Source organism: Heterocephalus glaber, unplaced genomic scaffold, assembly GCF_053883595.1.
Source record: "Heterocephalus glaber isolate CG9 unplaced genomic scaffold, H.glaber_assembly_v1.0 deba00000122, whole genome shotgun sequence".
NCBI classification, from domain to species: Eukaryota; Metazoa; Chordata; class Mammalia; order Rodentia; family Bathyergidae; genus Heterocephalus; species Heterocephalus glaber.
Window position 1 is genome coordinate 48,385,602 of NW_028258138.1, and position 72,089 is coordinate 48,457,690.

A 72,089-nucleotide genomic window follows, 5' to 3' on the forward strand; every position below is an offset into this window, starting at 1 on the left:
AAAAATTCTAACCAACCCAATATAATTGAAATCTTACCAACTAAGAAAAGCCTGGGTCCTAATGGTTTCACTGCTGAATTCTACAAGACATTTAGAGAGGAACTACTGCCACTATTGTTTAAACTCTTCAATGAAATTGAAAGGGAAGCAATACTCCCAAATTCATTCCTGGAAGCAAGTATCACCTTGATCCAAAAAGTAGAGAAAGACCTAACCAAAAAAGAGAACTATAGGTGAAACTCACTAATGAATATGAATGCAAAAATCCTTAATAAGAAACTGGCAAATAGAATGCAGAAGATCATACACCCTGACCAAGTGGGATTTATTGCAGGAATTCAGGGATGGTTCAACATATGAAAATCAATCAATGTAATACCCTATATCAATAGAGCCAAGAACAAAAACCATATGATCATCTCAACAGATGCAGAGAAAGCATTCAAAAAAATTCAATACACATTTATGATAAAAACCCTACAAAAAACTGGAATAGGCAGTCTCTACCTCAATCTGATAAAAGCCATCCATGAAAAACCAACAACCAATATCATACTAAATGGTCAAAAACTGAAATCCTTCACACTAAAATCAGGAACAAGACAAGGATGTCCACTATCACCACACCTGTTCAATATAGTTTTGGAAACATTAGCCATGGCAATTAGACAAGAGAAAGAAAGAAAAGGAATAAAGATAGGAAATGAAAAGAAAATAGGAAATGGAGAAGTCAAATAATCATTATTTGCAAATGACATGATACTGTATATAGAAGACCCCAAAGCCCCACCAAAAGTCTTCTAGACTTAATAACCAAATTCAGTCAAGTAGCTGGATACAAGGTCAACACACAAAAATTAATAGCTTTCCTCCACATGAACAACAGGCCCACTGAGAGAGAAATAGGACAAACAATTCATTTCACAATAGCATCCAAAAAACTGAGATACCTAGGAATCAACCTAACAAAAGAAATCAAAGACCTCTTCTCTGAAAACTATAACACTCTGAAAAGAGAGATTGAAGACGATATCAGAAAATGGAAAGACATCCCTTGAGCCTGGGTAGGAAGGATCAATATAGTGAAAATGGCCATACTTCCAAAACTACTATATAGATTCAATGCAATCCCAATTGAAATCCCAGCAGCATACTTCATGGACCTTGAGAAAACAATCCAAAAATTCATTTGGAACAAGAAGAGACCCAGAATAGCAAAAGCAATTCTAGGTAACAGAAACATGGCAGGGGGTATCACAACCTCCAACTTCAAACTGTACTACAAAGCTACTGTGATAAAAACAGCATGGTCCTGGCAAAGAAACACACCTGAGCACCAGTGGAGCAGACTAGAAGATGCAGAAACAACTCCAGAGACCCTCAGCCACCTCATCTTTGACAATGGAGCCAAACACCCTCACTGGAGGAATGATAGCCTCTTTAATAAATGATGCTGGAAAAATTGAGTTTCAACTTGCCAAAGATTAAAACTAGACCTATATCTCTCACCATGCACTAACTTAAAATCTAAATGGATTAAAGATCTAAATATTAAAACAGAAACACTGAACCAGCTGGACAAGAGTTTAGGAAGATCTCTTGAAGACATTGGTGTAGGAAAAGATTTTATGAACAAAAAGATTTTATGAACACTCAGTTGCCTGTGAACTAGCACAATCAACAAATGGGATATCTTCTTAATAAAAAGCTTCTGCACAGCAAGAGAAACCACCAAAATCTCTATGAGACAACCCACACTGTGCAGAAAAATTTTTACCAGCTGTCACTCATACAAAGGTCTACTATCTTGAATCTATAAAGAACTTTTAAAAAATTAGACCTCCCAAATATAGATGCAATTCAAAAATCAGCATCTGAAGTGAACAGACATTTCTCAAAGAAGTAGAAATAGCAAATAAACATATGAAAAAATGTTCAACATCACTAGCATTCGAGAGATGCAAATGAAAATAACCCTGAGATTCCACCTCACTCCAGAAAGCAACCAATAACCAATGCTGGAGGGGCTGTGGGGAAAGAGGAACCCTGCTCCACTGCTGGTGGGAGTGTAGACTGGAGCAATCACTGTGGAAATCAGTATGGAGATACCTCAAAGAACTAGGGCTGGAAGTCTCATTTGACCCAGCTATTCTCCTGCTGGGTATCTTCCCCAAAGAATTAAAAGAATCATACCACAGTGATATTTGCACACTCATGTTCATAACAGCACAGTTTGTAATAGCTAAAATTTGGAAAAAGCTATCCAGTGGAGACTGGATAATGAAAATGTAGGTTTTTTATAAAATGGAGTACTACTTGGCCGTAAAAAATGAGAAATTAGAGACATTTACTAGTAAATGGATGCACATTGAGGCAATACTCTAATAAATAGGACACACATGTGTAAATACTGAATCATTTCTCTAGTGTGAGAAACCTAAAGTGTAAACAAGGACTAATAGGTGTAATAGATAATGTGAAATAGGAAGAAAAGGGGCAAAGGGGAAGTGAGAGGGGTAGGGGAAAGGAAAAAAGGGAATGGGATTAATATGAGAAAATGAAAAAATGGAAACAAAGTCTTTGTAAATAGGGAGGAATGGAGAGGTTGAAAGGAGGGCAGGGGAGGGGGAAAAAATAAGAATCAAGAGAGATTATATAAATGTGCAAATTGCCAATGATGAATGTCATTATATTGTATACCTAAAATGTACCAATAAAATAAAATTTTAAAAAAGGAAAGAAATCAACCAATAACAAAAGCTGGTGGGGTTGTGGGGAAAAAGGAACCTTTCTTCATTGTTGGTGAAAGTTCAAACTGGTAAAACCCCTGTGGAAATCAATATGGAGATACCGCAAGCAAGTAGGATTAGAAGTACCATTTGACCCAGCTTTTCCTCTGCTGGGTATCTTCCCAAAGAATTAAAAGGGTCATACCACAGTGATATATGCTCACCCGTGTTTATAGTGGCTCAGTTTGTAATAGCTAAAACTTGGAAACAGCCCAATTGTCCAATAACTGGTGACTGGATAATGAAGATGTGGGTTTTTTATAAAATGGAGTACTACTCAGCCATAAAGAAGGAGAAGCTAGAATCATTTATAGCTAAGTGGATGTACATTGAGGCCATACTCTTAAATGAAATAAATAAGACATACATGTAAATACCAAATAGATTCTCTGGTATGAAAAACTAAAAGTGTAAGTAAGGATCAAAATGTATAATTGATATTGTATAATAGGAAGAAAAGGTCTAAAGGAGTAGGGGAAGTGGGACGGGTAGGGGAAAGGAAAGAATGGAAAAGAAAAAATAGAAAAGGAAAAAAATGGAAACAAAGTCTGTAAATAGGGAAGGGTGCAGGGGGTGAAAAGAGGGCAGGGGAATGGGGAAAAAATAAGAACCAAGATACATTATGTAAAGGTACAAGATCCCAATGATGTATTGTATACCTAAAATGTACCAATAAACTCAATGGAAATAAATAAATAAATAAATAAATAAATAAATAAAGATCTTAGTCTTGACTTAGTCCTCACTCCCATTTTTGTTTAATTTTATCATTATCTCTGCTCACTATTTCTCAATACATCTTAGATTTCCTAGTCTAGGGTGATTTTCATTTTACTTGCAATATATCTTTTTGAAATATATTCTTTAGAAAGTATTTTTATCATGATCTTTTGATAGTAAATTCAATTTAGACTTGCTTGAGAATATTGCTATTTTGTTTTTTTATTTTATCAGATAGTTTTACTGAACTAAAAATTTATAATAGCCAGTTATTATCTCTTAGCTTTGGACAATATCATTTCACTGGCTCTGATATCCCTTATTGTTAAAGGAAATATCTGTCAAACATTACTTTGTAAGTAGTCGGTGTATTCCTCCTGATTTTTTTGAAGAGACTTGCTTTGTCTTTGGCATTTTGTAGTTTCAGGCTACTGGATTTTAGTGAAGTTTTATTAACAGTTTTATTGAGCTATAATTCACATATCACAAAATTTTCCCTTTTTATACAATTTAAAGGTTCTTAGTATATTAGTATATTCACAGATTTGTATAATCATACAGACTCCAATAGCTGTACCTAGGAGCAGTTAATTCTCATTCATTAACCATAACCTTCTAACCACCCATGAAAACCATTAATCTTTCTATTTCTATGGATTTTACTATTCTAGATATTTCATATAAATTGAATCATATAATATACAATCTTTTGTGAGTGGTTTTTCACTTCGCGTGAAGTTTCAAGGCTCATTCATGCTCTGCCATGTGTCAAAACTTCATTCATTCTTAAGGCTGAATAACATTTGGATGGATAGACCACATTTTCTTTTTTATTTTCTAATGGACATTTGTATTATTTTTACCTTTTTCTATTATGAATAATTGTACCATGAACATTTATGGACAGTGTAGATTTGTGTTTTTTGTTTGGACATATGTTCTCTATCCTTGAGAGTATATATATTGGGATAAAATTCCTGGGTCATATGGTAACTCAACTATAAACTTTTTGAGGAACTGCCATACTGTTTTCTCAGGTAGCTGTGCCATTTTACATTCCAACCAGCAACATTACAAGTGTTCCAGTTTATTCATATCCTCACCAACACTTGTTATTATCCTTAACGCTAGTGGGTTATAGTAGAGATTTTGTAACAAAAAAATCCCAAGCTAAAGGCAATGACCTAGGACCTCACAGTGACCTTTAAGATACCCTGTGCAAGCACGTTTTGTAACCAATCATAGGGCTCAATCCATTACAGGATGTATAGCCGGGAATAATACTGTTAATACTACTCCATTGCTATTGCCTGTAGCACCCGCCTTGATAGTTCAGAGTAGTGCTTCTCAAAAGGCAGTCCTCAGCATCAGTATGGTCCCAGCATCAGTAGTCCCTCAGCATCAGTTACATCTGGGTGGACCTGGGGTCTAGGGTGCCCAGACTCACCCTAGCTGGGTCATTGGAGCCATAACAGAAAACCAGTGCAAAGCAAAAGTAATTTTATTGTAGGTATTGTATTGCAAGAAGAAGCAATAAAAAGTCACTCTGGAGGAGAGGTGGGGCCCAGAGCTGGGACACCGCCAAATTTGGGGCTGTGGCCCTGTTTTATGGGGTAGGAACCCTGTTTCCACCCCTTCCCTTGGAGAGTCACTATTTGATTGGTTATTGGACGTGTTGCTAAGGGGCTAGGTTTGGTGGGTTAATAGGACAATTTTGCTTAGGGAGAAGTAACCTACTTAAAGAGGAGCTTAGGTGAGTCAGTGTCAGCTACATAAAAGATGTCAAACTGCAGGCTATCAGTTCAGTGTAGGGCAAGCTGTCTGCTCAGCTGCTTGCTGAGATGCAGAGGCTATTTCCTTTCTACTTCTTTTTTTTTTTTTTTGGTACTGGGGATCAAACTCGGGTCCTTGTTCTTGCGTCCTTTCTACTTCTTAAAGGGGCCCAGCTCCCTAATATAACCCTAACCTGTCACAAGTACAAATTTGTCAACTCCACTCCAGACCTACTAAAACCAGAGACTGTGGGTAGGACCAGCTCTGTGTGAATCCAGGTGATTCTCAGGCTTGCTCAAGTTCAGGAGAAGGCAGAGTCCATGGCAGAGCAGCCTTGCCTATGAATATCTGCTTTAACCTCCTTATTAGTGATAAGTAGTAGGCACCAAATCTCTCATTTCCTGCAAATGAGGATGACAGTGCCACAGGAAAGAACATTTTTAAACAATATAATCAGGTGGAAGGGCTTGACACTCTCCAGTAATGAGGGACACTTGATATAAACTTTCACAATTAACTTTAAACACAGAAAACCTAGATAGATAGAGGAGTTTTAAAGTACCACCCAAGGACATTTCCCTAACCAGATAATCTGACTATTCTTATCCATTCAGTATTTCAAAGGGCAGGCTGTCACAAGTCTAGCTCATTGGAAAGGGAATGGCACAAAAGTTTCATAGACATTTAAAACAGTGATGATTACCTCATTGATACCATGTGATGTGAAAAAGATCATAAACACTCTGGAGACCCTGCATGTTCAATAACTTTATTTTTCGTTTTTGCAATACTGGGTGTGCAACCCAGGGTTTTGTACTGAATAGGCAAGTGGTGTAACACTGAGCTACAACCCCAACTGTCAATACCATTTTTTAAGTTAAAAGGAAAAATGTCTTTTTCTTTCATATACTGATATTTTAAAATCTTCTCTCAGCTAGATGTGGTGTCACTTGCCTGAAATCCCAACAGTAGCAAGACTTAGGCAGCAGGATTGTGACTTTAAGGCCAGCCTGGATGGGCGGGGGGGTAGGGAGAGAGAAAGAGAGAAGAGGAAGAAAGAACAGGTAGAAGGAAGGGCAGAAAGCGAAAGAGAGAAAGAGGAGAAAAAAAGAACATCTATACACATTTCAAATAAGCTTAATATAAATTTGATTTAACTAGGTAAAGTATCTTTATGGTTACATTTGTTTTGTTTTGTTTTTTGAGACAGGGTCTCACAATGTAGTTTAGGCTGAACTTGAACTCACTATATTGCCCAGGCTGGCCTCAAACTCATGGCGATCCTCCTGCCTCACCTCCTAAGTGCTAGAATTACAGAGTTGCACCATGCCCAACTGTGAGTACTTCTTTATTACTTTCTTCAAATATTGCATAGATTCATTGCTTCTTCTCTGCATCTTTCACCTGGTTGCAAATGGTGTCAGAAAGATAAACCTAAATTTAAATCAGACTCAGTCTGTTCTTGGTTACAGCCAGGTTGCCAGTAGAGGTAGAACACATTCAAATGTGCAGGTGGATGTAAAGTAAGAATCAATTGGCCACACAGGAAAAAAAACAATGAAACATGAAGCTCAACCAAAAGCTACCATCATCAGAGTAGGATTACTATGACTTCACTCAGTCATTAAATCTCATCCTTCAATCACTAGGTTGGTTTATGCAGAAATTCTTTTCTCTGAGACATCACAGTATTTCCAACTGAATTCTGATGTGTCCAGAATATCTTGAGCAGTGAGTCTTTCTTCAGGAATCTGGCTCTAACAGCCCTTATGAATAGCAAATAAGTGGAATTGAACAATATCACTCCCCTCAATGTCCCCAAAAGCAAACTACAGACACAAGAGGGCAGGAGAGCATCCTGAAAAGGTGTGTTCTTTCTACAGGTCTATAACTGCTCTGGAGCCACAAAATTCCCATATGAAGCTCCCTGTGGCCACTTTGCACAAACATCCTGGAGCTGTGGTTCACCAGATACAAGGAATCCAAGTTGTTTGCTCCAATGCCGAAGTTAGTCACTTGTCACCAGATACTGTGACAGTGTCTTGGGCAAGTCATTAGAGTTGCACATAACCAGCATGCTCAGAGGGCTGAGGTGCAAGTAGTCAATGACACCGATTTAATCCATTGCAATTGCAGCTTGTGTTTTCAAAGGGTATAGCATTTCTTCAGGTTGATCAGGGAAACTAAGAGGTGATATTCAGTAAGAATGGTGTCATCTTCAAAATAACCAAGCAACACGGTACCACGTGAAGGAAGTCATCTTTCATTTCCAGTCTGGTGACAAGTGAGAGTGACTTTGCCATTCCTTCCACTCAGACAAAAAGAATTCTTTTCAATTACAAAATTAATCATTAGTAGTTTTCTTGATTAAAAATTTAACTACAGGGCCAGGGATTTAGCTCAGTGGTGCCATTGCTTGCCTCACAAGCGCAAGGTCCTGAATTCGATCCCCGGTACCAAAAAAAAAAAATTAACTACAGAAGGATAGAAATGTGCCAGGCACAGTGGCACACAGCTATAATCCCAGAATTTGAGGGGCTAAGAAAGGAGTATCATGAGTTTGAGACCACCCAAAACTACATAATGAGATCTCTCTTCATGGCTCCTTCTCCAATGCATTTTTCATTTCCTCACCTGCCCTCAGCTCCTCATGGAACACCCAGGCTGAGTATGTTTTTCATCTGTCCCATTCTGAAGTAGCTGTGGCAACATGGCCTGGAGTCCTGGGTAGAGTGTGGAGGGAAAAGAAAAATTGGAGGCAGAGGCAGAGGCAGAGAGGCACAAAAATGAGGGTTATGGAAGTAGCAGTTCAACAATATAAGGGATTTTTCTGTTGGTGAGACCTTTCCTGCTGTCCTGGGGTCTCCTTTCTATGTTGTTCTCCTGTGCCAGTTTCTTCCAGATAATTTTTATCCCAGCTACATCTCCATCTAGATGCCTGGGTCAAACAGTCTTCTTCTTAGTCCCCAGAACTGGTTTGAAAGCAATCAATTCTCAGCCCTCATCTCTTTATTTTCCCATTCTTTTTACTATTTCTTTTATAGAACTCAAATTATACTTATGTTACATATCTCATTCTCTCCTATGTGTCTCTTAATCTCTCTTATGCTTTGTCTGAGCGGAGGAGGGTAACATCTATAGCTACCCATTATGATGAGGGCAAAGTACCTTTGTCTCAGCATTCTGTGGTTTTTGTGTCTTGTTCCATAACTATGAGGAAGTCCAATCTGACAGTTACTTGTTCATTAAATGTTCCCAGAATAAAAGCAAAATTTAGTGGTAGATTAGATCTCAAGATTTCTGCCTTTATCTAGCTAGAAATTAGCCTAATAATTTCTTTACTGCCTGCCCATTCATGCTTTTATGCACCATTATATAACATTTTCAGTGGTCCTCAGTGGGAAAGTTTATCTGGGTATCTTGCCCATCATAGTATCATAAGCAAAAAGTGATATTGTGCATGCCAATCAACAAGCACAGACTAGGCATTCAATACTGTTGTAGTTATCATTGTTATACTTCATTGTCTTAATCTAACTTTTATTCTACTTGCCTTTGTAAAAATATTATAAATGGAAAAAATGGTAAGTGTTTAAATTGGTAAGGAAATAACTCTTCACTGGTTTTTCTTAATTAATAGAATGAAAGGCTAAGTTCTGAATCCTAGTAATTTGAACCAGAAAAATAAAAAGCCATGGTCATAGCTCTCTAATAGTAAGACAAGAAAAGAGAAACAACTCCTTTAAATTTGACAATAACTTTGATCATCCAAAATACAGTGAAGAGCAGGAAAAAAAAGCACAGAGAGAGATGGGGGGACAAATTATACAGCAAACTTTGCCAAAAAAAGAAAGTTAAAAACTCATTTTTCCATAAAAATCATAGATATCAGTCAGTTAGTATAAAATAAAATGTTTTCATGGCAGTGTGGCTGCATGTGATCAAAACCCCAGTATCTGGTAAGAGTTGCTGCTTCTGTCTGAGGGAATGGGGAAGATATAGAACACTGTAACTTCAGAACATTTAAACCAGACAGGGTCACTGTAAGGATACTGCCCATAAAAATCATCACCATGCTGTCATAAAAGTAAGTATGAATATTCCTAAGTGCCAATATCTCTTTACTATTATCTCTTGCCAAATTCATTCTGACAGAAATAATTAAAGGAAAAATGACATTCTCCACATTCATCTCATTGCTAAAATATCAACTGCATGACTAGCTTTTGAATTGTCTAGATTTGGCAACATTTAACACTCTTCAAAAGAACATGTCAGACATGGACCAAAAGTGTTACTCAATATTATTAGCCCTTTTCAGTGTGAAGTTATCATTCAAAAGGCAGCAGTACTTCAGGAAGGGCTTCTCTGTAGAGCAGTGTCAATCATGATAGAAACTTTTATTTATTTGGTTTTGACCAGATATTTGATATGGATCAAAGTTCCTAAAATCCTACACTCATAATTCTGAAATGCAAAGTTACAAATCCTATGGAAGGATATAAAAACTTAAGAGTACTAGATATTTTCTGCCAAGGATGCGAAGGTGAACCTGGGTCATTTCAGGTGCATCCTATTTCTACCCAAGAGCTAAGCACTAAAAGAGGAGAAAGGAAGCTGGTCAGGATGCAGTTTGGAGTTAGTGGAAAATCTAGAGAACCAGTTAATTGTAGGTTCCAGAACAAGCCCTAGAAGAAAAACTAATGATTGGGATGACCGAAAGCAAAGAAATAAAGGAGACAGATTTCAGATATTTGGCTGGCACACAAAGAGTTTTACCCTAGCCTAGAGTATCAAAATGCAAAAGAAGGACCAGGGCACATTGGACAATCTGGAAGTTATAAGGGGACAAATGTTGGTAATTAGACTAGACACTGATGGTACTCATCAAGAGAAAATATTAATTAAGCATAATCATATTTAAATTTTTGAGAAGAAAATATAAGAAAATTGCTGATTGGTTTCTGAATCTGCTTCAGGCATTTGGTGTTAAATGTGTTGATGATTAGGATATATAGATCATAACTCATAAAAACCAATAATTACTCTTAGTAACAAACCAACGTAGGTATACTTGTGGAGACCAAGCAGGTCTATATTATAAGAAAAGGAGAAAAAATTAAGATGTAAAGTATTGTTTTCCTTCTTCACATATAATATAAATTGAAGGCCAGGCCAGACACCAGAAAACATTTCCTAAGCCATAACTTCCAAAATACACTAAAGTCTTGGACTCTTTATTCTCTAGCACTGTGAACTGTTGAAACTATTGTATTGTGAAGCCATTCAATTTAGTGAGATAAATTGAAGTTGAACAGCCTCTGTGAACAACAAGTTTCCAGAAAATGGAGAGATAAAAGAAGACATTGTCTTTGCAACTGTGCCAAACATTCTATGTAAAAAGGCCATAAAGCCTCTAACAGGAGACTCATGTAATTATCTTTTAATATCCATTTCATGTTTATACCTATATAGCCCTAGACATTGGACACAAGTCAGGAGCTCCAAAAATCTTATTGAATAAAAAAGTACACTTACTTAGCTTAGTTTTCTTTTACTTCCATAAAACATAACTAAAACTTAGTACCTTGAAATAACACCCACTTACTGTCTCACAGTTCTGTGAATCCAGAGTCTTGGCACAGCATGCCTTATCTGGGTTTCCTAATTGAAGGTCAGAAATCAGAAATAAGGACATTAGTTGGAAGGGGTTCTTGTGTGGAAGCTCTATAGAAGATTCTGCTTCCAAGTAAAATTCAGTTCGTTATGATTGTAGGACTGGGCCACCATATCCTTGACATGCAGCCTCTTGCTCTTCAAGCCAAAAGTCAGAAAAAGAACTCTGTACTTCAGTGTTTATGTGATTTCGCTGCCCATATAATCCACAATTACGACCCAAAATTAAGGTCAGCTGATTAGTAACCTTAATCACAAACTACAAAGTCCCATATGTGGTGTACAACAATATATTCACAGAAGAAACATCAAAGTGCAAACTTCCTGCGTACCACTGGTAATTTAATTTCAAGTAATATAACAGTGTCAAACAGTGTAAACAAAAGGGGAATTTATTGACAAAATTGGAATTAAAGGAGTAATTCTGCCTCATCATGGGTGGAGTCATACCTGAATATTTATCCTCAGATCTCAGTCTCTTTAATCTTTCAGCTTTGCTCCCCTCTCTGTGTGTGGCCTCATCTCCCACTGCAGACTGACTTCTTCCAGCTCCAATTTTGTATATTTTTTAGATTAGCAACCCAACAATAAAAGGAGCTTCTCTATTCCAATGTCCAATTAAAACCCCTGTCTTAGTTACTTTCTCATTGTTGGAACAAAATATCCAACACCCAAAGTTAAAGGTTATTTTTACCTCACAGTTCCTAATGGTTTCAGTCAGTAGTTGGCTGGCTCCAAGGCAAGGTGAGGCAGAGGGGGATCACAGAGGAGAAACAGTCCATAGCTTGGCAAATAAGAAGCAACAAGCAGAAACCTTCCTTTCCCTTTTATCCCAGCAAGGCTATAAACCCATTGGATAGTGCCACCCAGAATGCACACCCAAGATGGGCCTTCCCATTTTCCAAACCCAGAACTATGCTAATCAGTGACAAATTCAGTATCACACACCCTTAATCTACATTCACACACCCTAGATCCAACCACCCCTGAAAATCCACATCTATAAGCACATGAGCCTTTGGGGGACATCTAGATACAAGCCACAATACCCTCTGTCTAGACTTAAAATTAAGTAGTGTTCCAGCAATGAAAAGTGAGTGGTGTTCATTCATTTCAATACCATAGTAGCTATTTTTTGACCCTGAGACCTAATAAATTCAGCAGCAGTCTCTGGATCTTCACCTTTCCTGAGCCTAAACTTCTTGTCTAGCTTTAACAATTGCTGTGGTGTCCCACACAAGCTTCCTTTACCAGCCAGTGCACATGTTAACCCACTGCTGGTTTTGCTGCACCTAGCAGCTTACACTTGAAACTTTCTTCAGAGCACTGTTGTTGGTTGACTAGTACTACCTCACTCAGAGATGAATGCGAGGGTTCACTATTCCATAACCCCAAACACCCAATGATGGAATAATAGGAGGCACAAGAGACAAGCCATAATAGAGACCCCCCAAAAATACAAAAGAACAGTGTAATGAAGAGGTTGTTCTGCAAAACAATAAATAAAATTGACAAACCCTAAGCTAGATTATTACCCTTCCATTGCTGTGATAAAATACCTGAGAAAAAGAACTTTAAAAAAGAAAATATTCTTTGGCTCATAGTTTCAGAGTTTTCAGTGCCATCATCAGTTGCCTATAATGAGAGAGAACATCATGGTTGCACGAATGTGTGACAAAGGAGGGTGCTCACCTCATGGTGGTAAAGGAGAGACACAGGAAGAGTCTGGGCACACACCCAATTTGGCCCCATCTCCTACAGTTTCCTCCACTTCCCAATAGTCTATTCAATTATGAATCCGTTATGGATGAATCTCTTGATGAGATGAGAGCCCTCATGATCCAATCACTTTCAAAAAACCTCTTGTTAGGCATGGTGTTACACACCTGTAATCCCAGCAGTCAGAAGGCTGAGACAGGAAGGCCACCACAAATTTGAGGCCAGCTTGGGCTACACAGTAAGTTCAAGACAAGCCTGAACTACCTACATAACAAGACCCTGTTAACTTATGTTCATTATTATACTGGGAACCAAGCCTTCAACATAAACCTTTGCAGGATATTTCAGATCCAAACCATAATATAAGAAAAGGATAAAACTCAAATCAAATAAAATCAGATAAAAAGGAGAGATATTACAACTGACTCCACAAAAATACAAAAAGTCATTACAGATTATTATGAATATACCAATAGCAAGTAATGACACTGAACAAATAATTGGAATACTCTCATTATACAAGGAATTATATAAGGCTGGCATTACTCTTGTACCAAAACTAGACAAAGGCAACAAAAAAGAAAACCAGAGGCCAATATACTGGAGGAATGCAGATGTAAAAATCCTCAATAAAATACTATCAAAACAAATGTAACAATAAAGACTATTCATCATGATCAAGTGGGACTCATTCCAGAGATGCAAGGATAGGTTAACATAGGCAAGTAGATAAACATGACATACTATATCAAGGAAATTAGAGACAAAATCAGATGATAATCTCAGTAGATATAGAAAAAGTATTTAATTAAATGCACTGTTCCTTTTTTTTGCTTAAATTCTTTCATTGGTACATTTTAGATATACAATATGTTTACATTCATCATTGGGTGCTTGTACCTGTACATGATGTATCTTGGTTCTTATTTTTTCCCCATTATCTATGTGCCCTTCACCCCCTCCACCCTTCCCTATTTTCATAGACTTTGTTTCCATTTTTTCCTTTTCTCATAATGTTTCCTTTCCCTTATTTCCTTTCCCATTCCCCTCCCACTTTCATTGTTCCTTTACAATAAAAACACTGAACAAATTAAGTTTTGAAGGAACATACCTCAACATAAGGAAGACCATATGCAATAAGCCAACAGTTACCATTATATTAAATAAGGCAAGGCTGAAACTTTCTAAGACCTGGAACAAGGCAAAGATGCCCACTTTTACCACTTTTATTCAACATAGTACTGGAAATACTAGTCATAACAATCAGGCCAGAGAAAAAAAGGGGATCCAAACTGGAAATGAGGAAGTCAAATTCTTACTGCTTATATACGACATGGTCTTATATAGAGAAAATTCCAAAGAATCCACCAAAAATAAAAACTCCTGGAACCAATAAAGAAATTAGCAAAGTCACAGGATACAAAATCAACATACAAAAATCAGTAATATTGCTATACATAGTGAATTATCTGAAATAAAAATCAAGAACAATATCATTTATAATAGCTACCAAAAACACCTTAGTAATAAATTTAACCAAAGAGGTGAGCAATCTCTACAATGAAAACTATAATACACTGAGGAAAGAAACTAAAGAGGACACACACATATACACACAAAATGGAAAGACAGCCCATATTCATAGATTGACAGAATCAATATTGTTAAAATGTCCATATTATTCACAATTATTTCCAGATTCAATGTAATCTTATCAAATACCAATGACATTATTCAAAGAACTAAGCAAAATAATCCTGAAATTTGTATAGAAGTACAAAAAAGCAGACATGTTGAAAAAAAAGAGCAAAGCAAGAGGCATTACACAATACTGAAATTTGTATAGAAGTACAAAAAAATCAGACATGTTAAAAAAAAAGAAAAGAGCAAGAGGCATTACACAATATACTACAAAATATACCACTGATTTCAAAATATACCACAAAGCTGCAGGAATTAAAACAATACAGTACAGTATAAATACAAACACATATACCAGTGAAATAAAATAGCCTAGAAGTAAACCCATGTGTTCACAACCAACTGATTTTTGTACAAAAGTCCTAAGAATATGTATTAGAGAAAAAAACAACCTCTTAAATAAATGACGCTGGGAAAATTGGTTATCTACATACAGAAGAATAAAACTACACTCCTGTCACTCATCAATGATAAAAATCAACTCAAAACGGATTAAAGATTTAAACAATGAAACTATTAGAAGAAAATGGAATATGCTTCATGACATTGGAATGAGCAAGGAATTCTTGGACGAGACCCTCTGATCATTTGACACAAATCCTCTATTTTTTCCACTAAATAACAACTTTCCAGGCAAAGGGAGTCTCTCCCCACCACTCACCGGAAACCTCATCTTGGCCATGCATTTATTCACAAAAAAACCTTGTATTCAGTGTTTTTGACACCTGAGATTCAAGAAGGCATCTATAATGGTGATCAAAAAATTTTCAGTTTGCAGTTTGCCCACTTTTTTCAAAAAAGGAGATTAAGAGTAGCAGGAAGGAAAACCACAGAAGGTGCTTAAATGACTTGCAAAACATGGTAGGGGTTGAAGCAGCCAGAACAGGAAGGAAGAGAGGAACACCCCATCCCATTAAAAACCCTCAGAGTTAGGCTTTATGTTGCTCTTCTCTAACTCCTGGCATCTATTTTTTCACCTGCTGAGCACTTTCAGTTTCTTCCCCAAGAAGAAAGCAAAGCCTAATTTCTCTTCAATTTTGTAGTTTCACCCATATCTTTTATTTTTTAATATTTCTATTAATACATATTTGTAGTACATATTGATTACATTTACTGTGGCAAGTTGGTAAATGTACATAATACATCATAATGTTTTTATCCCCTACCCTTCCTCTCCCTCCCTGCTCCATCGAATTCTTGGTCCCTTTCCCATTTGCAAAAACTCTGTTTTTATTTTTTCCTTCAATTCATTTTTTCCATCCCCTTTTCATGCCCCCTCTCTTTCGTTTCCCCATCCACATCTTTTAAAACATAATTAATCTGGGTATTTTGTGGCCACTTCTGAACCAAGTGACAAAACTTTCCTTTAGCCATTAGGAAAACATGTCTCACTTGAGGAGGGAGTTCTCCTTCCTTGACCTAAAGGCCAAAAAAACAAAGAATGAGCACAGGTCATCTGTCTCAAATCTATAGGTATTGCTTGGGCTCCATGTCAGATCTTTGAGATTTAAACATTTTTTTTAAATCCCACAGAATTCCCTCTGAGTAGCTCATGAAAAATTCTCTACAAATCTGTTTGGAATTGTCTGCTGGCTAGAGCATTAACATTCATACCAATAGTGTCTGATTTTCCATTCTTTCCTTTAACCACATTTTTCTACCTGGGGCCATTGATTTCAAGCTATTTCATTCCAGGTATGTTAGACTACATTGTTATGGCTTATATCTAGATGTCTCCCCAAGGCCTCATAATTGGAGCTTTTTGGAGCTGGCTGGATCTAGGGTGTATATCATTGGGATTAAGGGTGTGTAGTACTAAATTAGTCCACTGATTGGAATTAGCATAGTTCTGGGTGGCACCACCTGCAGAAGATAAAAGGGAAAGGCAGGGTGGTGGCTGGCTACTGGCTGCTTGCTGCTTCCTGCCTTCTGATTGCCAAACCATGGATTGTTTCTCCTCTGCAGTGCCTCTCTGCCATGCTTTGGAACCAGCTGACTGTGTACTGAAACCTCTCTACACTGTGAGCTGAAATAAACCTTTCCTCCTTTAACTTATGATTATAGGGTATCTTGTCCCAGCAGGGAGAAAAGTAACTAAGAAACGTTAATTTCAAGCTAATTTATTCAAACCTTCCCTAGACATCACCTTTCCCCACCAGCCCATCACCCACTGAGACTTCAACAAGAGTCACTATAATCTTCTCTGGCAATGTCCTCAATTTTAGATAAAAGATGCTTCCAAAGAGAATTCCACACATAGAAAGAAGACAAAATCATCTGCCCTAATACATTTGTCCTTTGCTCAAGAATTTTAAAGCACCCTTCCAAGAACCAAAAAATGAAACCTCCCTCCATAAACAATGTTTTTAGCTAGTATTATTATAGCCAAAAGAGTCACATATTTGACTATGCTGTGATGTAAGGGTCAAAGAGGTTAAAGTTTACATCCAAAATCATCCAGGGACTTAGCAGTCAAGGGTAGAGGTTCTCGTGTACATACTTCTTCCTGGGTCTTAGGTTGATTATTTTCAAATATCATTTGTTTTGAAAGAGTTTGAGATTTGTCGGGTTTTTCAATTAAATTTATTAGTACACTTTTGGTATACATAATGATCATGTTCATTATCGGGAAGTTGTACCTGTACATTATATATCTGGATTCTTCTTTTTTCCCCATTCCCTTCCCATCCCTTCAACCCTTCATTGTCCCCTCCCCAATTTACAAAAGCTTTGTTTCCAATTTTTCCTTCTATTCTCTCCCCCTCTTTTTTTTGAGCTTGGACTATATTCTGAAATTGAGCCTATTATCTTGGTACTATATTTTAAATTCAGGGCAACTTCACCACCCCTTTTGTCTTTCATTCACTCTATTGACAAATTCATTGTTTTTAACATGTAATGTTCATTTATTTCATTTATTATCAGACCTTTAATGCAGTCTGATGTCTAAGATATTCCCACTAACTTCTCTATTTCTGTAAACATTTCTTTCAAGTTTAATACTGTCTTGGTATCTACTTCTTGGCAGACCCCATGAACACAGACCATAGATAGCAGTCTCACTGAAATTGTAGTCTTATATATAGTATTACTGACAATTGTTGCATACTTGTTATTTACCAAGTTGCTGTAAAAGATGAAAAAAATCAAGCACCTATTCTCAAGTAATTTATAACCTACCGATACATTTTGTATGAATAAAGATACAGTACACTGTTAACTGTCACCTGTTACACAAAAAAGAGAGACCACACTGGAAGATCATACCACCCTTTTGTATTGCATGCTATTATCAGTGGGAATTTCATGCATGTTCCCTTGCAATGTGTTTCTTTGAAAATTTAGTTCTAAATCCAATATCATACTGTGGTTTTCTTGAATCTTAAGTGAAAATGGCTTGCCAGGGAGAAAAAAAAATGAACCAGCTGTCTTTGTCCAACAGTTTAGAATATGTATTTTCCAAGCATCCCATTCTTTCCACTGTTTTTTGTTCAACAATGATCCCTCTCCTTTCCCTAAAATGTGTTTGTGTTCAGAAAGTGCTACTCTCCTCTGAAACAGATGAAGACAGCAACAAAATGATTGGTCTAAAGCACCCTTTTTATTAATAGACTACTGTGTGCATACTCCCAATTCAAGGAAAAATGTTTCTTGAAATTTTCTTATGTAGACATTTGGCCACTCATAATGAATTTTTGGGTGAATGTGAAATACACAAAACATACACACACACACACACACACACACACACACCAAGATAGTTAATTCTAGTTGCCTTTATTGTTTGCAGGTTGGAAACCTATCTTGTAAGAGCTAAAGATTCAAGAAATAAAAGAAAATTCCAATTTTCTGCCATTTTCTGATATAAGAACAGTCATAGGATTTTTGTTTTTAAAAAATCCTGAACCCCTAAGAAAAAACAACCGCCTTTTTAATATACACCAAGTATATAGCAACTAATTGTTCACTCCAGAGATAGGAAGAAGAGTATAGATATCATTTTAGTAACTTCCAGCTATATTAAATTAGTTGACTGAATGGTTCAAATTATTTCTCACATTTGGTGAAAAAAACAGTAACTTGTCAAACTATTACCTGAAGGGAACTGAGATCCTCTAAACCATTAAAATGTCATCCCAATTGATAGAATGCCCCTGCTTGTACTGAAAACAGCCTGTTAAATTTAAGCAAGAAGTTAATGGAGAAAGTCTGCTTTTCTAGGGGATCTCTAAATTATGTGACCAGGTGTCTTCAGTTATTATTCTTCTGTCATCTAGCTGATTCCATGAATCCCAGCACAAATTTAGACAAGAACCCAAACATCAGTTCCAATCTATATCTGCCCAACTATTGTCATAAGTGGAATCTTATCATGCTTGACATACTAGAGGCTACCCTCAGACTGCCTGACAGAAATTTCCACCAGAAACCATCCAGGGCACTGATTCAGTTGAGAGGCAGAATCTTCTGTACTTTGCATTCAAAACACCTCAACTAATCTCTCATTTTTTAAAAATAATTCTTGATAGTAAGTAGAAGGGTAATGAGAGGACTCCAAGACTCAATATGATGAATAGAATGGCTATTTCTGGTCAATTTTATGAAATTTATTAGGGCTCAAAAAAGCTTACTTTTTTTTTACCGAACTGTATGTCTGTCTCTGTTAAAATTTCACAATCCTAATGTGGGATTTAGTTCCTATGTGTTTTTAATTGGCTGTTCTTGTATTCTTTTAACTTGCTAAGGAAAAGAAGCAGATCTGCCTCCTGCCTCACACACACACAGGGATCCAAGTTCGATCCCCGGTACCATAAAAAAGAAGCAGAATATTTCCTCCCTGCTCATAAAACAGCCCACCAAACGAATGCACAAAATGTGAACTTAGTAGAAGACCAATAAATAAGTAATGAAAATTGGATTTCCCAGAAAAATAAATCAATTACCCATACCTTCAATGGTATTTTAACTTTTTAGACAACTGATTGACTACTAAATTATTAAAAGAAGGATTTTAATAATTCAAAAAGTTATTTTCTATAAAAATTATATATAGATGTGTAAACTGAACAATATCTGCCTCATGGTCTCTGGGACCAAAAGAATTTATGCAACCACAGAATTTTTAACCAGTTACTTCTGCTCTAAGGACATTTAGTCTTGTTTTCTCTCCCTTCTGTTAAGCTTTGCTAGAGATTTCCCTTTCAGGCTGGGTCTGTGAGAAAGACAATTAAATGAAAACAGTAATGGACATGAATGAGTGAAAATGAGATTCTTCTGAGGCATAGTTGAATTTCAGAAGTCATTCTCTAAAATTAGGTTTCAAGATGATTAAGTCAGAATCGCTATTGGAAAGAGTCAGGTTTATTTTAAGAACATTAAATCATTCAAAAGCTAAGGCAGCACTGATGAAAATTTAAGGAGGTATCCTGCAAGCAATTCTTACTTCACAAACAGCATTTTCAACCTACCTCTTTTGTTTCATGCCCAGAATATTTGTAGAAAAGTGATAAAAGCAGAGAAGGAAGAGCAAGGTGCCTAAAGAAATCTCACCATGCCAACTGCTTTTCTTTTTTTTATATTGTCCCTTGATTAAGCAACCATAATCCTCATTAGAGATAATACACAGGACATACTTTCATCTGAGACTTGTACTCTATAGTTTAAAACTACCATGAACTTTTCCTGGCACTCCTGTAGTTACTAATGACTTAAAACACTGAAGAATTTTTCAATCCCTCAGACAAAAAATACAAATGACCACATCAGTATCAGCACTAAAGAGAATTTTGAGCATCTGAATATTTCAGTGATTAAAATGGCCCAGAGGACTTCAGTGTCTTATTAAGCACAGGTCAACAAAGAAGTAGTTTCCACAATTTGTAGATTAATTCTCTTCTTCTTTTTACTTATAGCCTCTAGAGGCCAAGCACTGAGCTTAGAGTCCCAAAGACTACAACTGAACCCCAGTTACCACTCATTACTTTGTAATGCTGAGCAAGGTTCTTATTTCCTCTAAACCTGAATTCTCCCACCTATAAAATATGAATATTTTTATGTATCATATTTAGACAAAGGTTTTTGTCTCAAAAGTTCAAAGGGGAAATGAATGTGATAGTAATTTATAAATTATAAATCACCATGTGGCTTAGTCATTTTTCTCTTGTTGCTGAGACAAAATACCCAACACTCAAAGTTAAATGAGGAAAGGTTTATTTGGTTTACAGTTTGTAGAGGTTTTAGTCCATAATCACCTGGATCCAAGGCAGGGTGGCAAAGGGGCAACAGTTCATAGCAGACACACAGTAGCAAAAGCAATAAGGGATCTTAACAGTGTCTTTCTGCCCTTTTTATTTTATTCAGACTACTTAGGGTGGGTAGCACTCACACCCTTAATCCTAGTGCCCTTGGGCCTAGCATTGCACTGTGAATCAATCACACACTCAGGATTCAACTACCTCTGAAAAAGCTCCACCTATGACCACATGAGGCTTTGGGAGGACATCTAAACACAAGCTATAACACCATGTAAAAGATTATGTTGAATAGATGAGCTATTGATAGGGGTCCTTTGATGAATCTTGCCCTAGTTCCACTAACCATACCAACAGCTGGATTCTCCTGGCCTAACCATCATCCAGTCCTTGGCAGACCTTCCATTGCTTGAATCCAGCACTGGGTGGAGTATGAATGAACCAAAACCAAATCAAATCTGTATTTGCCTTGTTCCTCACAGATCTCCTAGTAATTAGCATTCCAAAGTTGTTTTCTGGGACAAAAATTATAATTTCATTGGCTTCAGTCTTTAAACTACAAGGACTGTCTGTTTCATGTATTTTATTAAATTATTTGTGAACAGCCCATATTAAATGATATAACAAAGGTTTATGCATTTCATAAAAAGGTGCATAAATATTAATGTTCTTTGCTGAACTCGTAGAAAACTTTTGTGAAAAGTATTCCATCACGCCTTGGATTTCAGTAAAGATATTTTATTCTTCCTACTAAATCATTTTAAATTATGCTCTATGCCAGGAGTGTATGTTATATATCCTGCCAGTCAATAGCTAGACTGCAGTGGCATTCCTCCAGATATTCATTTTTACACAAATGATATTAAAAAACATTCTCCATATTACACCCTAATCTCATCCTGGCCCAGCACAATATATATGAATTCAATATAATACAAATAATATTATGATGAGAAAATATAACAAGGCATCAAACTGTTGTTACAAAGACTTACTATAAAATCCATATGCTCACTCTGAAAATGTTCCAAATAAGCCCTAGAAAATGACAGTTTAGTGTGGTAATGAAAAGGTCAGATCAAGAAGCAGCAAGGCTCATGAAACCTAAGCATATGCAAAGAAATAGCTGAAAGAATATCATAACTCCTGCAAAGAATTCTGCATAACACAAGGACCAAATTTCTAGCCCTAAATTTAATATATCTCTATTTATATCAGAGATAAAATATTTTTTACTAGAAACATCAAAAAGTGGAGCAATATAGTTATTATGTGTTCAACTAATCCAAAACAATGGAAATTATAGCTACAAAATACCTTCCTTAAAATTAATAAATGAAAATACTTAAATTTACATACACAAATATGCCAAAATGTTACATATCCATATGTCATTTAATCCAGCTAATGTAATGAAATTTCTCTGAAATGTTTTCAATAATTTGCTTCTGATATTTAAAAATAATGGATATGGTTATTATACATTTAAGTGGTGCTTTTTCAAGTTGAACCTTTGAATATTTTTTGTTTAAGTATCATTTCAAATGTACATTTTTAACAGAAACTTGAAAGATTTGACAAGGCCCCATAATTACTTAAATTTATAGCCTATTACAACACCATCCTTTTATTGGGCTGCGTTTCCATATTCCAGATTTTTAAAATGAGGCAGAAAAGGAAGAGCTTTGATTCACAATATTCAGTGATTAAATACAGCAACAAAATACATTTTTCCAAATTCTTTTTCCTATACTAGTTTGCTGGAGCTGCCTTAGAAGACTCTGCTCTGGGCATGATCAATTTTGACAAACAACTAACTACTTTTAAAAATAAGAAATTGACTGCTGGAACTCTCTGTAATTGGCATGAGTGAAATCAAAAGGCAATTGGACTAAATGAGCTTGGCTGGGGATGCATGAAAATCCTGACAGTGAAACTCTGAAACACAAACATTCAACTGTTCACCAGGAAAAAAATTTAAAAGTTCGGCATGTCTCAAAATCCAATAAAAATGAAAATAAACAATAATACTCACAAGATGCTTCCAGGCTGTCCTGGATGAAAGAAAACACTATGCTGCAATATAAAATACTGGAGGCAAAACTCTCTTGAAATTGACCAAAGAACTCCAGATAACATGTCCTTCCCCTTCTAGCTTTCCCACCAGGAGTATAGCTACTGGCTAATCTGCTGCAGCATGCACAAAGTCTAGTGTGAAGTTGTCACCAATGCCTGCTGCCTCCCATTAAATGAGAATCAACAAAATACTTAATCAGGCATTTTCAGTTTGAAAAAAAGCCCAGCAAAAACTAAAAGGACCACAGAAATCACAGGCAGAAGGTGGGATTTCCCAGCGCTCCTCTGCCCTAGAGAGAGAGACTGGAACAACAACAAAAAAGAGTGAGTTTTGAGGTTTCTTTGGTTTGCAACTACTGCTAAAGATCCCTAGATGTTTTGCTCAAAAATTATTGATTAATCTGTACAGCAACATTGGAAACAACATGCTCTCAGTAAACAGCATTTTTTTCAATTCCAAAATTGAAGGATTGTTCTCTCTCAAAAATTATCCTATCAATTGAGAATTAGAAAAGAGTATATAAATAGCAATATCAAAGAGACAAATAAAATTATGCAAACTGACCTTTATACAGTTCTATTGCCTAGTTTGAGAGCCATTAAAGGAAATTATTTGTTCATGTATATATTTATTCTACCTTTAACAAATGTATGTCTTTTTGAAGGGAAACTGTCTATAAAGATCTCAGACTCATCAACCTGGTAAGCTTAACAACTTTGGGGATAACCTATTACAATCCTTATTCCTTTAACAGAAAATGAGACAGGGTTAATGACCCAAATCCCAACCTTCAACATGATAGTTTCAAATAAAAAGTAAATCTATTAGAAAGGTACTAATGACTTGTAAAAAGAAGAATATAGTGCATGATTTTCCTCTTTCATTAAAGGCATATTTCAAACCTTTCTCACTAATTCCACAAGAAACCAGATTTGACATCCTATAACTTGATGCCTAAATAGCAGTGTCCATGTTCTTCATAACTATAAATTTCACACATACTTTCTTCTACTTTACTATTCCTTGAGTTTTTCAAAGTCGTATGTGGGAAATATGGTGTGTGTGTGTGTGTGTGTGTGTGTGTGTGTGTGTGAATTATCACAAACCCAAAGGACACATGTGTAGATGCCTTTTTGTAGCATTTGAAGACAACAAGAATTAGTATTTCTGGCTGCATATAAAGAATTTTCACTTTTTAAATCACTGTGACATATGAATGGGAAACAGTCTCAAAATTTCTCAGTGGTTATAGTGAATGTAATATAAATAATACCAACAGGCTGTGCTTTCTTCTTGCAAAGCATATACTGATTTCATAACCATGAGCCAATATAGTAGAATGTGCCAGGGCATAGGTCTTCCTTCACCCCAAGAAGAGATTTCATTTGATAGCTAATATTTTATGCCAAATAAATCTAGGTCATAAAAGTCTATATGACAGTAAAGTTGAAGAGCAAATATATAGTATATAGCATGATTTCTGCAAATATTTTAAAATAGAATGGAAGCCTTTTTGTTAAGTAATTATAGAACCCTAAATCTCAGAACCACTTTACTCAACATCCTCATGTCACAGATGAGAAAACTCTGGCCTAGGGAGTAGAAGTGGTTTCCTCACTACCCTAGATGGGGAAGTACAATTCATAAGCAGAACTCTGAAGAAGAGTTTCCTGGAGTTCTCTAGTAGTTCTTCTGACTAATTAATTCAATGGAGGGGCATTAAGTAGATGATTTATTGTGATTCTTCCAAAAAGCACAATAGATCTAGATGAATACTCAAAATTCTATTTTCACCTGTGTTTCTTGGTTGGTGCCCAATGTTCACATTGAGTTGAACTCAAAAGTCTATAAAATAAACCTAAACTCCAACCTCTCTAGAATATTATTACTTAAAATATATTTTTTTAAATTTCACTAATCATTATTTATCTATTTTTAGTTATTGGTACAATTTAGATATTCATAATGATTACATTCATCATAGGGAATTTGTACCTGTACATATTATAACATTTTTTTTATTCATTAACTTGATGGGTACATTTTAGGTGTACAATGTGATGACATTCATAATTGGGAATTTGTACCTGGACATGATATATCTTGGTTTCTACTTTTTCCCCATTCCCCTGCCCTCCCTTCAACCCCTCCATACCTCCCTATTTGCAAATGCTTCGCTTTCGTTATTTCCTTTTCTCATATTTTTTCCATTCTATTCTTTCCCTTCCCCTACCCGTTCCACTTCCCCTTCCCCTTTGGACTTTTTCTTCCTATTTCACATTATCTGTTATACATTTTGATCCTTATTTACACTTTCATTTTCTCACTTCAGAAAACCTATTCGGTACTTACATATGTGCATCCTATTTAGTCACCTAAGATTATGGCCTCAATGTGTATCCATTTGCCATAAATGTCTCTAGTTTCTCATTCTTTATGGCTGAATAGTACTCCATCTTATTTAAAAAAACACATCTTATTTATCTAGTCTGAAGTTGTTGGGTAATTGGGCTGTTTTCAAGTTTTAGCTATTATAAACTATGCTGCTATAAACATATATAGCTATGGTATGCTTCTTTTAATTCTTTTGTGAAGATACCCATCAGGGGGATAGCTGGATCAAATGGGACCTCTAATCCTAATTGTTTGAGGTATCTATATACCGATTTCACCAGTGGTTGCACCAGTCTACACTCCCACCAAAGGTGGAAAAGAGTTTCTTTTTCCCCACAGCCCCATCAGCATTTGTTATTGATTGATTTCTTAATAGCAGCCATTCTTTCTGGGTGGAATCTCAGCATTGTTTTCATTTGCCTCTCTCAAATGACCAATGATGTTGAATGTTTTTTCAAATGTTTATGAGCTTTTTCTACTTCTTTGTCTGAGAACTGTCCATTTCAGATGCCCATTTTGGAATTGGGTCATTAAATTTAGATCTGGTTTTTTAAAGTTCTTTATATATTCTATAGAGAGTAGACCTTTGTCTGAGGAACAGCTGGTGAAAATTTTTTCCCACAATGTGGGTTGTCTCTTCACTCTGTTGGTGGTTTCTCTTGCTGTGCAGAAGCTTTTTAATAAGAAAATATCCAAATCATTGATTCTTTGTGCTAGTTCACATGCAACTGAGATTTTGTTTATGAAGGCTTTTCCTAAGCCAATGTCAAGAGTTCTACCTAATCTCTCTTCAAGTTGGCTTAGTTTTTCTGTTTTAATTTTTAGGTCTTTGATCCATTTCAATTTTAGCTTAGTGCATGGTGAAAGTTATAGGTCTAGTTTTAATATTTGGCAAATTGATTGCCAAAGATTAAATCTAGACCCATATCTCCCAACATGCACTAAACTAAAATCAAAATGGATTAAAGATCTAAATATTAAAATAGAAGCTCTGAACCAGTTGGAACAGAGGTTAGGTAGAACCCTTGAAGACATCGGTGTAGGAAAAGATTTTATGAACAAAACCTCAGTTGCCTGTGAACTAGCACAAACAATCAACAAATGGGATCTCTTCTTATTAAAAAGCTTCTGCACAGCAAGAGAAACCACCAGCAGTGTGAAGAGACAACCCACAATGTGGGAAAAAATCTTCACCTGCTCTTCCTCAGACAAAGGGCTACTATCTTGAATCTATAAAGAACTTAAAAAGATCAGACCTCCCAAATTTAAAGACCCAATCCAAAAATGGGCATCTGAAATCAACAGACATTTCTCAGACAAAGAAGTAGAAATAGCAAAGAAATACATGAAAAAATGTTCAACATCACTGGTCATTTGAGAGATGCAAATGAAAACAACACTGAGATTCCACTTCACTCCAGAAAGAATGGCTGCTATCATGAAATCAACCAATAACAAATGCTGGCAGGGCTTTGGGGAAAGAGGAACCCTGCTCCACTGCTGGTGGGAGTGTAGACTGGTGCAACCACTGTGGAAATCAGTATGGAGATACCTCAACGAACTAGGACTGGAAGTCCCATATGACCCCGCTATTCCACTGCTGGGGATCCTCCCCAAAGAATTAAAAGAATCTTACCACAGTGATACATGTGTACCCATGTTCATAGCAGCACAGTTTGTAATAGCTAAAACTTGGAAACAGCCCAAATGCCCATCAACTGGAGATTGGATAAAGAAAATGTGTTTTTTTTTAAATGGAGTACTACTCAGCCATAAAAAATGATAAATTAGAGACATTTATAGCTAAGTGGATGCACATTGAGGTGATACTCTTAAGTGAAATAAATAGGACACACATGTATAAATACCGAATAGTTTCTCTGGTATAAGAAACTGAAAGTGTAAATAAGGTCTAAATGTATAATAGGTGATGTGAAATAGGAAGAAAAGGGGCAAAGGGGAAGGAAGTGGGAGGGCTATGGGAAAGGATAGAAGGGAATGGGATTAATATGAGAAAATGGAAAAATAGGAACAAAATCTTTGTAAATAGGGAGGACTGGAGGGGTTAAAGGGAGGGCTGGGCAATGGTGAAAGATAAGAACCAAGAGAGATTAAGTAAAGGTGCAAATTTCCAATGATGAATGTCATTATATTGTATACCTAAAATGTACCAATTATTGGAATGAATAACCAATAATGTAAAATAGGAAGAAAAGGTCCAAAGGGGTGGGGGTAGTGGGGGGGGCAGGGGAAAGGAAAGAAGGGAAAGGAAAGAAGGGAAAGGAAAAAATGATGAGAAATGGAAAAAATGGAAATAAAGTCTTTGTGGGTGGGGAAGGGTGGAGGTCGTGAAGAGAGGGCTAGGAATGGGGAAAAAATAAGAACCAAGATTCATTATATAAAGATACAATTCCCAATGAGAAATGTAATTGTGTTGTATACCTACAATGTACCAACAAAAGAATTTAATACAAAAAAAAAGTATTTGGCAAGTTGAAACCCAATATTTTCAGCACCATTTATTAAAGAGGCTATCTTTACTCCAATAAGGGTTTTGGGCTCCTTTGTGGAAGAAGAGGTGACTGAATATGCCTGGAGTTGTTTCTACATCTTCTAATCTGTTTTCCTGGTCCTCAGGTCTGTTTCTTTATGAGTACCATGCTGTTTTCATCACAGTAGCTTTGTAGCATACTTTCAAATTGGGTATTGTAGTACCCCATACCTTGTCTTTGTAGCCTAGAATTTCTTTTGGTATTCTAGGTCTCTTCTTGTTCCAAATGAATTTTTGGATTGTTTTCTCAAGGTCTGTGAAGTATGCTGTTGGAATTTCAATTGGGATTGCATTGAATTTATATCCAGTTTTTTAAAAATGGCCATTTTCACTGTATTGTTTCTTCCTACCCAGGAACACAGGTTGTCATTCTGATATCCTCTTTGATCTCTTGGCTTCATTGATTTTTTGTATCATTCTCTTAGTCTCCATTGCATTGATTTCTGCTCTGATCTTTATAATTTCCTCCCTTGTATGAGCTTTGGGTTTGTCTGGCTCTTCTTTTTCTAGAAGCTTGAGGTTTAGCATCAGGTTGTTTAATTGGGCTCACTCTGTTTTCCTAATATGAGTATTCATTGCTGTGAATTTCCCTCATAAGACTGCTTTTGTTGTATCCCATAGATTGTGATATGTTGTACTGTCATTGTCATTTAACTGTAAGAACTCTCTGATTTCTTCTTTAATTTCCTCTGTGACCCATTGGTATTCTGAATTTTGCTATTAAATTTACATGTGTCTATGAAATTATTACAGTTTCTTTTGCTATTGATCTCCAATTTCATCACACTATGGTCTGATAATATACAGGGGATAACTTCAATTCCTTTGCACTTAATTAAACATGTTCTGAGTGAATATGTGGTCTGTTTTGGAGAATGACCCATGTGCAGCTGAAAAGAATGTATATTCTGGTGGGTGGAACACTTTGTTAAAATCTGTTAAATTCATTTGTTCAAGAATTTGATAGCATTCTAGCATTTTGTTGCTTATTTTTTGTCTTGTTGATCTATTTGTGACAGTGTGGTATTGCTTCCCCCCATTAATATTTTATTAGTGTCTATTTGATTTTTCTTGTCCATTAGTATTTGTTTTATGTAGTTGGGTGCACTAGTGTTTGGTGCATAGATATTTATGATTGTCATCTCTTCCTCTTGGATTGTTCCCTTTACAAGGATGTAGTGTCCTTTGTCTCTCTTAATCAGTGTTGGTTTGAAATCTACTTGATCTGTCAAGAGGATAGCTAATCCTGCTTTTTTTCGAATTCTGGTCACATGGAATATTGTTTTCCACCCTATAAATTTCAGTCTATGAGTATCTTTTTGAATAAATGTGTTTCTTGTATACAGCATATTGTTGGATCTTTCTTCTTGACCCATTCTGCCAGTCTATTTCTTTTGATTGGTGAATTGAGACCATTAACATTGATGGTTATAACTGATACATATTGACTTATCATTTTTCTGACTTTTTCTTTTTATTGGATTCTCCCCGTTTGCATTTAATTTCTTGTAGTGCCTGATGGATTCATTCTTCTGGGCTTCCTGGTGTTGTGATCCTCATTGTCTTTTCCTAGGATATTGTCTCAAATTTTTTGGAGTGCTGGTTTGGTATTCGTGAAGTTCTTAAGGTGCTCTTTGTCATGAAAGTATCTTATTTCTCCATCAATTTTGAAAGATAGTTTTCCTAGAAACATCATTCTGGGTTGGGGACTGTTTTCTTTTAGGGCTTGAAATACTTCCCTCCAAGCTCTTTTTGCCTTGAGGGTTTGCGTTGGGAAGTCTGCTGTGATTCTGATGGGCTTTCCTTTGTATGTGATTTGTTTCTTTTCTCTAACTGCTTTTAGAATTTTGTTCTTCTGTTGGATTTCTGGAATCTTAATAATTATACGCCTGTGTGTAGAGTTTTTCTTTTTATCAAGTCTATCTGGAGTCCTATATGCCTCACTTATCTGTATGTCAAGTTCTTTTCCCCTGCTTAGGAAATTTTCTGCCATCACTTCTGTAAACAGTTATTTTATGTCATCTGCACGCTCTCCTGTTTCTTCATTGACTGTGATCAGTATTTGGTTATTCTTCTTTGCATCATCTAGCAGCTGATGGATTGATTTCTCATGGTCCCTTACTATTTTGTAGTAATTTTTCTTGTCCTGGTTACTAATTGCAATCTTATCTTCTATATCAAAATTCTGTCCTCACATTGGCTCATTCTGCTTTGTAAACTTCCAATGGACTTTTTAATCACCTGGAAATCTGTTTGCATCTGTTTTATAGATTCCATTTGTTTCCTATGTTGGGATTCCATCATGTTCCTCAGCTCCTCTATTTTTTTATCTGTGTCCTCTCCAGATATATGAATCATGTCTTGCACTATGGGCACAATCTCTGCTGTTATCTGAGAAATTATTTTTGATTTCATTTTTTCCAGATCCTCTTTTTTTGCCAGTTCAGGGAATCCAGGTGGTTGAGTATCAGATTGTTCCGTCTCCTTTCCCTTTGGGCTTGCTTTAGGTGAGCTGGAAGTCTGGTTTTGAGATTTTTTTATGTGTCTTCTCATTTCAAAGGTGGGGGGGTGTTTTGCTGGAACCAGTGTGCCTCATCCCTCAGCACTGGGTGTGGTGGTACAATGGCCTGGAAGGCTCCTCCTTAGGGCTGGGGGCGGCTCTGGTCCTCGGAGTTGGGGGCTGTAGTATAGTGGTCCAGAAGGCTCCTCCTCAGGGCTGGGGTGGCTCTGCTCCTTGGCACTGTGGGTGGTGGTACAGCGGCCCAGAAGACTTACTCAGGGCTGGGAGCATTTCTGTTCCTTGGCACTGGGTGCAGTGGTGTGGTGGCCCTGAAGGCTCACCTCCTCCTCACTGCACATGTCTTGTACTATGGGCACAATCTCTGTTATCTGAGAAATTATTTCTGATTTCATTTTTTAAGATCCTCTTTCATTGCCATTTCAGTGATTCTAGGTGTTTGAGTTTCAAAGTGTTCCATATTGTTGCCTTTTTGGTTTGCCTTTGGTGAGCTCAAAGTCTGGTTTTGAGTCTTGTTTAGGTGTCTTCTCATTTCAAGTTACGTATTCAGCTGCACTTTTATTGAGGTGACTCTTTGCTCTCCCTTTGGTTTTCAAGTCTCAACAAGCCTTGGAGAGGCCTTCTTTCTGTTGCTCACCACTGTGCCAATACCTGGGTTCAGAATGATGGACTTCTGGATCCCTGAGCTGGGCTGTCATCCAGTTGGGCTTCTGGCCAGGGCCTGAGTGCCTGTACAGCTGTTATACAGGCAGGCTTCTGGCTAGTGCCTGTTCAACTAGGTCACAATTGTCCAGGCAGGCTTCTGGCTGGGGCCTTGTCTAGTTACTAATGATATCTGGGCTCTCTGACTGGTGCCTGCATGCTCCACACAGCTGTTGTCTAGGCTGGCCTTTGGCTGGTACCTGCACTTCTGTCCTGCTGTTGTCTGTGTGGGCTTCTGCACACACTTACTGAGAGTATCTGGGTGGACCACTGACTAGGTCCTGAGTGCCTGTGCAGCTGTTGTCCAGGCGGGCATCTGGTTGTGGTCTGCCTAAAATATATTTTCATTCCCCCAAATTCTATAACTCTGCTCTTAAAATCTTGAATAAAAGTTCCACCTATAATTTAAAGTATATATTAAATGTCTTCTCCTCCATGTTAATTTCTTTGCAGGCTTCAGCCCTAAAGGGGCTTTACAAGGCCTTGAATATCTAATTTATACATCTTACCATTTGTTTCATACTTCTTTGCACTGATGCTATTTTTACATGCAGTTCACCTGCCTCATTACATCTAAGGCACTTAGAGTATGTCAGAACAGTGCCTCCTCCTGAGTTACACTCGTGAAAGAGCAAAATTTTTCTTTTTGGTAATGCCATCTGTCCCTTTAGGATTACAATCTGACCTGTACAACTGTGAATTATCTATGGATCTGAATCCTTCAACAAATTAAGAAGCCCTGATTGTGTAGGATTATAGTTGATGTTTGTTTGCTTGCTTGCTTGTTTTTAAATACCCCCATTGTGCTCATATTTGTTTCCCTAAATATAATTTTTAGGGAAATCACATACATCATGTCTGGCATATTGGTAAGTGCTCAAAAAATACATAGCTACACTGTATGAGGAAAATCCTTCTAAGACGTTATGATAACACTAATTCATTCTTTAAAAGATCTCCACTATTATGTGGCATATATAAGCCCCCTTCATTCAGTCACACACTTTGTTTCTGGTTTGGGCCACTACTACAAACAAAGTTTTAATAAATTGTCTCATCTACTTAGTTTTGTTATAATAAATGCACCTCTAAAAAACATCCTATTAAAGTTATGCAATAAAAACCACAGATCTTCTGTAAAAAAATAGGATTATAGGGCACAGCATTTTAAAAAACAAAAACAAAAGTAATGTGCTTATATATGAAAGAAACAAGAATCTTAAAACAAAAAATATTAATTTTTATTATAAAATGTCTAGTATATGTGCAATACATATCATAGACATTTATGATTTAGATCTAAAACATCCCCCAAAGTTTCATGTGCTCAGAGGTAGTGCTTTTGGAAGATGATGAATCACAAGACACTATACTCATTAATGGATTAAAGCACAGATGAGTTCACAGATGAATGAGCTGTGGCACCTGGTCATTGTAAGTGGGTCACAAGAGCCTGGTCTCTGGAAGAGTGTATTTATATTCTCTCTCTCTCTCTCTCTCTCTCTCTCTCTCTCTCTCTCTCTCTCTCTCTCTCTCTCTCTCTCTCTCTCTCTCTCTCCTAGCTGGTTTCCATGGGTTGAGCAGCTTTCCTCTGCTATGCCTTTCTACCATGCTGTTTCTGCCTTGGAGGCAAATAATCATGGACTATATCCTCTGAAACCATGAGCCAAAATAAACCTTTCTCCTCCTTTAACTTGTAGGTGTCAGGTATTTTGTCCCAACAATGGAAAAGTGATTAATGCATTAATTTTACTGTTCACTGTAAGCTACCTATTGTATATGTATTGTGTATTTCATAATTAAAAATTTCCATTAAGTATGTGTCTGTCTTTTTTTAAATGCACTTATTTTTTCTAAGTTTTTTGTATGTTGTATATTTAGATATACACAATTAGTACAAAAGTTATGGCAGTTAACCTTAAAGAAGACCTGAGACATGCTTGAAGAAGAAGGCATCAGAAGTGTTTCAGCTTGTGGGTTATCATGGAATTGTGAAAGGAGGGCATTCTGAATTGAGATGGAATGTTATAATATCAAGTGTGGATGAGACACACAGTATGTTGAACCACTGAGGCTATTTGAGCAATCTCTGTTTTGGTTTTACCAACCAGCTTGGTTCAGCTGGATGCAGTCCTGTTATCCACTTGTATCTCTTGGATAACAGAGGAAATTGTGTATATGCAAAAGAAAGAAAAAAATCAAATTTCTTCATAAATATAAGAATATGTTTGAGTCTACAGGTATATATTCCAAAATATGTTTTCAAACCCCTAGACTGAGAGGTTGAGGTATGGCTCAATGGTAGAGGACTTTCCTAACATGTGCAAAGTCCTAGGTTCAACCCCCTACACTGCAAAAATACATACATACATATATACATACATACATACACATACACACAAAGTTCCACCAACTAACAGTTGCATAAATCCAGTCTTAATCAGATTTTAGTATTACCTTCTATGAACCTCTGCTAAGTTGATGTTTGAAATGCTACAGTCCAGAAGTTTTCTTGGCTATGTTGTGAATTAAATCTAATTATCTATCTGATGTCTAGGAACAGAGATAAGGGTAGTTCCTGAAGCAAGTATATACTGTCCTTCAAAGCCTATGTGTCATCTGCAAAATGGTGAAGGGATGGTGTTTGAGGGATGGCCTCTTTTGTGAGCCTAAAGAATTCACAGAAATCTAAGGATTCAAATTTTTTGAGGACACAAACCCACATGTCACCATCACAAGTCTCAAAGTCCTCCTGGTTTCTACTTAGGACCCTGATCTTGGAAATAGTTGCTAAGATTGAAACTTCAACCATATCTCAGTCCCACTACTCCAGTAATTAAGTCCTAAGATTTATTTTTCTGGTTATAGAAGGTAAAGTTTTCTTTGTATATTACCAAGAAAGTCCTGTAGCTTCCATATGTCACCTTAAATAAACACCTTTAGCCTATCCTTGTCTTTCTCTAGGAAGTGATCTGATTCCACTGGCCTCATAACTACTGTTTCCCCAGAACCTCCAAAATTCCTGAGATACTGTCCCTGGAAGTGAATTCCCATTCACTTGTGTCCTATACCACTTCCCTACTGGTGAAGGTTCAAACAACTATCCTTCTACCGTATACCAGGGACTATCAAAAGAGCCACACCTGTTACCAGTAATAGAGTTCTCCCTCTAGCCAACATGCCATTTTAGAGTCTGATTCTCTATCTGATATTTAAGTTGAGTTCCCTGGAAAACAGATTCTAAGATAGAACAATACCCATAAATAATTAAAAATAAGAATTGAGCAGAGGAAGAAGTTGAGCTGCAATATACAGTTGTAACAGGGACCTTAAGGGACTTTCAAGAAGCCCTACAGTTTGACCTTTAGTTTCCCAGATTTGAAGCCAGGAGGCCAGGTCTTTGCATATGCAGATACACCAATTACTTGATGTAAGCTGGCTCTAGATCCAGTGTATAATCTTGAGCAAAGTACTTCCTTTTATTCTAGAGCAATATCCAGAGAGATATTCTGTGTTGAGATGTCTCTAGCCAATATGCCTTACAGGTATGAAAAAAGGTTCTTCAGACCTGAAGGGGCAATCTGCATATGACTACAGCATGCACTACAGACTTCAACAAAGAAAATATCTGAATAGTTGGAAAAGATGTTCATAAAAATTAGTATAACAATCAAGTAGGAGAATAAATGATGTGTCAAGCAAAAATGTAGTTTAAATATTAAAATTATCAGGAAAGATGTTCCTTAATATCAGCAAAATCAATAGGTAGGATGATAAATTTAGTTATAAAATATATGGAAAAATAATCTCACATAACTACTAGTAAATAAAAATAGAGAAGAGACAAGCTATAGCTCAGAGATAAGCCTTCTTACAAGATGTGTTGTCAGCTGCAAAACTTCTCCACTCCTGAATTTGTCTGCACATTTAAGTTGGTGTGCCATATATACAAATATTCATCTGCCTAATTTCCATGCTACAACTCACTATGCTCAGCTAATAAGCAGGGAACAGTAGTAATAATGGGAGGTGATTGTTCCCCAAATGGATATCATTTTATACAATTCTGCCAACTGTGCTTCAGTTAGATCTCTACTTTAATTAGGAAAAGCTAATGAAGTGAATAAATTGAAATCACTTGAAACCTCCTCCAATCTGACAGATATTAGCCATTATAGATTACTACAGGAAGCACAAATTTCAAAATTTTGTGTTCTAGTGATTCTGATGAGTTATCTAGGTTTACCGTCCTTATTCAATGTGGTGTATAAACTAGTCAAAGACCACTGAGAGATCAGCCTGCTGCAGAAAGGCAGGTCTCCGGACGCCATAGCAATGCTGTGAGTCGCACTGAAGGCGCGGAATCAGCCTGCTGCAGACAGGCAGGTCTGTGGACGCCGTAGCAATGCCGTGAGTGGCGCGCAAAGTGTCTAATCAGCCCCAGCATCAATCCACTGGACACCCCCATCCCGCTCCCCGCTCCTCTGTACAGCCACCTGGTTCCACACTACAAAGACGCAAAGGACACCGGACCACCAGACCACTGTACTGGATAAGTTGGAGTCATCTTCACCTCCCATCAGGACTGGGACTATCTTCAGGGGAAGGGCAGCTGGAACCTGCAATACAACTCTGCAACGTTCAACCCTACAGGAGGACAGGGAACACAACTTGGGACCTGCAGGCAAAAATCTGCCGGAATCTCATGGGTCTGCAACTAGCTTGCTGAGACTAATTGACATATCTGCACACTGCAACCCACGTTGTCCATTGTGACAGCAGAGACATACCCTGAAAGAGGCCCTTCATCTTCATGAGTTTTTTTTATTCCCAGAATTAGTTTTATTATTTTGTTTTTTTCTCTTTTCTTTTCTTTTACTCCTCTTGTCTTTAATTTTTTCCCCTACTCTTTGAAAATATTTGTTTTTCTCTCCTTTTTTTTCTTTTCTTTTCTTCTTTCTTTTCCCTTTCCTTTCTCTCTCTCTCTTACACTCACTCTCTTGCTCTCCCACATTGTTCATCTTCCCTTTTTGTCACTGTTTTGGTCCTCATTTCCAGTTCTTCTTTATTTTCCTATTATTCTCTTTTTCCTTCTCACCTGTGTCCTCTGACCACACTGCTAACCTTCCCCTATCCTTCTTTCCATCTATCCCTTCCTCCCCAACCCCTTCTAACTCCCCATCCTAAAGGGTAAAGTTGTTATATTGAAGAGTTTATTCACTATATGTTGGTTTGGTCCTCGATCTTGATTTAGTTCATGCAACTAAAGATGATAGATTAATAACTACCACAAAATGTCATTTTCAAAGATGTACTTGATGCAGTGGTGTTGCTGATTGTATCACTTGGGCTAAGGTGTTGTTATTGATCTAGTCAATGAACCTTCCTAGTATAAGGAAAATGAGATAGCCTTATAGTCATTAGAGATTCAAAACTTAAAGACCAGCTATATCTGGAAGACACCTCTGAGAAGCCATCATTCCATAAGGGTTCTAATTATAAGCAACAAAGATACCTACAATAAGCAATTTCAAACTATCAACCCAGGAGTTAAACCAAGGACAGTACCAAAAACAAAAATGAGAAGACATTTAAGCAAGGCACAAACTCAGACTTCCACACCACCAAGGATAAATCCTGGGGGAAATGAGATGGAAAAGTCCCATAACCAACCACCTGGATACCCTGAACTGATAGCACAGAAAGTAACAAAACAGATGAATGAGGCTCTAGAAAAATTCAAAGCAGAAATAATTTCCCAGATATCCACAGAGATGGTGAGCAGAGTGAAAGGCATGATTAGAGGATCTAGAACAGAAACAGATAAAAAAAATAGATGACCTCAGAAACATCCTGGAAGCCAGGAATACCCAGCATAAGAAAGAAATGGAAACTATGATCACCCAACATAAGAAGGAAATGGAATCCATGAAACAGGTTCAAACAGATATTCAGGAGATCAAAAAACTCCATTGAAAGTATCCACGGCAGATTAAGGGAATATGGAGAAACAATATCAGATATAGAAGACAGGATCGTGGTTAGAGACCATGAAAATAGAGATTTCTTAAAAATAGTAAGGGATCATGAGAAATCAATCCAACAACTGCTAGATGATGCAAAGAAGAATAACATAAGACTGATAGGAGTCCACAAGAAAACAGGAGAAAGCACAATTGACATAAAAAATCTGTTCACAGAAGAAATAGTGGAAAACTTCCCAGACAGAGGTAGAGAATTGGACATACAGGTAAATGAGGCATATAGAGCTTAAACTAGCCATGATCAAAAAAAAAATCTACATCTAGACATATAATAGTCAAGATCCCAGAAACCCAACAGAAAAACAAAATCCTACAAGCAGTTAGAGAAAGAAACAAATCACCTACAAAGGAAAGCCCATCAGAATCACAGCAGACTTCTCAACACAAACCCTCAAATCAAGAACCTGGAGTGAAGTATTTCAAGCCCTAAAAGAAAATAACTTCCAACCGAGACTGTTGTATCCTGCAAAATTATCTTTCAAAACCGATGGGGAAATTAGATACTTCCATGACAAAGAACACCTGAGAAATTTGATGAACACCAAACCAGCATTACAAGCAATTCTAAACAATATCCTAGAAGAGAGCAATGAAGGTCACAACTTCATGAGGCCCAACAGAGGGAAGCCACCAGGCAAAGTAAGACACTAAAGGGAAAGGGGGAAAAAATAAGAAATAAAAGAGCCAACAAAAGTAAAACATCATGACAAGGACAAATCAATATCTATCAATTATAACTCTCAATGTTAATTGCCTCAATTCACCAATCAAAAGAAATAGACTGGCAGAATGGATTAAAAAGGGAAATGCAACAATATCCTCTATACAAGAAACACACCTAACTCAACAAGAAACTCATAGACTGAAAGTAAAGGGATGGAAAACAGTTCTCTATCCCATAGGAACCCAGAAGAAAGTATGTGTAGCAGTCGTATTTGCAGACAAAGTAGATTTCAAACCAAAACTAATTAAGAGAGACAAAGATGCTCACTACATCCTTGTGAAGGGAACAATCCAAGAGGAAGAGATGACAGTCCTAAATATATATTCACCAAATACAAATGCCCCCAACTATGCAAAACAAATATTAATAGACATGAAAAACCAAATAAACACTAACACAATTGTAGTGGGGGACCTCAATACCCCACTATCACAAATAGACAAATTGTCAGGACAAAAAGTTAACAAGAAAATTCTAGAACTGAACCAAGCTATTGAACAAATCGACTTAATAGATGTTTACAGAGTATTCCACCCCACAAAATCAGAATACACATTCTTTTCTACTGCACACGGGTCATTCTCCAGAATAGACCACAAGCTAGCTCATAGTACATATCTACGTAAATGTAGAAGAAAAGAAGTTACCCCCTGTATATTATCAGACCATAATGCAATAAAATTGGAGATCAATAACATAAGAAACTGTAAAACCCCAACAAACACATGGAAACTGAATAACACCCTCTTGAACAACCAATGGGTCACAGAAGTAATTACAGAAGAAATTAAACAGTTTCTACAAGTAAACGAAAATGCCAGTATAACACATAGGAATCTATGGGACACAATGAAAGCAGTTCTACAAGGGAAATTCATAGCAGTGAATGCCCATATTAGGACAACAGAGAAAACTCAGATAAATAACCTAATGGAGAACCTCAAGCTCCTAGAAAAAGAAGAGCATAATGAATCCAAAGCTCATACAAGAGAGGAAATTATAAAGATTAGGGCAGAAATTGATGCAATGGAGACTAAGAGAATGATACAAAAAACAATAAATCAAAGAGTTGGTTTTTTGAAAGAATAAATAAAATCGATTAACCTTTAGCCAACCTTGTCAAAAAAAGGAAAGAAAAGGTACAAATACATGCAATTAAGAATGAAAAAGGTGAGGTCACAACAAATCCAACAGAAATCCAGAGGATCATCAATACCTACTTCGAGAACCTCTACTCCAGTAAAATGGAAAACAAAGAAGAAATGGGCAGATTCCTAGATACATAAGAATTGCCAAAGTTAAATGAAGAAGATATAGAAATTCTAAACACCCCAATAACAATGAGTGAAATTGAAAATGTAATAAAATATTTACCAACAAAGAAAAGCCCAGGTCCAGATGGCTTCACTGCTGAATTCTACAAGACATTTAAAGAAGAACTAATGCCATTACTCTTTAAACTCATCAAGAAAATAGAAAGGGAAGCAAGGCTTCCAAACTCATTCCTGGAAGTAAGTGTTACTTTGATTCCAAAACCAGGGAAAGACCCAACCCAAAAAGAGAACTACAGCCCAATCTCCCTAATGAACATAGATGCAAAATTACTCAAAAAGATACTGGCAAACAGAATACAGAGGGTCATTAAGAAAATCATACACCCTGACCAAGTCGGATTTATCCAAGGGATGCAAGGATGGTTCGACATTCGTAAATCAATAAATGTAATACACCATATTAACAGAGTCAAGGACAAAAATCATATGATCATCTCAATAGATGCAGAAAAGGCATTTGACAAAATCCAACATCCATTCATGATAAAAACCCTACAGAAAAATGGAATAGAAGGTCTTTATCTTAACCTAATTAAGGCTATCTATGAAAAACCAACAGCCAACATCATACTAAATGGTCAAAAACTGAAACTTTCACACTATAATCAGGAACAAGAATGCCCACTATCACCACTTCTGTTCAATATAGTTCTGGAAACGTTAGCCACAGCAATTAGAAAAGAGAAATAAATAAAAGGAATAAAGATAGGAAAAGAAGAACTTAAACTCTCATTCTTTGCTGATGATATGATACTTTACCTAGAAGACCCAAAAAACTCTGCCAGAGAACTTCTAGACTTAATTGACAGATTCAGTAGAGTAGCTGGATATAAGGTCAACACTCAAAAAACAATAGCCTTCTTGTACACAAATAACAGACTCACTGAGAGAGAAATTAGGGAAACAATTCCTTTTACAATAGCATCCAAAAAAATGAAATATCTAGGAATCACTCTAACAAAGGAAGCAAAAGACCTCTACACTGAAAACTACAGCACTCTGAAAAAAGAGATCGAAAAGGATACAAGAAAATGGAAAGACATCCCTTGCTCCTGGCTAGGAAGAACCAATATAGTGAAAATGGCCATACTTCCAAAACTACTACATAGATTTAATGCAATGCCGATTGAAATTCCAACAATATACTTCACAGAACTAGAGAAAACCATCCAAAAATTCATTTGGAACCAGAAGAGACCTAGAATACCAAAAGCAATTCTGGGAAACAGAGACAGGCTGGGGTATCACAATCCCCAACTTGAAACTATACTACAAAGCTACTATGATAAAATCAGCATGGTACTGGCAAAGGAACAGACCTGAGGATCAGTGGAATAGATTAGAAGATGCAGAAACAACTCCAGATATGCTCAGCCACCTCATCTTTGACAAAAGAGCCAACCACCATCATTGGAGGAAAGATAGCCTATTTAATAAATGGTGTGGGAAAATCTGGATTTCAACCTGCCAAAGATTAAAACTAGATCCATACCTATCACCATGCACTAAACTAAGATCAAAGTGGATTAAAGATATAAATATTAAGACAGAAACACTAAACTTGGTGTAAGATAATTTAGGTAGAACTCTTGAAGACATTGGCATAGGAAAAGACTTCATGAACAAAACCTCAGTAGCATGGGAACTAGCAGAAAGAATTAACAACTGGGATCTCATCTTATTAAAAAGCTTCTGCACTGCAAAAGAAACCACCAACAGAGCTAACAGACAACCTACAATATGGGAAGAAATATTTAGCAGCTGTACCTCAGACAAAAGACTACTATCTAGAATATATAAAGAATTGAAAAAAATCAGACCCCCCAAATTCAAAGACCCAATTCAAAAATGGGCATCTGAAATGAACAGACATTCCTCAGACAAGGAAGTAAAAGCAGCAAACAAATATATGAAAAAATGTTCAACATCACTCATCACTTGAGAGATGCAGATGAAAGCAACACTGACATTCCACCTCACCCCAGAAAGAATGGCTGATATCAAGAAATCAACAGATAACAAATGCTGGTGGGGTTGTGGGGAGAAAGGAACCCTTCTCCATTTTTGGTGAGAGTGCAGACTGGTACAACCACTGTGGAAGTCAGTATGGAGACACCTCAAAGAACTAGGACTAGAGGTCTCATTTGACCCAGCTATTCCCCAGCTGGGTATCTTCCCAAAAGAATTAAAAGAATCACATCACAGTGATATATGTGCACCCATGTTCACAGCAGCACAGTTTGTAATAGCTAAAGCTTGGAAGCAGCCCAAGTGCCCATCACCTGGAAAGTAGATAAAGAAAATGTGGGTTTTTTATAAAATGGAGTACTACTCAGCCATAAAGAATGAAAAACTAGAGTCATTTATAGCTAAATGGATGCATATTGAGGCCATACTCTTAAGTGAAATAAATAGAACACACGTGTAAATACCGAATAGTTTCACTAGTATGAGAAACAGTGTAAACAAGGGTTAAAATGATTAAAATAAATAATTGATAATTTGAAATATGAAAAAAGGTCCAAAGACGAAGGAGTGAAGGGAGGGGAAGGGGAAAAGAAAACAGGGAAAGGAAAATCTATGAGAAAAGAAAAAAACATGGAAATGAAATCTGTGTAAATAGGGAAGGGTGGAGGGGGTAAAGGGTGCACAGGTAATGGGGGAAAAAAAAGAACCAAGATATATCATGTACAGGTACAAACATGCAATGATAAATGTAAATGAATTGTATACCTAAAATGTACCAATAAAAGAACTAAAAGAAAAAAGAAAAAAAAAAAGACCACTGAGAACTTTCAGTGCCCCTACTCATGTTTGCCATGCCAAAAAAAATTCTTAACCACATTAATGGAAGGAACTGTACTATTTCAAGTAAAGGAAGCCAAGAGAGGTGTTTTTTAACTTTATTAAGACCATGGATAAATTATCATGCTATGAAAGTATATAAAGTATTATATTATAAATATAAATATTCTACTAACCCACCCATAGCCAACTGTCAACTCTAATGAGACCTGGAAATACCACTTAACATGGTCTTTGAATTTCAATAAGCATAAATTCAAATCCTAGCTTTGCATTGTTTTCATGGGCAAATTATTTAACTTCTAAACTTCAAATGCCTCTTACATAAAATACACATATTAGTGCTACCTGCTTCATAGATTTGTAATAAGAGTTGGGCCAGGGATTTAGCTCAGTGGTTCTGCCACCTGCCTCACAAGCGCAGGGTGCAGAGTTCAATCCCTGGTCCAAAAAAAAAAAATGATTGGATTTGTAATAAGAGTTATTTTTCAACAGCAAGAGCAAATAACATAGCACCTGGCACCGAGAAAGTCCTAAGTAAGTGAAATCTATACTATTTAATATTTTAATGCAATAATCATTATTATTCATATTAATATTTTTCACTATGTAAGAAATCTCCTTTCTCATTATTCTTGGGTTGTAAAGATACAGTTAACAGAAGCAAAAGTTGGTTTCTTAGTGTTTTAAATTGTGGCCCTCCAGAGGATCAGCAACCCAACTGTGCTTGTTTAATGTGGTTTGTTCTGCACCATATGCGTGTGGGCTTTTAATAAATGCTATTTGATGATGATGATGAGTTTCTGGAGACAGAGTTGTGTTCAGCAGTTACTACATTATGCTTGGCCTAGCTTTCCACTACTCAACTTCAGGAATGCTCTTGTGAGCAGTACAAAAACTTCTGAAATTTCCATTTGAGGTGAAGTACAGCTCCCAGCAAGCGTCTTGAAGGGAGTAATTAACCCTCACCCTTTTTCTTGTGACTCCTTCCAAATTGACCCTCAGAATGGCTTTCTCAGCAGGCCTCCCTGGAGTTGTCAGCAGCATTGAACAGCAGCGCTATCGCCATTCTTCCCAAGAAACCCAGAAAGACCAGCCACTGAACTCAGTGGGCCCACTCCCAACGTCCCAGCTATGGAGAACAGTTTATTACAATTCCACCAAGAAGCAAAACAAAACCAAGCACTTGCTGTCCATAGTCTCTAATCTATACAAAATGAATTTACAACTCTAGGGATTCAAACCAGGGTTTAAACTTTGTGGAAAAGTTTGCATTAAAAGCAGTGATATATAAAACACCAATCCTGAAGACTAAGATCAAAAACAGAGTTTTCTTCTTGTAATTCAGATGAAAGTGACTGGGCAGTATTAATGGTTTATCACCCACTGGGGATCATGCTTTCCAAAAAATTCCAAGCTTTTTTCCATTGTTAGTTCACTTTACAATCCAAACTGGGCCCTTCAGCTCAATTTTGTCTTGATGTAGTTTCCCATTGTGATAAAACTATATTTAGCAACTCTCTGAATTAAAAGTCTTTTATTCATGTTTGCCCCCTCTTTACTTTTATTTTACTTTTACTAAAATATTTCATCTTGGTTGAAATACTACCTTTCTTATTGACAGAATTTCCATTCTCTCGTTTAAGGGTTGTCACTGGAAAGGGTCTGGAGACACAAGGTACATCCTTTCCAAGGAGGATACTCTGGAGAAAGTTCTATAAATGAACAATGCTTCCTTTCAGCCTACCTGGGTTTTCTAAACACACAAATAGATTGGATGCTTTGCTGGGTCAAAAAAAAAAGTTCCATGTTCAGTCATGATGACTTGGACTTTTAGCAAAATTATGAGCTTTGCAGACAGTCTGTTTATGCACCTTAGACCTGGTTTCCAAAGTTCATTGAGACTACAGTCTAAAATGGTAGGGAAGAGTGAATGGAGAGTCGAGAGAGCAGAAGGACATCACATAAATCACATTTGGGGACAGAGAGGACACAGAGAGAGGACTGAGACAATTATCTACTTGGAAAACAATAAGACTATAAGCTTAATATTGAAAAATGGTCAGAAATGGATGAACTTGCCTTATTGAATGTACGATTATATGTTTGCTGTTGCACTCTAAGCTACTCTTTCCTCTGTGATCCATTAATCAAATTTTACAGCTGGTTGATCAATCATTTCAGCAAGTTTTAAAATTCATCCACAGAGACTTTTCAATAATATACCAGAGAGGTTTTTTTCCCTTTCTCTCTTTCTTTCTTTCTTTCTTTCATTCTTTCTTTCTTTCTCTCTTTCTCTCTTTCTTTCTTTCTTTTTCTTTGTGGACAAGCCTGTTGATACTGGCAATGTGTGTAGGAACTAGTCCTGGTGACCCCTCCATGAACCCACCAGAAAGTCAAAATTTGCAATTTCTTGTTCAGTGTAAAACTGAGCTTTGACCTTGAGGACTTTGTTGTGGTAGCCTTCCCTAGGAAATCAAAGAGACTGGTCATTTCCCAAGTCCCCAGAAGCACTTCTGTTGTGAGAATCTCTCAGGGACCTCTGAATAAGAATCCTTCAATTTAATGGTTCAAGTACAAGTTTTCATTGGTATATAGAGGTTGTCACCAAAATTGAAAATCTTTCAAGGAGTGACAGGACAACAAAAAGAATAGAAAAAAATCAGAAACTGTTTTTGAGAAAAGAAAACGTAAAATAATATAAAAATTGGTAGAGGGGATTCTGAATTGCATGACCGGATTAGTCTTATGCTCCTTTTAGAATGGCTCACTTCTTTGGTCAAATCCCTGCCATTGTTCTTCCTGGCTCTTCTCATGTAGAGAGCAAATACTTTCTCTCCCAATTACAATGAAATCTCTTACACCTCAGCTGGGAACATTCTGTAGATTGGACTTCATTCTGATTTACTTGGATGCCCTTCCTGTTGGCCTTGTTTTCCTTGTTTCTCAGTTATAAGCCTTTCCTAAGCCGTTAGGTACTGCTATTCTACACCTCCTCAGATGTTGACATAACTTTTATCACCAGCAGTTCTATTTGTCAAAAGCAGTCAAGTGTGCTATCAAATATTCAGAGCCCAGATCTTCTTTATGTTACACTTCAGTGAGATGATCAATTTGTACATTTATTCATCCAGATCTTTCCCTGCTTGTTTGTCCAACCCACAGGACTGCTTCTTGCTCTTAAAACCACTTGGATTTATGAGGGCCAGGAGCCATCAATAAGTATTCATTGGATGAGTACCCATTATGTGCCAAAATTATGTGTGAGAAACAAAATATAAATCATGAACAGAACTGGAAAAGACTCTACAGATTTAGTCTAAAAACCTCATATATCAGACCATAAATTGAGAATCAGAGAGAGAAAATAATTTTTTCAAGTCCTCACACAGCACTATGGTAAGACTAGAGTAAGGAAAGATTTACCACCAATGCGGGTCTTTCACATATTAATGGGATTTCCAATAAAGTTCCAATGACAAATTACATAATACAACTCCAAAACATTTCTATAGAAAGTTACATAGTCTGCTATAGTTAGAAAATTTTGTCTTATTTTAAAATGTTTATTGATCTGTTAGTATTTTCCACAAAATCTCTAGAGAGCTAATAATTTTTTATTATTTTCAATGTGCAAATTTTCGCTGGCTTCATAGATCAGAGAAAATCTTCTATCAACAGTCATGCAGGAATTATAAAGTAACAGACAAGTTAATAATGAAGTAAATACAGAATTGCATATATGAGAATGTCTGTAAGGGGGAAAACTCGAAATTATGTGAAAGACTTAAAGTGTGGCAACTTCTGACAATAACAGTAAGTTGGGTTTAGTAAAGCATGTAGTTTTGTCCAAATCTTTTATCCAAACAAATTAATTTAACTAATAAACTGATATGTCTCAAGTATGGTCCAGAGTCCCAAGGTAAGGGCAGGGAGGGGGGAATTTGTTAATATGAACATTTCATCTGTACAACTTCACTCAGTGAGAATTTGTGGACTAAATACAAGGTAAAGAATAAAGACGTTTAGAGAAAAAAGAGAGGAATAGACCCTATATTAGGAGCCATCTTGCTAAGCCTTCAAACCTCCTTTATCTAAGTGTTTCATCTTTTGTTTGGACAAGATACCAGGTATTGGGAAGAAGACTTAGGAAAAGCAGTCCCTACTTCACATTTTTTGTCTTTTAGTACTTATTCTGTGCTGAGGTTCATTCTTTTTTTTAAATTAATTTTATTGGTACATTTTAGGTATACAATATAATGACATACATCACTGGAAATTTCCACCTTAACATAATCTCTCTTGGTTCTTATTTTTTCCCCATTCCTCTACGCTCCCTTCAACCTCTCCATCCCTCCCTATTTACAAAGACTTTCTTTCCATTTTTCCATTTTCTCATATTGATTCCATTTCCTCCTTTCCTTTCCCCTACCCCTCCAACTTCCCCTTACACTTTGCCCCTTTTCTTCCTATTTTACATTATCTATTAACCTTTTAGTCCTTATTTACACTTTCAGCTTCTCACGCTAGAGAAACTATTCAGTATTTACACATGTATGCCCTATTTGTTTCATTTAAGAGTATTGCTTCAATGTGCATCCTTTTAGCTATAAATGTCTCTAATTTCTCATTTTTTATGGTTGATTAGTACTCCATTTTATAAAACAAAAACCACATTATTCTTTATCCAGTCTCCCATTGATGGGCAATTGGGCTGCTTCGAAGTTTTAGCTATTACAAATTGTGCTGCTATGAACATGAGTACACCTATATCACTGTGGTATGAGTCTTTTAATTCTTTTGTGGAGATACACAACAGGGGAATACACAACAGGTCAAATGAGACTTCCAGTCCTAGTTCTTTGAGGTATCTCCATAATGATTTCCACAGTGGTTGCACCAGTTTACACTCTCACCAGCAGTGGAGCAGTGCTCCTCTTTCCCCACAGCCCTGCCAGCATTTGTTGGTGGTTGATTTCATGATAGTGGCCATTCCTTCTGGGGTGAGGTGGAATCACACCATCATTTTCATTTGCGTCTTTTGAATGGCCAGTGATGTTGAACATTCTTTCATATGTTTATTTGCTATTTCTACTTCTTTGTATGAGAAATGTCTGTTCATTTCAGATGCCCATTTTTGGATTGGGTCTTTCAATTTGGGAAGTTGTGATTTTTTTAAGTTCTTTATAGATTCTAGAGGGTAGACCTTTGTCTGAGGAACAGCAAGTGAAAATTTTTCCCCACAATGTGGGTTGTCTCTTAGTGCTGTTGGTGGTTTCTCTTGCTGTACAGAAGCTTTTTAATAAGAAGAGATCCCACTTGTTGTTTGTTTATGCTAGGTCATGTGCAACTGAGGTTTTGTTCATAAAATCTTTTCCTACACCAGTGTGTTCAAGAGTTCTACCTAAGCTCTGCTCCAACCGGTTGAGCATTTCTGTTTTAACATTTAGATCTTTAATCCATTTTTATTTTAGTTCAGGGCATGGTGAGAGATATAGGTCTAGTTTTAATCTTTGGAAAATTGAAATCCAGTCTTTCCAGCACCATTTATTAAAGAGGCTCTCTTTCTTCCAGTGAGGAGGGATGGCTGCTTTGTCGAAGATGAGGTAGATGAGAATGTCTGGAGTTGTTTCTGCATCTTCTAATCTAATCCACTGATCCTCTGGTCTGTTGCTTTGCCATACCATGCTGTTTTTATCACAGTGACTTTGTAGTATAGTTTCAAGTTGGGGATTGTGATAGCCCCTGCCATGTCTCTGTTGCCAAGAATTGCTTTTGCTATTCTAGGTCTCTTCTGGATGCAAATGAATTTTTGGATTGTTTTCTCAAGGTCCATGAAGTAAGCTGCTGGAATTTCAACTGGGACTGCATTGAATCTATATAGCAGTTTTGGAAGTATGGCCATTTTCACTATGTTGATTCTTCCTACCCAGGAACAAGGGAGTCTTTCCATTTTCTGATGTCATCTTCGATCTCTCTTTCAGAGTGCTATAGTTTTCAGAGAAGAAGTCTTTGATTTCTTTTGTTAGGTTGATTCCTAGGTATTTCAGGTTTTTGGATGCTATTGTGAAAGGAATTGTTTACCGTATTTCTCTCTCAGTGAGTCTGTTATTCGTGTACAGGAAAGCTATTGATTTTTGTGTGTTGACCTTCTATCCAACTCCTTTACTGAATTTGGTTATTAAGTCTAGATGACTTTTGGTGGAGTTCTTGGGGTCTTCTATATAGAGTATCATGTCATCTGCAAATAATGATAATTTGACTTCTTCATTTCCTATCTTTAATCATTTCATTTCTTTGTCTTGTCTAATTGCCATGGCTAATGTTTCCAAAACTATGTTGAACAGGAGTGGTGATAGTGGACAGTCTTCTCTTTTTCCTGATTTTAGTGTGAAAGTTTTCAGTTTTTGACCATTTAGTATGATATTGGCTGTTGGTCTTTCATAGATGTCTTTTTATCAGATTGAGGTAGAGACCATCTATTCTAATTTTTGTAGGGTTTTTATCATAAATGTGTATGCATTTTGTCAAATGCTTTTTTTGTAACTATTGAGATGATCATATGGTTTTTGTCCTTGGCTCTGTTGATATAGTGTATTACATTTATTGATTTGTGTATGTTGAACCATCCCTCCAGCCCTGATGTGCATCCCACTTGGTCAGGGCATATGATCATCTGGATGATCTTCTGCATTCTATTTGCTAGTATCTTATTAATGATTTTTGCATCTATGTTCATTAGTGAGATTGGCCTATAGTTCTCTTTTTCAGTTGGGTCTTTTTCTGCTTTGGGGATCAAAGTGATGCTTGCTTCCAGGAATGAATTTGGGAGTATTGCTTCCCTTTCAATTTCATTGAAGAGTTTAAACAGTAGTGGCAGCAGTTCCTCTCTAAATGTCTTGTAGAATTCAGCAGTGAAGCTATCAGGACCCAGGATTTTATGACTTGGTAAGTTTTTAATTATGTTTTCAATTTCATTGATTGACATTGGGTTGTTTAGAATTTTTAGGTATACTTTGTTCACCTTTGGTAGTTCATATGTATCTAGGAATCTGTCCATTTCTTCTGTTTTCCATCTTATTGGCATACAGGTTCTCAAAATAGGTATTGACGATCCTCTGGATTTCTGCTGAGTCTGTTGTACTTTCATCCTTTTCATCCCTAATTGCTTGGATTTAGGCTTTTTCTTTCCTTTTTCTGATAAATTCAGCTAAGGATTTGTCAGTTTTTTTATTCTTTCAAAGAACCAACTCTTGGCTTCATTGATTTTTTTGTATCGTTCTCTTAGTCTCCATTGTATTGATTTCTGCTCTGATCTTTATAATTTCCTCCTTTGTATGAGCTTTGGGTTTGTCCTGCTCTTCTTTTTCTAGAAGCTTGAGTTTTGACATCAGGTTGTTTAATTGGGCTCGCTGTGTTTTCCTAATATGAGTATTCACTGCTATGAATTTCCCTCATAAGACTGCTTTCATTGTGTCCCATAGATTCTGATATGTCGTATTGTCATTTAATTATAGGAACTGTCTGATTTCTTCTTTAATGTCCTCTGAGACCCATTCATTATTCAGAAGTGTGTTGTTCAATTTCCATGTGTTCATGAAATTCTTGTAGTTCCTTTTGCTATTGATCTCCAATTTCATTGCATTGTGGTCTGATAATATTCAGAGAATAACTTCCATTCCTTTTCACTTACTTAAACATGTTCTATGACTGAGTATGTGGTCTATTTTGGAGAATGGCCCATGTGCAGCTGAAAAGAATGTGTATTCTGATTTTGTGGGGTGGAGATCTCTGTAAACATCTGTTAAGTTCATTTGTTAAAGAGTTTGATTGAGTTCTAGCATTTTCTTATTTTTTGTCTAGTTGATCTATTTGTGATAGTGGGGCATTGAGGTCCTCCACAACTATTGTATTAGTCCTTATTTGATTTTTCATGTCTGTTAATATTTGTTTTATACAATAGTTGGGTGCACTAGTGTTGGGTGCATATATATTTATGATTGTCATCTCTTCCTCATGGATTGTTCCCTTTACAAGAATGTAGTGCCCTTTTTATCTCTTTTTTTTTATTTTTTTATTGGTAAATTTTAGGAATACAATACGTTTACATTTATCACTGGGTGCTTGTACCTGTACATGATGTATCTTGGTTCTTATTTTTTCCCCATTACCTGTACACCCTTCACCCCCTCTACCCTTTTCCATTTACATAGATTTCATTTCCATTTTTTTCTTCTCTCATAATTTTTCCTTTCCCTCCTTTCCTTTCCCCCTTCCCCTTCCACCAACCTTACCCCTTTGGACCTTTTCTTCCTATTTCACATTATCAGTTACTCACTTTAATCATTTTAATCCTTATTTACACTTTCAGTTTCTCATACTAGAGAAACTATTTGGCATTTACACATGTGTGTCCTATTTATTTCACTTAAGAGTATGGCCTCAATATGCATCCATTTAGCTATAAAGGTCTCTAGTTTCTCATTCTTTATGGCTGAGTAGTACTCCATTTTATTTTTTTTTTAAACGCATCTTGTTTATCCAGTTTCCAGTTGATGGGCACTTGGGCTGTTTTCAAGCTTTAGCTATTACAAACTGTGCCACTACAAACATGTGTGCACATATATCACTGTGGTATGAATCTTTTAATTCTTTTGGGAAGATACCCAGCTGGGGAATAGCTGGGTCAAATGGGACCTCTAGTCCTAGTTCTTTGAGGTATCTCCATACTGATTTCCACAGTTGTTGCACCAGCCTGCACTCCCACCAAAAATGGAGAAGGGTTCCTTTCTCCCCACACCCTCTACAGCATTTCTTATTGGTTGATTTCTTGATATCAGCCATTCTTTCCAGGGTGAGGTGGAATCTCAGTGTTGTTTTCATCTGCAACTCTCGAATGACCAGTGATGTTGAAAATTTTTTCATATATTTATTTGCTGGTTTTACTTCTTTGACTGAGAATTGTCTAGTCATTTCAGATGCCCATTTTTGATTTGGGTCTTTGAATTTGGGTGTCTCATTTTTTTCAATTATTTATATTTTCTAGATAGTAGACCTTTGTCTGAGGTATAGCTGCTAAAGATTTTTTCCACATTGTAGGTTGTCTCTTAGCTCTGTTGGTGATTTCTCTCTTAATCAGTGTTAGTTTGAAATCCACTTGATGTGCAAAGAGGATAGCTACTCCTGCTTTTTGGGGGGTTCCTGTTGCATGGAGTATTGTTTTCCACCCTTTAACTTTCAGTCTATGAGTTTCTTTTTGAATTGTGTGTTTATTGTATGCAGCATATTGTTGGATCCTGTTTCTTGACCCATTCTGCCAGTCTATTTCTTTTGACTGGTGAATTGAGACCATTAATATATTTTGCTATCACTGATATGTATTGACATCATTGTCATGACTTTTTCTTTTTGTTGGATTCTCCCCCTTTGCTTTAATTTCTTGTCATGCCTGATGAATTCATTGTATTGGGCTTCCTGGGCTTGTGATCCTTGTTCTCTTTTCCTAGGATATTGTCTAAAATTTTTTGGAGTACGGGTTTGGTATTCATGAAGTTCCTAAGGTGTTCTTTGTCATGAAAGTATCTTATTTCTCCATCAATTTTGAAAGATAGTTTTGCAGGGTACATCAATCTGGGTTGGAGGTTGTTTTCCTTTAGGGCTTGAAATATGTCACTCCAAGCTCTTCTTGCCTTGAGGGTTTGCATTGAGAAGTCTGCTGTGATTCTGATGGGCTTTCCTTTGTATGTTGTGATTTGTTTCTTTTCTCTTACTGCTTTTAGAGTTTTGTTCTTCTGTTTGGTTTTTGTAATCTTAACTATTATATGCCTATGTGTAGTTTTTTTTTTTAATCGAGTCTAGTTGGAGTCCTATATGCCTCACTTATCTGTATGTCAAGTTCTTTCTCCTGCTTGGGAAATTTTCTGCCATCACTTCTGTGAACAGGTTTATATCATCTGCACTCTCTTATGTTTCTTCACTGACTCTGACCAGTCTTATGGTATTCTTCTTTGCATCGTCTAGCAGCTGCTGGATTGATTTCTCATGTTCTTTTATAATTTTGAAGCAATTTTTCTTTTCCTGGTCACTAAATGCAATCTAATGTTCCATATCTGAAATTCTGTCCTCACATTGGCTCATTCTGCTTTGTAAACTTTCAATGGAATTTTTAATTGCCTGGAAATCTGTTTGCATCTGCTTTATGAATTCCATTTGTTTCCTATGTTGGGATTCCATCATGTTCCTCAGCTCCTCTATTTTTTTATCTGTGTTCTCTCCAGATTTATGAACCATGTCTTGCACTATGGGCACAATCTCTGCTGTTATCTGAGAAATTATTTCTGACTTCATTTTTTCCAGATCCTCTTTTGTTGCCAGTTCAGGGAGTCCAGGTTGTTGAGTATCAGATTGTTCCATCTTGTTTCCCATTGGGGTTGCTTTAGATGATCTGGATGTCTGTTTTTGAGACTTGTTTATGTGTCTTCCCATTTCAAACAAGAGTGGGGGGATGAGCTGCTAGTGCCCACCTCACTCACCTCCTTGGCACTGGTGGTGCTTCTGCTCCTCAGTGCTGTGGGCCATGATATGTTGGCCTGGATGGTTCACCTCCTTGGCTCTGGGGGTGGCCTTGAGGTTCATTCTTCCCTTGGTATGAAAAGTACTACTTTTTCAGCTTTCTTGAATCAGGTCCTTAACCTCTTGCTCTACAAACCCTTCATTTGTATTACTGACACTTTTGTGTGAAGCCACCTGGACCTTTGCATTCTACATGGTTTCTCAATTCTCTGGCCTGAGTCACTGTAGACCCCTTGTCTTATTCGCTTTAACCCAAGACATATAGGTGCTCTTCCCAGACTTGATCTGTGTACTACTTGATACAAATGAGCACTGTCTAACTATCCAGTAAAATCTCTTATTTTTAATGTTTGAGAACAAGAATCATCATGACAAATGGAAAATATATGGATTGAGTCTTAAAGAATGTCAGGCTATGGATAAAACCCTTTGAGATACCACCATCATCAAAAGTCATTCATTAAGATTTATAACAGCTTTTAAATTAGTAGAACCTGTTTAATTCTTCCTTTCAAATGATCCATACATTTTTTTTTTTGGTACTGGGGATCAAACTCAGGACCTTGAGCTTGCAAGGCAGGCGCCAGAACCACTGAGCTAAATCCCAGGCCCAATCCATACATTTTTGACCTGTTGAACTTTTTGTCAGAACAATTAAAATTCACTAAATCAAACTTACCTAAGAAATTGTATCTAAAAATATCTCCATCTAGATGCCCTGGGGTCAATACACATATAAAATGATTGCTTGCATTTTACGTATTCAATTCCAGAATTTCTGACTAATTTTTCTGGATCAATGATAGTTTTGTATTCACTGATTAAAAATTAAAATGGCCTCACAACCTGAGTCAGAGTAAAGTAAAAGCAGCTATTGGTGCATGTTAGATTAATTATCAATACTAAAACCTTAATCCCTTCATTTTCAGCAAAAGCTGATTAAGACAACACTGATTTCTAATATTCCAGTTAACTAAGGTTTTAAAATATTGAGAACAATGAAAATTCATTAGAACTGGATTGTTAAATAACTTTTGTATGTTGGAGAACTTCTCATCAGATTCTTAAATTCTGCTTGCACTGACATGACATTTACTAGTAACTGTATTTCATTAAGTAGTTTAAAGTCAGTAAGCCTAAGTTCTCTTAGATGTAAAAGGGATGCGGGGGGAGGAAGTGTTCAACAAGTGACTTTTAAATTACCTTCTAACTGTGAAGATGTATTTGATTATGTGAATTCTTAACACTATTTGTGCATCACCTAACTACTAATCTTTTCCTCTGGCAATGAAAAAAAATAACCACAAAATAAAGTCTTACATGTCCTCTCCAGTGTGATAAAAGCTTGTAATTCTCATTGACCCTAAAAAGAGTTCTCCAGATGTGAGAGGAAGAACTTAAATACTGTGCATCTCTGCAATGTGAAAATGAACAACTATGAATCAGTTGTACCAGGAGTACCTGGTACTTAAACAAGCTATGGTACAATCCCTGATTCAATTTTATGTGCAACAAGAATGTATTTGAAGACTCAAGGACTCAAGGGTAAATTTTTATTTGCCTGTCGGAGATTAAAAACAAAGATACCACAACTAATTTGAAAGTCCTTGGTGATAAAAAGAAAATTTTTAAGCAAAATTTTGTGTTTTCTGTTTTGTTTTGTTTTGTTTTAAACCAATACCCAGTTGCATATCCACCATATACTAAACAGTAAGAAACTCTAGGGGAATATAAGAATATACAAAGCATAACTCTTAACTTCATCTCTATGGGCATGGTAAGGTGTACACAAGCATATACAATACAGTGCAGCATGCATTTGTCCACAAGTAACTAATACAACATACTCCAGTAATTCCAAGTAGATTTGGGGGTATTAAACATTATGTCACTATAATATATATCATGTAGACATATATGCAATGTATACACACATTTGTTGTAAGTCGAGAAATACGAGCTAAATATTTTAAGAAAATAATAATGAACTGAAAAAATCTACTGAGAATTTAATGAAATATATAATTATACTGAACTTGCTTTATCTCATTAATAAAATTGTTTCCACTTGGTATTCTAGTAGAGATTAATAAATCTGAATAAGACCTTCCAAACATGGCACTCAGTTATGTGAATTGCCTTTTTTCATTCTTTATTAGGACGCTCCTAGGGGAATGCACTCCAATTAAAGAGGAAATTACAAGATTAAGACAAAGAACATTTAATGCAGGAAAACAAATATGAAGGTAGAACCCAGGAAAACATCTATACAAAAGTCTTAAAGAGTAATAAGAGTCTAGAATGGAGAAGAAAGACAGGTATCTGAAGAAGAAAGGTCCCAAGGGAAAAAATAATTAATACATTAAAAAATGCTCAGCATTTGGGAAAAGAATACTGATGGATATATGACCAACCTCGTAAAGCAAATAGGAGATAGAACAGATGCCAAAAAAATCTCTACAGGATAAAATAGAAATAAATAGCTAACTTTAAAAAACAGATTTGCACAATCACTTAGCCAAAAAAGATATATGAATGACAAATGAACACATGAAAAGATGCTTAACATAATTAGTCACTACATAACTGAAGATAAAACCAAACTGAGATACCACTACATAACTATCATAATGGGCTACAATTCAAAAGATTGTTAATACTGTGCTAAGTATTGGTGATAATGCTGAGTGTTACAGTTTATATCTAGATGGCCCCCTCATATGTTCTTAGGCAGAGCTTTTGGAAGGTGACCAGATTATGAAGGCATTACACCTGACCTGCTATTAGAAGATGGGGTCTGACTCAAAGAAGTACATCACTGGGAACACCTGAAAGGCTATATCTCTCTTCTCAGCTCCTCCCATCACTCTCTCTGCTTCTTACCATCATGACATGAGCATCTTTCTTCCACGCAGGCCTTTCCATCATGCTGCCAACCGTGCAAAGACTGAAACTTCTAAAAAGATGAGCAAAAGTAAACCTCTACTCCTTTAAGTTGTGAGAGTCAGATATTTTGTTCCAGCAAGGAGGAAAGCGACTAAGACACTGATAAATTGGAATGCCTATAGAGCACTGGTAAAAAATTAAACTCAGTTTTGAAAACTGTTTTGCAATTTCTTTAAAAATTAAAAATGTACCATATTTAAACATAAAACAATTAGTCCAGCCATTCTACTTCTAAGTATTTATTCAAGTGAAAAGAAAGTATATGTCTATACAGAGACTTATGCTTTAGTGCTTGTAGCAGCTAAACTCATAATAGCCAAACACTGGAAATAAATTATCAACAGTAAAAAGAATGAACAAACTGTGCTATTCTTTGGATTTGAAAAGTGCCCCAAAGGCCCAAATGCTTGGTTCCAAGCTAAGCATTCTTTAAGAGATGGGGCATATTAGGAAGTTTTAGGTCATTAAGGACATGTCCTTGAAGGGGACTGTGGGATGCTGGTCTCCTCTTCTTACCCTTTATTGATTCCTGGCCATCATGAGGTGAACAGTTTGCCCCATCATGTGTTCCCACCATGATGTGCTGCCATGAAATGGAGAAAATCATTCATAAACCAAAACCTCCAAAACTGTGAGCCAAAATAAAACTTTCCCTTTTATTAGTTTTTTAATCTTGAGTATTTGTTACAGTAAAAGAAAGCTGACTAACACAGAAAACCATGGAGTGTTACTCAGAAATAATAACTAGTGAACATTTTTTTAAAAAGGAATCAACTATTGATACATGCAACAAAAGAAAGACATGAACAAATCTTTTTTAAAAAAGTAAAGTAAAAGTAGGCATACATAAAAGGGTATAAACAGTAAGATTACTTTTATATGACACGTTGGAAAGTGAAAACTCATTGTTAACGCTAGGAAGATTAGTAGTTGCTTCCAGAGAAAGTATGTGGTCAAGGGCAAGAAAAGGAGAATGGGGAAACTTTGAGGGATAGTGTATATGTTCATTATCATGATTATGGTGTTTTCCAAACTTACTAAATTGTATACTTTAAATATGTGCAGGTATTGCCATCTATTCTAACTCAATATCACTCTTAAAATACACAAAAAATAATAAAATAAAATTAAAATAAAGAAAATGAGTACCTATAAATTCAGATATAGACATTAATTCATTTAATCAACATGTACCATATCGCTTCTACATGCTAAATATTGTGCTAGATGCCTGGGAGCAGAAATGTTTCTCCAATATTGTTATATTGGAGAAATGAGTTCAGAGACTCATAAAATAATACACACATCCCATTTGAGATGGTAAGCTATAATATTCATTTCCAAGATGGTAGTTAATGTTCCTTATATTCTCTTTACATCAGGGGCACTAAAGATGGAGGGAGGGGAGAGGAAAGGGAAATTAAAGGAGGGAAAAGGGAAGAAGAAGAATTAAGATGTACCAATTCCTCATGATAAATGTACTAATAAACATTAAAAACATTGAATAAATAAAATAAATTTTAAAACATTGTTGCAAAATTTGTTATATAAAGCTCTCTTCCGTAAGTAGCTGTTTCTCTGTTATTCTTATTTTGTCTACTGTATGCTCATTAGGTAGCAGTAACATCTTTTCTTTCACTGCTAGCATATTAATACTCAAAAATCATTATTACTTATTGATCATCACTAAAAATGCAGCCAACTCTCAGTTTTCATAATGAATTTTCCAGAAACCTGGCTGTGGTCCATATACCCTCCTGCTACTTGCACTGGGGGCTTTTCATTGCTTGTTAGCACCTCCATCAAGGGCGTTGAATAGAAAGAAGATAAAACTCAGATCCATATAATGTTCTGCTGAGAACCATAATATCTTGAAATTGGATGTAATCTCTGAGGTTATCTCTTTCATTCGATGCTGGAATTTCCACTATCGTATCTCTAACAGATATTCACTCAAAGCAGATTCTGCTTGAGCACTTTGAATAATAACAGATCTAAGGCTCACTTAGTCCTGCTGTAAATTTTACAGTCTTTTCCATGTTAGCAGTTCAAATAGAAGCCCTGAGGGGTGATTGGAAATAATATTTAAACTTGGTTAGGGAACAGTAATATGTATTCTATTTTTATTGTTACTCATACCCTATTTCTCAAGAAAAAGAAGAGAAATTATTCCAAAATATTTTGCTTAAAATGTCTCACTCTCAATACTCCTTTTGAGTCAAGCAGAAAGAATGGGAAGAAGAGAGAAAGGAAAATGTTAAACTAAAGAATCAACTCATTAGTAGTGCACTTACCATCCTTCTACCTCCCTCCATTCACCATGCATCATGTGAGGACACAACAAAACAGTCACAGGAACCGGGGATTTAGCTCAGTGGTTCTGGTGCCTACCTTGCAAGCACAAGGTCCCTAGTTCGATTCCTGACACCAAAAAAAAAAAAAAACAGTGACAGAACCTGACTATACTGGCACTCAGATCTCAGACTTAAAATCTCCTGAAATAAATTTCTATTGTTTGAGCCACCCAAACTATGGTATTTTATTATGTCAGCCCAAGATGATTTATACAATTAGTCTTAGGAAGAAGTTTTAATTAAATTAATTATTAATTAATTGTTTTAATTATTACATAAACCATAAAAGTTATATATATTTATGGAGTACCTTGTCATTTTTCCATAAATGTGTACACTGTGTAATACTGAAATCATGTTGAACATGTATCCTCAAACATGTATCATTTCTTATGGTTAAACTTTCAAAATACTTTCCTCTAGCTTTTTTAAATATACAGCACAGGGCTGGGGATTTAGCTCAGTGGTTCTGCCGCCTGCCTCTCAAGCCAAGGACCTGAGTTCGATTCCCAGTACCGAAAAAAATAAATAATAAATAATAAATAAATAAAATATACAGCACATTTTTGTAATCTACCATCATCCTACCATGCAATACCACACCACAGTTTCTTAGTCCTTCCTAACTATACCTTAGTACCTACCCACTGATCTTTGAAATCTATCAAAGAATGTTATCAAGTCAAAATATTCCCTTGCCTATTTAAATTTAATGTATATAATTTAAAAGATGCTATATATTTCTTTTTGTTCATACCACTTCTTTTGTTTTAACTTGTTGAATATTTTTAAGAGATTAAACTGGATATGGAAGAGGAAAGATCATATGCTTGGTCTGAACTTACATTTATTTACCAAGAGCACTTGCCATCCCTGGTGTTCAGTTTCTCTTCAATAAAATGAAGGGCTATAATTTTAAATGATTTCATATTTCCTGCCCATATATAGAATTCTGCAAATCCTGAATTTCAAAGTACTATATAATCAATATTGGAAGTAAAGGAACATATTTGTAATCAATTTGATTGGATGTGTAAAGACATTTGGGACCAGGTACATGCTCCTAACTGGGAACATTATACAACTTTCCATAAAGAAGATGGAGGGGTTTTTTTCCTGTTATGGATTAACATGGATATTAAAAGTGGATATTCTTGCTGGGGTTCAAATGTGAAAGGAAAGATTACAGCTGAGGTCTCCAAAATGTACTCTGTAATTCCCCCTTCTGTCTAAAATTATTCATTTATCCAGCATACATTAGGGACTGAGGTACAAAGACAAATAAAGCCTGTTGACACCTCGTAGGGTCAAAAGTTGAGGAGTACTTTATTAGTCAACATTTTCATAGTGAGCCCAATCAGTATAGATAACTTCAGGGCTTCATATCTTAATGAGCTGTATAATCTCTCCCTTTGCGTAACACAATAAATTCTGCACACTGAAATGGAAGAAGATCATAAGTTTGGAGAATTTTAACAAAAGGCACTTCAAAGACTCTCTTTCCTGAAGCCTCTTCAAATGGCTTTGGGTATAACAAGTTGCTCCTTTGTTGGAGTTTCCACAGTATTTGTTTCTCTTTCCTTGGCTGAGAAACCAAGACTTATTCAGTATTTCCCAGAACCTTGCACCACATCTGATCCATTGGCAGTGCTCAGCACATTTTCATGAACTGAGAAGGAGAAATCTTAATTAAAATGGATGGAGAGGCTGAAGTTTGCAGGTTTCACAGGCAGACCAGGTGTAGTGGGTCCAGCACTAAACCCTGGATCTCAGGCTCAGAGTTCAGTGTTCTTAGTTTTAACAATGTGTGATTAAGGAATTGATAATGTACTCAGTTCACATTGGGCATCCCCTTGGGATAATCAGACAGTCTAGCAGTAATAATAAAAGGAAGCAAAATTTAAAATAAGAGGGAAAACAAAACAGATTTGAATAGACATTTCACCAAGGGGAAAAAATATACAAAATACCAATAGCACAAGAAAAGATGTCCACTAGGGCCAGGGATTTAGCTCAATGGTGCCACTGCCTGCCTCCCAAGCACAAGATTCTGAGTTCAATCCCTAGTACAAAAAAAAAAAAGAAAGATGAAAGAAAGAAAGAAGGAAAGAAAGAAAAGATGTTCATTATCACTAGTATCAAGGAAATGCAAATTGAGAGGTGGCTATAATCCGTAAGATAATAAGGTTATAATAAAAATATGGAAAACAACAACAATTTTGAGAAATTAGAGCATTCTTATGTTACTGATGAGAATGTAAATGGTGAAGCCACTTTGGGAAACTGTGGCAGTGTGACAGTTTCTCAGTTAACATAGAGGTACCATATGACCCAGAAATTCCTCTCCAGGGATATACCCAAGATAAATAAAAGCACAGGACCATGCATAATTTGCATTATGTATGAAGGTTCAAAAAGGCAAATAGTTAAATAATAGGCAAAAAGTTAAAACAACTAAAATGTCCATCAACTCATGAATGGATAAATAAAATATGATATATTCATATGGTAGAATATTACTTGGCAAGAAAAACATATGAAGTACTGATACAAGCAACTGATATAGGGGGAAGAGATATAACTCCCAAACCTGCTAGATATCCAAAACACGAGTTCCTATTCTCTAAAATTGAAGAATGAATTCTAGGAACAACAGAGGTTAAGAGTAGGAAAAATTTATCGGGAGAAAGAAAGCTTCTGCCTAAGAGAGACACAAGGGGGCCTGGAAAGTGGGTTTCCCACTCACCCCACTTTTCAAAGATGTTTTATACAGCAAAACCATGTGGTGAGGCAGGTACAAAGTGGATAAAACTATAAGGCTATGGAAATTTACAAGGTGGGCAGGAGGTGGGGCAAAACCATGACCAACCAGTAAGATAAGTAGTCACCCAGGTAATATTGATTAAATGGGGGTCAAATGGGGGAGCAAGTCACATAGCAAGGGTACAAGGATTTTCAGTAAAGGTGGGTCAGGGATATTTCCTGGAGAGACCTTGGCCTTCTACCCAGGTGACTGATACCTGGTTAGAATGTCAATCACTGCTATTCATCCTACATGGGTGTGTTAATTTCTCTCCTATTACAACACTTCTGGTCTTCAGTGAATGTGTCTTCACTGTCCTCCATGTTGGCTCCTAGCTTTATTGGCTCCTGGAGGGCTGGCACCTTAAGGAAGGCCCTGTCTAACTGCCTACAAGATATGTAATTAACTTACCTATCTACAATACAATGACATAGATGAATTTTAAAAACATTCTAGATTGGGCCGGGGATTTAGCTCAGTGGTTCCAGCACCTGCCTTGCAAGTGCAAGGTCCCTAGTTCAATCCCCAGTACCAAAAAAACAAGAACAGGGTCGGGGATTTAGCTCAGTGGTTTAGCCACCTGGTGCAAGTGCAAGGACCCAAGTTCGATCCCCAGTACCAAAAAAAAAAAAAAAAAAAAACATGCTAGATGAAGGAAGCCAGATTTTTTTAAAGCCACATAACATACTATTCCATTATATAGAATGTCCAGAGAGTGGTAATGTTGGTATTTGTGGCAATGTCCAGGACAGAGCCATAAGGGTGGAAAGTAGATTAGTGGTTTCAGAGCTAGAGGAAAGAGAAGGGACTGCTAATGAACATGGCATTCATTTCTTTGAGGAGTTATGAAATGTTATGGAATTAGCTGGTGACAAAACTTTGTGAATATACTAAAAATCATTGAATTGTGTATCTGAAAGAATTAATTTGTGGTATATGGATTACATCTCAAGAAAAATACAAAAAGGAAATATGCATAAAACAGTAAAAGGTGTCCAGAATACATGTATTTACAGAACAATTTTTTAAAGAATGCTATATAGCACCTGATACAAAGTGAAATGGACTATTAGCACCTATAGTGTCCCAGGAGGGATTTTGAAGGAAATCATTGTTTATATACAGCTTTCCTGCCTACCTATTGTGGACACTGAAGTCCTAAAAGAAGTCTAGCTCATCATTAGAGTTCTGAAAATACTGACCTTTGCATTCAGTAAAAGGTGCTTGCATGATTTGTAGTGATTTAGCAAACAAATTTATTTTTCCCCTCAAAATGCTCATCATCTATTGGAGAGATCAGATGAGGACACAGTAAAATGAATCAATTTACTGTTTCATGACAAGATGCTGACCAACAAACTTTTTTTTTTAAAGAGGAGCATACACCTGTGGAAAGACTTGATAGATGAGAAGTTTCTCCCCAGTAACAATGGCTATTTTCCATGTAATGATACACTTATACTCCATGGTTCCCTTGGGTTGAGCCATGGAACAATGGGTTGAAAACTGAGAGGAAAAAATGTTACTTGTGGGTCAAGCACAATTCCTGATCTCATGCATATCTCTCCTTCCCCTTGCACAATGATCAGCGACTACTAAAATGGTAACTGCTGGGCCGGAGCTTTAGCTCAGGGGTTCCACCACCTGCCTCACAAGCGCAAGGTCCCAAGTTCAATCCCCAGTACTAAAAAAAAAAAAAAAGATGGTAACTGCTCCATCAGGATCGTCCCACTGATCCCCGTGAATATTTCATAAGCCACAACTCAACTTGTGAGGTTTGTTTTGTTTCTACAGCATAAACTAGCCTTCCCTTACTAATTCAAGTATAAGTTGTATGTGGAAATGATGAGACATATAATTTAACTGGAATATCCTTGACCACAAGTAATTGAAGGTTCAGATACGTAGTTTGGGACAGATAATAAAAATCTCTGAAATCCAGACAGTCTAGAAGATATATTGATAGAAGATATGTTAAAAAAGAAAAATACTGCAGATTGGAAAAATAGTTCAGATCATCAATCCCATAAAATTTCACCAAAAAGGAAACTAAAGGCACTAGAATGCTCAGTATTAGGCACTACAGTATTGATGATGTCTTAATATTAAGATCCAAAGGATGAGATTGAAGGTACATGACTTAGGTCAAACTAAAGGGAAAAGACAGAAGATACCAAAAGCCAGTTAAAGTACCAAAAGCTTCTGGCTTGGTGAGAAGTTGTGTTAGTTTTATAGTACTACTGCAGCAAACCACAAATTTAGTAGGTTAAAACAATATGTTTACTATCTTACATATTCATAAATTGGCAGTCTGACATGCATCACTGGCTAAATTTAATACATCAGCTAATGTAGTAGGCTAATGCCTCCCAGAGTCTCTAGGGAATGATATCTCCTTGACTTTTCCAAATTCTAGAGGCTGTCTCCATTACTTAGCTCATGAAGCCTCCATTTCTCCATCATCACAGTGAGAAAGGCAGCACCTATCTGACCTTCATTTATCAGATCTCTTCTTCTGACAATGGCTAGAAAAGATGCCTCATTTTTGAGGACTCACGGTGATTAAATTATGTCCATTTAGATAATCTCCTTATTGTAAGATCCATAATTCAATCACATCGATAAAATCTCTTTGCCACATAAAGAAACATTAGTAGGGCCCACGATGAGAACATGGCCATATTTGGGGACCATATTTTTCCTACTACTATAGTCAAGTATTAAGAACAAGGAATACAGTTAAAGTACCAAGGACAGGAGAATGGCTCCATCCTAATGTATTTGGAACTTCAAAAGGTCAAGCCTATGTACAGCAGCTGTTGTAGGCCTATAAAGGGCAAACTCAGGGGCCTAAATGAGAAACAATTGGACTTGAACCTTGCCAGCGAAAGGGCATGGAATATTGCAGATAGTCGTCATTGTCCATAAAATGCTCTGAGATTATCCTTTTGCATGAATAAATGCAGACAATGGATGGATTAGTGAGATGTTGACTGTGTTAGTTACTTTTGTCTCATTGCTGAGACAAAATACTCGACACCCATAGTTGGAGGGGAAGGGATTTATTTGGCTTACAGTTTGTAGAGCATTCAGTCCATAATCAGCTGGCTCTGAGGCTGGGATGGCAAACAGGCATCGCAGAGGAGAAACAACATGGCACCCACACAGTAGCAAAGGCAACAAGGGAGTTTAGCAGCATCTTTCTGCCCCTTTTATCTTATTCAGACTTCAAGGATTAAGGTGGTGCCAAACTAATCACTCACAGGTAGTGGTTTAGTAATCACATACCCTTAACTCCAGCATCAGACATTCCAGATTCAACTACCTCTGAAAAAGAAACTCCCACCTCATCTACATAAGGCTTTGGGGGGGACATCTAAACACAAACCATAACATCAACTAAATAAGCATGGTTTGACAACAGTCAGGATACAGAAAGGCAGAGAAAGGAGGAAATTTTTTTTAAACTTCAATACCCTATAAAGCAGCTAGCAGCTAGGAGAGGTACAAAGCCAGATATTTAAAAAAACATGAAAGAGGATTGGATGAAATGTCTTTGTAACTGCACTCTAAAAGTGTCACTGTTTTTCAGAATTTAATTTATTTTACAAAGATGAGGTGCAAATATGTTGGAAAATAGCTGTAAGCTAGAGAAATGTAAGAAATTATATTAATCCTATGTTTAGAAAAGTATTATTGGCCGTATTTTTTTTAGGAAACCAAAACCCAGGCACATTATTTTTGAAAAAAAAAATTATGAGCCTATGTACAAATAGGATCATTTTAATAAGTTTTTATCTATAAAAGGTTATGCTTTTGATGAGTGAAGGGGAGATATGCTTTATCTATGTCAACTGACTTAGTAAAGTATAGTAAAAACTTAAAAGTAAAATAAATCACTATCCCTACAAGCAACACCTGATTAAATTTCCTTCTGGCTTTTACACAGTGGTGGCAATGGCTGTAATCCAAAGCATAAACAAAAACTCATATGAAAGTAGCAAACACATATAAAATAAAACTTATATTATTCACCAATCCAAAGAACTTTTTGTCTAGGACTTTGTGACTTATTTATATTACTGAGTAACTCCACCCTGTGAACACAAAGCACAGATGAGTGCAAAAGGCAGCATTTATTCAGTATAATGATCCCTATATAGGGATGATAGATGTCCGTTCCAAGAAGTCTGGCAATTCCTTTTTGGAAATTGATTTAATGAGATGGTGACAAGTGAAGTGTGTGCACAGTCGGTCCCATGATAAAGCAGACATTTATATTCTCATCTCTGGACAACCAAGCCATTCATTCTCCATTACCAATATGCTTTAAACCAAAATTTAAATAATGGGTAAACTTCCATACATTGAATTTGCTTAGATCAGACTCATGGCAAAAATCAAAGCCAGAGTTTTAACCACTACTAATGGTTTCTTTTCACTAACGTGAAAGTCGATGAGAATGACAAGCCTTAAACCTCTTGCTACTTGAAGCTCCAATTTCAGACCTGACAGATAATGACAAATAAGGACCAGAAAGAATCAGTTTGGCTTGCTGCTTGAATTATCAGTTCTTTAAATCTCCATGTTGAGTATCATACTAATGAAGACTGTCTTTGGTTACATTTAAAATTTATACTATCTTTCCCTGTCACCTAAACATGCATGTTTACTGAGTATCTATCCAGATAGGAGAAGAAACCAGATTTGAAATCTCCATTGGATTTTTCTACTTCATTGCCCATATCTAAAGATGTTTGCATAATAGATTGTTTTATACAGAGGGGTCAAGAACTATGGATAACTTAACAAGAATATGCTAATATACAATACCTATGACATGCAATCATGACAGTGTGTATCTGAATCCACTATCTATTATTTAACAAGGATGGTTAGATCCTACTCTGAGCATTCTTGGTTTTCTTCTTTTTCTGTTTTCAACCATTATATCATTTTTAATCCAATCACAATCTGGACCTATGTGATTTTTATCTCTTCATTTTTGATGTCCTCTCTTTTAACACCACATTCTGATTTCCATCCAGATTGTCCCTATCATTCTTGATATCTCTATCACTTTATTCATCTATCCATATTTTTCTATAAATGTTTATCAAACGTGACTCTATGCCGAAGGCATTATTGTAGGCACTGAAGGTGGATGGGCAAAAAGATAGATATTTGACAATCTAATTTCCTTAACAAACAAAGTGACAACCTGATTCTTCTAGCTATATCTCTTGAGTTCTGAATAGTTCAGTGTCCCAAGAGCACCTGTGGCTGACTTCCTGGCACTGCTTATTAGATGAGTATCCCAGCCAAGCTGACCTTGATTCTCCCACCACAGGACAGAAGAGATCTGTAAAATGTCAGAGCTTCCATTCCTGGTTTGGCACTTCAGCTTCCTGCCATAGTGTATTGTTTATTCTTGGTGTCAGGATAGCTACTATAATGCATTTATAATTGCTTAGTGCCTGCAATTGCTTAAAGGTCAATAATTAAAGTTGAAAACTCAAATTCTCTTTTTTTTAAATATCTAGTACACTCTTTCTTGGGGGGGGGGGGGGTGCCGGGCAATTAAACTCGGGTCCTTGCGCGCTTGCAGGGTAGGCAGCGCAACCACTGAGTTAAATCCCCGGCCCGAAAACTCAAATTCTATTACCTACTGTTTTACTCTTTTTTATTTGTAAGTTTAATGCTGTATATATAAATCTGTACTATCAGGAAAATCATGAAATGACTCTCTTTGATACCACTTACAGTGGTGCCTCAGTTTACAGATTTAATTTGTTTTACAATTTGGAGGAAGATGGCTGTATGTGTTTGTGTGAAGAAGATGGCCATGGTCATGTTTGTCACCCGATGCAGAGTTTGTGAATTGAAACAAAACTTTATTGAATGCTGTTGTTTATGAACTGAATTGTTTGCAAACAGAAGCATTTGTGAACTGAAGTATTACTGTATTTAATTTCCATATACAAATTAGGAATAGAGGAAAGTTTCCAAATGATCCTCTACAGCATTCCCTATATCAGAATTTCTAACAAATCTGTATAAAATTCTTTGCAATAAGGACTTATTTTCCGTCATTCCCCTATGACTAAACATTGAGCTGATCTGTTTTATCAGGCAAATGCATTGACACATTGAAACTGAGTTAAACCATCTGAAGTATATCTCCCTCTACCTGGGACAGATCTGAAATGATGAAAATTTTGTTTGCAAAATGCAAAATGGAGAAAAATTCTACTCTTTATAATTACAAGGATTCTCCCTCTGTGTATCTGGTCTTTTTATGTATGTGGGACTCAGTAATTCTCTAACACACTAAAGTCGCTATTATGTATTAATATGACTCTTTTTCATCTACAAGGTGAAAAATAATACATGTGCTCTACTAGTCATAGTTAATGAAAGTGAAGTGAGATAATACACATGGAAATTCTTTGAAAAGCCTCAAGCACTATTTGTATTCAAGAAGGAGTGGTAATGTTGGTATTTGTGGCAATTTGGGGGGCAGTTTCACAATTTAGAGCATGTAGAGGACTTCTTCTTTGAAAAGTTCCTTAGAGAATGGGCAGAGCATGGAGTTAGTTTTTAGTCAAATAACCTTAGAAAAAAACTAAGTATAAAATCCACTTTTCAGGAATTGGAAATGCACATGAGCCATTCAAATTTGGCATAGTCCTACTACTTAAAAAATCTGTTTAATTTTAATAATGCAGAATTTGGGGAACATAAATGGCATCAAATATTTTTCTTCATAACACCTGTTAATATTTCACAGCTCTAGAGTCCTACAGGGCATCATTATTATTCAGAGGGAATAACAGAGAATCAGAAGCTCACCTCAATCAAATGCCCACTGTAATAGGTTAACTCACTGCCCTCATAAGAGCCCAGCTCTTGCCTACACTAACGGAATAGGGGAAGAGATGTAACTCCCAAACCTGCTAGGTATCTGAAACGCCAGTTCATGTTCTATAAAATTGAAGAATGAATTCTAGGAACAACAGAGGTTAAGAGCAGGAAAAATTTATTGAGAGAAAGAAAGCTTCTGTCTAAGAGAGACAGAAGGGTTACTGGAAAGTGGGTTGCCCATTCACCCCACTTTTCAAAGATGTTTATACAGCAAAGCCATGTGGTGAGGCAAGTACAAATTGGGCAAAACTATAAGACCCAGTGAAAATTTACAAGTTGGGCATTAGGTGCGGCAAAACCAGGACCAATCAGTAAGATTACAAATACAGACACCCAGGTAATATTGATTAAATGGGAATCAAATGGGAAAACAAGTCACATACAAGAAATTTCCCATTTAGAATATCAATCACTGCTATCTATCTCTAGGGGAAGTAGTGCTTCTTCTTTTTATAATACTAACCAGTGAATGTGCCTCAATTCTTTTCCATGTTGGCTCCTTCCAGTGTTGGCTCCTGGAGGGCTGGCACCTTGAGGACTGGGGCCTTGAGGGCTGGCACCTTAAGGGAGGCCCTATCTAATGCCTACAAGATATCTAATTAACTTACCTATCTACAATACTAACACAGTATAAAATTCTTAATTTATGTGTAAAACCACTAATTCTGACATCCCTTTCAAAATTTAAGAACCATAACTGAGTTCTAAAAGAAATATCCCCAAAATTTACCTTTTATCATTTTTTATAGATGTCTATAATACTTTGGGCACAAAAAATAATCACAGTAAATTTAATCATGGGTTTTAAAGATGTGAAGCTCACATTAAATCAAGATGGAAACAAATCAACAAATGTATTTTAGTGCAATTAGCACTATGCTAGTGATTCGAGCCACAAAGAATTTCCAGCTTTCAAGGAGCTCAAGTCTTTTTGACTTCTCAATTTGAGAAATTCATGATCTAGAAAATAGAAGGATAAAATAGCACGAAGTAAAATTATTGCAGATAGGTAAGTTAATTAGATATCTTGTAGGCAGTTGGACAGGGCCAGCCCACCAGAAGCCAACATGGAGGACAGTGAAGACACATTCACTGAAGGCTAGCATTGTAAAAGAAGAGAAACTACCACACCCATGTAGGATGTATAGCAGTGATTGATATTCTAAATAGGTGTTAGTCACCTGGGTAGGGGGCCAAAGTCTTAACCCAGCCTCTCCAGGATATATCCCTGACCCACCCTTACTGAAAATCCTTGTACCCTTGCTATGTGACTTGCTCCCCCATTTGACCCCTATTTAATCAATATTACCTGGGTGACTATCTTACTGGTTGGTCATGGTTTTGCCCCACCTTCCTACCCACCTTGTAAATTTCCATTGGGTCTTATAGTTTTGTCCACTTTGAACCCGCCTCACCACATGGCTTTGCTGTAGTAAGGCAACCCACTTTCCGGTCCCCCTTCTGTCTCTCTTAGGCAGAAGCTTTGTTTCTCCCAATAAATTTTTCCTACTCTTAACCTCTGTGGTTCCTAGAATTCATTCTTCGATTTTAGAGAACACGAACTCACATTTAGGATATCTAGTAGGTTTGGGAGTTACATCTCCTCCCCTTATATCAAAATCATAACTAATAATCTATTATGCACATATAAATGTGCATTATTTGGGGAAATGTCACCACCAAATAAGAAAGCCTCCTGGTCTACTCACAGAGAAAGTGGCGGTTGAGAAGCCCATCTCATATATTGAACAATGTTCTGCCATTGCCACTTGGCCAGATTCAACCCTAGAATGAACCAGAAGCTCCCTAATAATAAATCCAGAACAGAATGTCTAACAAAAATGAAATTCCAGAAAATATGCAAAATGTATAAGTGGTCAATTAAACTAAAAACTTAATAGAATGAGAAAATTGCAACACAGAAGATATAAAGATAAGAAAAAGAAGATGAAACTAAGACAGGGTGAGACAGACTCCTGTGTAAAAATCTAATGGGACCAAAATTATGACTTACCATCTATAGAGTTTCATTAGAATGGGAATGTTGAGTTGATTTCATGGTCATGCCGAGTTGGTAAGATATCCATTCTAAAAAGTGAAAAAACTTAAAGAAAATGTCTAGTTGTGTTTTCTTGTTTTACAAATATGGACACTGAGTGCAAAAAGGATATAACATCTGTCCTAACTTTGCATGTGTAGTTAGTGGCAGCAGATCTGGGACTACACCCCAGATTTCCTGACTCTCCATCCAATGCTCTTTACAAAACCAACAAGAGTTATGCAGCAGTCATCTGTGGGATAACCCCCATCAGTCAGCTGTCTATCCTGGCCAACAGGAAAGCAGTGACTCACAAAATCCAGTGGTCCTTGGAATGCATGAGAGGTGTGCTTTTTCTCTGTGTATTTTCAATTTTTGTAGACAAAACATTTTTTGTTTTGTAGACAAAACACTATTTCAAATGCCCTAGAAGAGCTGTGAATTTTAAGAACCTTACAGGACAGGGTCATATTTGTTGATGCACAGGTGTTGGCTGACTGACTCGTGGATCATTTGATAGGTACAAAGCAAATGTCTATACACTATATTTCAAATTGTCAGATCTGTTTCAAGGGAACACACCTATCTGTGATTCTTGATTAGACCAAATACCATATTCATTTACATTTTGATGCACTTAGGAGTGACAGGAAGAGTTGAAGCTTGAAATTTGCCAAGGATAACACATTCAAATAACTTAAAGTTAGTGATTCAATAACACAGAAGTCAATATGTACCTTTTAAAACCAGGTTACATTAGGGGCCAGGGATTTAGCTCAATGGTTCCACCACCTGCCTCGCAAGCGGAAGGACCTGAGTTTGATCCCCGGCACCAAAACAAAAACAAAAACCAGGTTACATTGTTTTCCAACTCATGAACTGTTGAACACTCAAGGGTCTCATGCATCAGGCATATTATCTGAGGATAATCTTAAAGCCATAGCAGGTGAAGTAAAGAAAGACTAGTTCTTCCAACAAACAGCATAGACATCTCCCTTCACATTAATCCCATTTGTGATCCTAATTACATGCCAGGGGAGTCCTGCCTTCCTATCACTGTCTTAGAACCACTCAGAACACTATAGGGAAACAGCTAGAACAATCATTGTTTCTGCTGCCTTGCTTGGGACTCCAAGTCTGAAAAACTCAGGCACTTAGTTTTCTCAAAGTATGCTAATGTCTCAGGACAAACAGGCAAGCATTTATCTGCAAAGTTAGGATAGAGACCTATATTCAAAGAAAAATGAAATCTTGATAATATGCAACTTTCATCATGTCATTCTACTGTGCAAAAGACTTCAATCCCTCTTTTTTGCCTACAACACAGCTGACCTACATTAAGGCCTTCCGCAGGCTGTCTCATTTCTCCTTTCCTACTTTTTAGCTTCATTATTTTACTACATGGACTCTTCTCTTGGTTGTGCTGGCTAATTTACCATCTTCTGAATACTCCTGTACCTTCCCCAGGTGTCCATATTCCCTCCCTTGCCTGTAATGAACTTACTATTCATCACATATCTGTCTAAATGCTACTTTCCATGGCTCAGCTCAAATGCTACCTCCTCCCTGAAGTCTCTTTACTACTCAACTAACAGGATTTCCTGAGATTTTTTTTTCCTCCATGGAAATAAATCTCCATTCTGTTTTCCTCTGCTTTAAATACCCCACACTGTTTATATCCATTCTTAATAAATATTTGTTAATTGATTAACTCTATATAAGGCCAGCCCCTTGAAAAAGATTTATGTTTCCAGAAGACTTGAAAATAAAGTAATCGTTAGTAGATATTATTATAGCCACACAATGGAAACTTCAGAGAATCTAGTATGTTGTCATTGGTTTCCTTTCTTTCTATCAAACTAGGTCATTCCAACCCTCAGTTACTTTTAGAGAGATTCTAAGAAGGGCACATTAAGAATCAACAGAGATCACATTCCTGGATTCCCAACTTGTTGTCTGGATCTGCTACTGCATCAGATTCAGACAAGTGTGAACTGGAGAAATGAACTAATCATTTGCACCATCCAAACAAAATGAAAAGACTGCTTTCGTTAAGTTGGCTGAATATTCAGGCTTGAAACAAGGGAGTAAAGGGGGAAGGGAGGAAAAGAAAAACAGACTAATGCTGTCAATTGCCTACTCTTCTAAGGTGATTTTTTTTTTCTATTTTTCACAACTATGTGATGGAACTGGAATGTTTGGGAAGTATTAAATCAGGACTGAAAGGATGATGTGCTCTCATCTGATGTGGATATTTAATAATGTGCTTTCTTATTCAGATCCTCCTCTAACTGGGTCCTGTTCCCTTTACTCATTTCTTTGCTAAATTGAAAAGTCTCAAAAGTGGTACCTGCCTGTAAAATTCCATTTGATTTTCAGTCCCCAAATAGACAATGTAGTCCTATTTCTAGGTGCTGTAACAAGGGTTATTTATTTTGTAAAATTCACCTATTGGATTTGGCTACACAGAGGAAAACTGAGTTATATAGGGTAAAGAAAGTGTAAAGTCAAATAACTAATGGGCAGAAAAGTTAATGTGAATGTTTTAGCTTTCTACATATTCATTAATTCATTTATTCATTCATTATATGAACAATTATTGGCCATTTTCCATTTGTCAGTGCTCATTAGTGTTATTTATCCATCAGTCAGACTACACATATTTATTGAGCAT

General features: G+C 36.6%; 1 pseudogene; it reads right to left on the minus strand.

The window, feature by feature from the left end:
- Nucleotides 1–6,307: 6,307 nt before the first annotated feature.
- LOC101705826 (protein O-mannose kinase-like) lies at nt 6,308–52,413 on the minus strand (annotated as a pseudogene).
- Between the last annotated feature and the right edge of the window lie 19,676 nt (nt 52,414–72,089).